Raw genomic sequence first — 60,948 nt, forward strand, 5'->3', positions numbered from 1 at the left:
ACAATCCACTTTCTGATCAAGTGAGATTTACTGCTGGATAATAATTATGTGGACCATATCCTCCAACCCAGGAGCCCTCCAAGATATATTAGGCTGGAATGATGGATGTTGCAGTTAGACCCTTCTGAAGTGTCCTCAGGTTGAGAAAGAGGGACATAGCAAACATGCATTTGCCTCCAGCCACATTTATCAGTCCTGTTTACTCTTCTACAACAATGTTAGTATGCTTTTCATGGGGCTTCAGAAATGGCAATGAGCTTTGAATAACATGCTATAAGCTGGGGGAGCCACACTTTCCATAATCTTGTGTCCATTAGTACAAAAAAATTAAATTTATCTTTTATTGAAAGAACTATAACAAAATAAAATTAAATGTATATGTTATTGAAAGAACCATAACAAAATAAAATTTACAGACTGGCAGCATTCCTTAACAAAACATGAAATAAACACATATGAATACATTTCTTTTTCTAGCCTTCAAGTTAAGATGTCATTCCAGTCTTACAATTTTAAACACATGTAGACATCACAAGAAGAGCCTTCTGAAGAAAACTAAAAGTTCATAGATGACTGAAATCCCACTGAGCTCATATATCAAACTCTTCTCCCCAGTAAAGTTCTTCACCGCCTTGTTAGAAGGCAATGAATACACAGAGCCAGTTGGACAGAATTATGCTGATCACTATAAAACTCACATCAGTCTTTTTATGGAAATATGTACAAAACCCTTTCCACTTTTCTCTTTATCGGGCTGTTTATTGCCCACCTGGGGACACATTTTCATTATCTGTCAACCATGGTCAGAAACTCACTAACTGGCCATAAATCACTAGTCAGTATTTGTAAGAACTATAGATCTAATTCATATCTCAGCTGGTGGTTTCCAGTTATTTTTAACCCTAGAACAACAAATGGAATTAGCTCAATCCCGAGTCCATAAACCATGTCATCTGAAGAAAAAATGCATTTTAATCATGTGCATCCAACAGAGAAGCATGAATGAGAAATATATGCTCATAACAGGGCTTCTCAGCATGCCGATGAGAAATGGGCTGCATCAGAGAAGATAAATGAAGGTTAAATTGAGGCTTTTACAAAAATCATTTGCAATATGTATAATATAATTGGCAAAGACCAGGAAGCTGTTACAACCAGAATAGGTCAAATTGGTTTGAGTCCCACAAATCCCAATTGGGTCCTAGAGCCAGTGTGGTACACTGATATTTGCTTCCAGGTCTCCAATGAGCCACAAAACTGTCTGGACGACTGATTCCAATGCCTTACCACTATGGTGCCATTTCCTTGCTCTCTCTTCCCTACAACCCCCCAGGACTCCCAAAATCCAGTTTTAGAAAGATTTGTCAGGCTACTGTTTGTTTTGAAAGCATTGAAAGGATTGTAGGAGAAAGGAGATTATCCACACCATAGGAGTTAACACTGGTGGAAATAGCACTGTTTTGAGAGCATTGCAAGAATTGCAAAGAAAAAGTGATCATCAACACCATAAGAATTAACACCAATGAAAATAACACCACTAGCAGAATAGCTTCATTGTATGCCAACTATTGATATGTGAAGAGCTGCAACTTCTACTTATCTCAATCTGTACATTTGAACTGATTACATGCTTTGGTAACAATGAGAGAATAATGAGCTAAATCTAACATCATGTAAGCATAGACAGTCCTTTGCATTCTCTAGGGTTTGGTCACAAGATCCCCATGAAAATGAAAAACTGTGAATAATCAAATTGCATTTTTTAACCTGAGAGAACATGCAGGAATTTCTAAGTCTTCCACCATGACTCTATGCTCACCTTAAGCTGGAAGTTGGCCATAGAATTACAAGGGTTATCCAGAAAGTAGATTACGTTTTGGAATTAAAAATGAACAAGGTATAGAGAAAACATTTACCATATGCAAATGAAAGCCACACCCAAATACCACTTCTCAACATAGTTGCTTTTCAAATCTAGGCACTTATCATAACGATGAATAGGCTTGGCAACTTTTTCCCCACAAAACTCTGCCGCTTGCGTCCTCAACCAGCCAGTCACCCCTTCCCACAGCTGTGCATCGTCGCCAAAACGCTGTGTTGAGGACACAAGCGGCAAAGTTTTGTGGGGAAGGAGTTGCCAAGCTCATTCATCGCTATGATAAGTGCCTAGATTTGAATGGCAACTATTCTGAGAAGTGGTATTTGGGTGTGGCTTTCAACTGCATATGGTAAATGTTTTCTCCTATACTTTGTTCATTTTTTATTCCAAAACATAATCTACTTTCTGGATAACCCTCGTATTATTTCTAGGAGGACCTAGAAATTTCTAGATAGATGTTCTTGTTAGAAATATTTAGATCCCCCAGCATAATGGGTGGAAGTTGACCATAGAGTTGCACTGGAGGACCTAGAATTACCAAGAGAGAATATTAAATCAAACCCATGAAGAATTGAATCCCCCCACAAATGAGGAGGGATGACTATAGGATCACATTTGTACTTTGACTTCTTATGCTTAATTCCTTTCTTTGTCCCACATTTTCATCAAGACTCCTCTGGTGAAAGTTTTCCCTCACTAGGGACGTCTTCACACTGGCTAAAAATCAGCAGTGACAACTGGTTTTTTGCACTTTCACCATGGAGCCCACTGGATCCCATCACACACCGGAAAAGTACTTCCAGGGTAGCTTCATGGCAGAAGTGCCAAAAAACCCTGTTGCCAAAAAAAGCTGGCAGTGTTTGATGAGAGTCTTCCCATCTTTTCATAGGGAAAGATGGGTTGAGCACCACTTACTGAGGCTTCCCCCTATGTGATGAGGTTGAGGAGAAGCCGGAACAGTATGGGGCATGAAGCAACAGGTCCCCACACCCCCTGGGCAGACGACACCAATATCACTACAATCCATGGTGATACTCAGCAATTCCGGCAATGGGTGTGAAGAGGTCCTAGGACAAAGTTTGAGTGCTCACAGGAAGGCTGCAGGAATTTGATCCAGAGGACATTGGTGGATAGAACCAGTACTTCCTTTCTATTGCTACTACGTCTGACTCCAAATTATCATGAAAGTGTTCAGTGTGCAATAGAGCATTCCAAAAGTAAAGTGATTTAATCCTACTCTTGAATTCTTCGCCTTGGCCACTTTCCAAAAGCAGTATGTCAAACCAGCACTATGTAAAAGTGGAAAGTAATCTGAATAAAGATGAATGAATGGATGTCAGCAACAAGCTAGGCAAATTCATTTATAGCTTCATAAGTGAGAATAATTTAATTTTTTTCAGGAGAATTACATGTGATGGTGGGGAAATCAAATTCAATTTCTTCCCCTCAGCTGCAGAGTAACAACTCATATTTAAAACCACATGCATTTGGGGTAAATTATTATATAATCCAATAAAAGTATCTATGTGCTTTATTGTTCTGACTAGGCATTTAATTTCATCTTAGATATGAATGTCTTTGATAGTTGGAAAGTCTTTGCTCCAGTTAAAAAGGCCATTACCTGCACTGTAAAGTAAGAACAAAAGCCCATTTATTCCACCAGAATAAACAGATTCCTTTACTAACCTTGAGAAATTCCTCAGCAGAAATCATCTTGCTAACTTGAAAATAAATGTCTGTACGCAGTTGTGATCCCTCTTCACTTGTTTAAGTTCTTAATTGTGTTTTTATCATAATTTAATTGATACATTATCCAGGCTTCGTCCAATACTGACTGTGAAAGCCAGAGTATACATAGGGTATTCTTTACTGTATAGGTACAATGCAGGGTGTTTCAAAAAGATGGGGCTGATTTAAAATCTCTTTATCTCTGCAACTATGAACTGCCCATGAATTAAACTCTTACCAGTTGAAAAGGTGGGGCATAGAGTTTCAAAAGATTACTGTCAGATGCCTCTCCCAATTCACAAATAGCCCCGAGTCTCATTCACAAGATAGCAACCCTACAAGATAAGGCATTTTGTGTTTTGCAGTTCTATAATACCAAATCCATAATTGCGGTGCATTTCAATTGTGTTGTTTGGCATTTATTCATCAATGACAAAGAGCATTCATTGTTGATACTGACAATTTGAGGAAACAAACTGTTTACGTATGGGTGCAGTGTGTTAAAGTACTGAGCTGCTGAACTTGTGGACCAAAAGGTCGCAGGTTCGAATTCAGGGAGTGGAGTAAGTGCCTGCTGTTAGCCCCAGCTTCTGCCAACCTAGCAGTTTGAAAACATGCAAATGTGAGTAGATCAATAGGTACCGTTCCAGCGGGAAGATAACGGCGCTCCATGCAGTCATGCCGGCCACATGACCTTGGAGTTGTCTACGGACAACACCGGCTCTTCGGCTTAGAAATGGAGATGAGCACCAACCCCCAGAGTCAGACTCGACTGGACTTAATGTCAGGGGAAAACCTTTACCTATCCTTACTATTGTTATTTTATAATATTACTTTAAAATACTAGCACTCTCAAACTTGACTTGTTTTGAGTTTCTGATTTGAAGTAGAGTTTGCAATTATTTTGGAAAATGACAATTGCATTCATATTGGTCTTTAACTCTGGGGTGATTTGTCACCAATGCATTATTTACAAAGGAAAAGCTATACAAAGAGCAAAATGGTTTTAAAGAGCCAATCAATATCGCCATGGGAAAAAAGAACATCTCAGATATGAGAAGTAAGCCCATTGATTACCCCAACATATGATGCATTCATGTTAAGGCTGTAAACATGATAGAAGCCTGTTGTTATTCCTAAAAGTAATACATTGCAGATAACATCATAACTTATAGGTTTCATTGTACACTTGAGACCTGAATCCCATTATTAATAGGTTTACCTAGAGTGAAAGCTGGAAATGTCTCCAGTACCTTTAGTGTTGTGCAAAGAAGAGAATTCCAACAGGAACTGCTTGTTACCTGGCCTTTCTGACTTTCTCCAGACCTCTGTTCTAATGACTGAGCAGATTTCTCTCTGTTCTGGGCAGAAGGTGTACCCATTTAGATCATTATGCTGGCCTCCTATCTTCTTCCGGATCCGATACAAACTGATTTCTCTTTCCTTATAAAGCCCACCATTAGCTTGTAGACTCTGCCCACACACACACATACACACTCTTTTTCTTTCCATTCCAATATATCTCTGTCCACAACAAATGGAAAAAAGATGCCTGTTTATTTATAAATGATGCAGAAGTTAAGTGGAGTTAGTCATTCAATGATGAGAAAAGGCTCACCAGTCACAATTGTTTTCATGCACAATTGTTAATATAGTGATAATCCAATTCTCTTTAGCCCCAGCAATTGGAAAGAAAGACATGAAAGTGATGATTTAGCACATGGGCTTTCTGACGTGCTCTACATTACACTCAAAGCTCACCATTAGGTTGCTTCTTTAATCCATTCCCCATCCTATCATCTGGCAAAGCAAAAGCCAGGTTGGAAATGTGTAACTTTCCTACTCCTAATTTAACTGAGTAATACTTTTTTTGATTATAGGATTAGTATTCTGATCACAAAACCATGAGAAGTCACAGATCCAGAAGCATCTCTGTGTCATAGTTAAAATAGCTAATGGTATTCCTAAAATGCAGGATATTCCAGGAACTTAAATGGAATTGCTTGGTTGCTTATACACGTATTTGTTTGATAGGTATATTAGTCAGCATTGCTTTAAGGTCTGCGGTCACAAAAGGAAGCTGGAAAAATGTCTTCTATTAAAATAAGCTAAAGGTACATTTCCTCTAAGAGCAATCATATCAAATTTCACTCAATTAATACGCCCCCAAAACTGAGTTTAACATATTGCCAGCCCCTCGGTTAACTACCTCTGTAATGAAAGTATCCATAAAAAAATTGGCCTAAGTGCTCAGGAATAATGAGAGATGAGAATGGCCAGCATAGATGTGCAATATTTCCTATCCTGGCAAATCTCTGTTGAATAATTCAGCATGATTCATGCGTGCACACTCTCCCTTCCTTTCCCATAATTTATTGCATGGAGCCTGCATATATTTTGACCTTTCACTGCTTATAAATATGCATGCCTTTTTAAATTCTTTCAGGAATCATATTAGAACGAGCCAGTAAAATGACTTTTTTGCACCTGTACAATTATCTGTGGTGTATATTTAATTGATCAGTACACATGTGTTTTCGAAGGCTTTCATGGCTGGAATCACAACCTCTGAGGATGCCTGCCATAGATGTGGGTGAAACGTCAGGAGAGAATGCTTCTGAAACATAGCCATACAGCCCGGAAAACGCACAACATCCCCAATCAGTAAACATGTTTTACAGGCTTCCTTTCACCACTATCACTTTAGCCACCTCGCTGCTACAGCAGAATTTACAAGTTTCCCAGAGAGGGAAGAAATCATTTTGTTGCCGTTCTTGCTCACCACCCTGAAAACCTGTTTTCATGCTTGTTCTCATTTTTCAATATGTTGTATGGAATAGAATAATAAAGATTATATCAAGGCATTTCTAGACCTCTCACTTGTGATTTTATTTCATCCAACTCTTATACAATGTTCAGATTTTACACAAAATTGGGTATGTTCTGATGTGCTGGTATTCTCTCAATATAAACCCAAACATTGCCATTATCATTATTCAGAGCATGACTGAAGGCCTTGCCATTTTTCAAGCACATTTCCTATGGCAAGGTATCATTAGAACAGCTGAGTTTGCCACTGATGGCAGGACGTGCGAGCTGTTTAATCACACGCACCGTACTTGCTTCTCAGCTCCTGCTGCGGTGATCACAGAGGGCTTGCTGAGAATCTAAAAAGGAGGTCAAGAGATAGGTGATATTTCTTCCTCCTGCCACCTCGGAGCTCTCACCTCTTCTCTGCAAGAAAAAGCCTCTCTGTTGACTCTTCATCAGCCTGTTCTGAAGTCTTGCCGGAGCAATTGTAAACGTAGAATAACCCAACTGTGCCTGGGCCAGTTTTGCTCACAGCATTTAATTCTCTGGACAAATGATGACTTTGCCATGACACTGCAGCAGCTCAGTTGCAACTAAAGGCTTTAAAACACTGCGCGAGTATTACGTGTGGTGGGATATTGCACTTGCTCTGATGGCAGCTGGACAGAACAAATTGTACCAATAGCCAGCAGTGCTGCAGGATTGGAAAACTGAGGGCAGAGTTTGGTCCTGGACAAGAAAATACACGTTTTGTTTGTAATGGAGTCTCTTTCTTTGGAGGTTTAGACCTCTCTTGGATCCTGTGGCTTGTGTAAATTAGTTCTATATTACAGATGGTTCGGAACATTTCTTTTTTTTTTTCTGGAGTACACAACTAACACCATTTATGCCTATGTTCTGCTGATAAGATTGTTTGCTAATTTAAAGTGCTAATGTTAACCTTTAATGCTTTAGTCCCTTTGAAGGGTAGTCTGAATGTTTATAAGTCTTCCCACTCCTTTAAGACTAGCCTGTGACATTTCACTTACAAGCTGATAATCTAAAACAGGCATGGGGAAACTCAGATCCGGGGGCAGGATGCGGCCCCCTGGGCGCTTACCTCAGGCCCTCCTCATTTTCACTGTCCTCTTGGCATAAGGACATGGTGGCCCACCATGTCCCAATGCCAAAAATATGGGGGAGGAAGGCAAGGAGCAGCTGAGAGCCCTCTGGAGTGCTCTCAGCCATCATGTGTCTCACTCTCCTCCCAGCATAAGGATGGTGTTAGTGACTCCATCCTTATGCCAGAAGAATGGCTCAAGGAAGGCACGCAGCGGCTGAGAGCCTTCCAGAGCACACTCAGTCGCCTCCTGTCTCGCCCTCCTCCGGCATAATGCTGAGAGAACAACCCAAGGATTGGGGGAGGAGGACGGAAAGGAGGATCTGGGGAGTTGCCACTGTCCCGCCTTCCTCCTCGCATAAGGATAGGACAAGCAGCCCTGTCCTTATGCTGGGAGGACAACCGGGGGACGACCTGGGCCCTGCCCTGCCGCCTCCTGGCCCCGTCCTTTCCCAGGCCTTTCCCACCTGGTCCCCCTCCCTCCTGGACTGGCCCTTCTGGTTGGGCACACAATTTATTTATTGATTGATTTAAAATATGTATATTCTGTCCTTCTCACCCCGAAGGGGACTCAGGGTGGAGCACAACATATATACGGCAAACATTCAATGCCAGAATATAAAATAAGCTATAAATACATAAACATAAAAACAGTTATCGCCACTTAAAATTAATTGTTTAAAATAATCTCAGGTCAGCCATACTGGATATGGTCAGCAGGGTGAAATTCCTATTTCTGCCATTATTTCACTGTCTCAAAAGCTTGTTCCCACAGCAAAGTTTTGACCATCTTCCTGAAGGACAGGAGGGAGGAGGCTGATCACAATGCAGCCCCAAGGCAAAAATGTTTGCCCATGCTTGATCTAAAACAATAAAACTGCTGACCACAAAAAGCAGAACCTTTTCTGTACTGGTCTCATTTCCCTCCCATGAGATATATGCAGCTCTTTCCCACCCAGACCAACTCAACCCACAATTAAAAAAAAAATACTTCTGAAAAGCACCTTTTCAATCAGATTGCTTTTATGAGCAGTTTTATCCCAAATTGAAGTCTCCTTCCCTCCAAAACAACCATTTCACAAAGTGTGGCTTCTTGCTATCAAAGATGGCATTGCTGTAGCTCATACAGGGTCTTGAAAAATGATCCCCAAACATCAGAATGTGCCCGGCTCGCTCCATAGCCAGCTTTTTCCTAACTAGATTTTTGCCAACCTCTGGAAATTTTGTCTTGACAGAATCCTTAATTTGTTTATTTCCAGTGACTGTTTCGATGGCTCTATTGTAACCAGTTGGAAAAGATTTTGGATTCCTGTTTTTGCCTTGTAGTTTTAATATTCATAGGCTTTGAATGACATGTTTCAATTTTCTGTGCATGTCTTCCCTAGAAGGCTTTTTGTCTGGAAAGGCAGCCTAGAAACACTGGCAATAAATAACAGCAGACATTTCTACAAAGGCAGAAACCTCTGACAGAATGGGCCACAAAATTCATTCAGAAACGTGTCCTCCAAGTTCGAAATGGATAATACAGGGGTGGCTTTAAGGAGGGAAAAGGTACACACAAATATAATGAGGCACTCTGCAAAGTCAGAGTCAATCCTTTGAACTTCAGGGAATCATAATCCATCAATCTGGCTTACAAAAGATGGATCATCGTTTGTTTGGCAAGCATTCAACAGTCAGTTACACGAGTGCTTTGGGAATTGTAGTTCAAATGTCCTTTCAAGTTACTCATAACAATATCTCAAAGTGACTTTCCCTACTTCCAAACACACTGTACTTTTCCTCCAAAACTACTGTATTAAAACAAGCTAGGCAAGGGCCATAGAAAATATTTAGTAGCTTAACAACTAAGCCATTATATTTTACAGATTTATTTGTAATGTGGAAAACCAGCAACTTAAATGTGTGGATACTATTCCAACTAATGCAAGAGTCGAGTAATTATACCAAAATATACATATTCCATGCAGATTTGTTGATCCAGTAAGGAAAAAACAATCTACTTTTTAAAAAATAACTACATTTCCAGTTATATCTATCTAAGTTTGGGTCAGGACACATAAAATAAAAACATGTGTTTTTTAAATCTTTTATTCTTACTTTGAACATAAGACTTACTGTTTTAGGAACATGATTGTGAGGATGCTGCTGTTCACACTATGATCAAGAATTTATGGTTCAGTGAGAGCTATGGAACAGCGTACAAAAGTGCCATCATAATCCATTCTTACTGGCTTTCTAGACATCAGAGGAGTGTTTACGATGCCATGTATAAAGTCGGAGGATAGCAAGAGATTCTGACATACAGGGGTGCAGCTGTGGAAAAGGGATAAATGATGATGTTGTCCATCCCATAAAAATTCTTCTCCCCCAATAAAATTTTCCTTCATTCTCCACCTTTCTAGCATTTAGCAACTTCAAACGGTAGGTGAGTGTTCAGAAAAATAGCTTAAGTATTCTAGGAAAAGGTGCAGGGAAAGGCCCCAAGGTGATATGAGCACAGCAAGTGTAATTTTTTTAGGTGCGAATGATTTTCAATGTCCTACTCTAGCCATTGAAGGAAAATTTAATTTGGGAAGCAGAATTCTTATCTTGAGCTATAACCTTCTCATACCACACTTCTGCCATTTCCGCATCCCTGTTCGCAAACTCCATATTTTAATTTCTTCCCTTTGAAGAGAAAGCACAGCCAAAGTTCTATATTTCTATATAACAAGGAACCGCACAATACCATGGGGCCTGCATCTGGCTTCTCAAAATCACTATGTGCCCTAAGGGGAAGACAAAAGAGACAGAAAAGAATAGAAATTTATGCCATCAACTAAGGTCCCAAATGTCTTGGAACAAGCTGTTTAATGGCTTTGTCTTGTGACATTTTTGTAGCATTTCTATCTGGATATCACACTGCAAGCCTTCACAGAAAGAAGAGAAGTATTCTATGTAAACAATAACTTGTCATTCAGATGCTCTCATGGAAAATAATGGCTGTTTGCACAATGGTGCTCTTCCAACAGGCACCAACTAATCCCTCTGCAATGCCAGGAATACAGCATAATGGTGTCACATTAAAAAAACGTTGACCATTTCCGCTACCTTGGCAGCCACCTCTCCACAAAAGTCAACATCGACACTGAAATACAACACCACCTGAACTCTGAGAGTGCAGCATTTTTCCAAATGAAGCAGAGAGTGTTTGAGGATCGGGACATCCGTAGAGATACCAAGGTGCTTGTTTATAAAGCCATTGTCCTACCAACCCTGCTCTACGCCTGCGAAACGTGGACAGTCTACAGACGTCACACTCAACTCCTGGAGCGTTTCCATCAGCGTTGCCTCAGAAAAATCCTGCAAATCTCTTGGGAAGATAGGCGGGCAAATGTCAGCGTGCTGGAAGAAGCAAAGACCACCAGCATTGAAGTGATGCTCCTACGCCATCAACTCCGCTGGACTGGCCACGTTGTCCGTCTCCCAAAGCAGCTCCTCTACTCCGAACTCAAGAATGGGAAACGGAATGTTGGTGGGCAGGAAAAGACATTTAAAGATGGGCTTAAAGCCAACCTTAAAAACTGTGGCATAGACACTGACAACTGGGAAGCCCTGGCCCTTGAGCGCTCAAATTGGAGGTAAGCTGTGACCAGTAGTGCTGCAGAGTTCGAAGAGGCACGAATGGAGGTCTTAAGGGAGAAACGTGCCAAGAGGAAGGCGCGTCAAGCCAACCCTGACCGGGACCGCCTTCCACCTGGAAACCGATGTCCTCACTGCGGGAGAACATGCAGATCACGAATAGGTCTCTTCAACCACCTAAGAACCCACCCCCAAGACACCAGAGATGGAAGACAATCGTCCTCGAACTACGAGGGATCGCCTAAGTAAGCACAATGGAAATAACAAAATATCAAATCAGTTTATGTTGCTGTCCTTCTAGTTATCTCTGGGGCATTTTTCACTTTTGCCAAATGGCAAGCTCTTTCATTGCTACCGAATATACTCATGTATAAGTCAACCACATATATAAGTTGAGGACAGGTTTTGGAGTCAAAATTGTTGACTTGACCTGTGGATAAGTTATAAAAATAGAGAAATTAACATAGAAAAATACGTTCCAGTGCTGCCTGAGGTAGCCAGCTGCCCCTGGTTGCCACCACCATTATTTTTCCACCCAGATATGTTAGAAGGAGTACAATGGCAGAGGGAATAGAGGTGCTTCCTTTAGGTTCTCCAAGGACAAATTAATCTCTTGCCTTTACAAGGGCATACCTCTTTAATCAGAGAGAGTTAAGTTACTTATATTGACGTATGGATAGATTAACTCAGGTTTTGGGGGTTGATTTTGAATTTAAATTTCTAAAAATTATACATGTGTATAGAGTACATTTCTACACAAATATGCATTTATGCATGGTTTTCTTTTTTAAAAGGAAGTTAGTTGTAGCTACTCAAAAGTAAAGAAAGGTTATCTGCTCATGTGCATTTCCTTTGTTATTACTCCAGACCTGTAGGAATTCAACACCATCAGGCAACTCAAATTACATTCATGTGACACCCCCATGTCTGCTCTGCTGTTCTGCGCACTTAAAACTGGGGTTTTTCCCAGTATGGAACTATGCTTGTTTGCAAAGGATCCATCCAGTATTGTTTAAAATTCTTTGTTATCTTATGAAATATTCAGTTCCAGGCCTGGGGAAAAGATCAAACATGATCTGAGACATTGTGTGGGCTATGTCCATTTCTCTCCTGCTGATAAAATGAAGGAGAAAAATGCAACAAGACACAAGAAAAGAAATCTGGCCGATCTGTCAAGTGCAGTGCAGATGAAAAAGATGCTGATACCTCATTTCAATGGCTCCTTGAATTCAAAGGCCCTTATCTTCTACTGAAACTAAGTTTCAAGTGCAAACAACAGCACACATTTCCCCATTCGCTCCATCTTTCTTTTAGCACCCTTTTGTCTCTACCACTGTCAAAATATAGCAATCATAATTTCCTGGCAGCAGGAACTTGTCTTTTGTGTATAAAGCTCTGTAATATATACTCTCACAAAAGGGTAGGCTTGGGAGAGGGAGCTGGGCGTCATTTATAAATAAGCAAAGCAGGGGAAAAAACTAAAATAAACACCAGTGGCATTTTTAGTGTAAAAGGTAGTCCGTATTAAAAGAAACATAAGGTAAACATTTAATCTAGTCGTGTCCTACTCTGGGGGTTCGTGCTCATCTCCATTTATAAGTGGAAGAGCTGGCATTGTCCGTAGACTAGACACCTCCAAGGTCATGTGGCCGCCATGACTGCATGGAGCACCATTACCTTCCCACTGGAGTGGTACCTATTGATCTATTCACATTTGCATGTTTTCTATCTGCTAGGTTGGCAGAAGCTGGGGCTAACAGTGGGAGCTCCCCCCGCTCCCCGGATTTGAACTGTCAACCTTTAAGTCAGCAAGTTCAGTGGTTTAATCCGCTGTGCCACCAGGTATAGGTGAACATAGGTTCACCTATAAGATGCTCCCATCTGCATTTGTACAACTGTGGCCCTCAAAACATGTTAGGTATCCAGTAGCTATAGACATCATAGCCATTAAAGTAGAGTCATAGCAGCTGAAGTCCAGATGTTGATGGATGGCCATGTTTTTCCACCATTGTTGAGGCATAACATACTTTAAGACAGAACTGAACATCTTCCCTAAAATCATAGAGTTGGAAGAGGCCACACATGCCATCCAGTCAAACTCTTTGCCATGCAGGAACACACAATCAAAGCACTCCTGACAGATGGCCATCCAGCCTGAGGTATAACCTCCAGGGAAAGAAATCCCATCATGCTCCAAGGCAGAATATTCCACTGCCGAACAGCTCTTACCGTCAGGAAGTTCATCCTAATGTTTAGGTGGAATCCCTTTTACTGCAAGTTGGATCTATATCCCCCTGGAGTGAAATGAAATATATTCCACATTCCTCCTCTCCAATGAGATAATTTATATAACTGACAGTTCAGGAACAACATCCCACAGCTTCTTTTGGTTTTAGAATTTGTCAGGTCAAAATTTGATGATGGAACAGGAGAAGCCACATTTTTGCTAACTAAAAAGTAGATGTATGCTTTTGTAACCACAGTATGAATCTAAAACAAGTGTGCATGTTTCTTCCATGCCTTGTTCTGAGGGGAAGAACAAGAAAAAATGGAGCAGCAATTTGACTTTGAGCATCACAAGTAAGACCAGTACACATGATCCACATATTGCTAATGCTTATTCATCTGGGACCACCTTAACTCAGTTACCAAACTCTAGTCCTCCAGACTAGACTTCTTTGGACTTCTACTCCCAGAAGCCCAAGCCACATTGGTCAGCAGGCAGCAATTTTGGAAGGAAACAACTATTTTAAATACTTAGCATTCTCTTTCTTAAAAATGCATAGCCTTTGGGAAGTGGGTTGTCTACTCAGCCATCACATTAAACTACTGTATATACTCGAGTATAAGCCGGGTTTTTCAGCCCTTTTTTTAAGACTGAAAAAGCCCCCCTCGGCTTATACTCGGGTGAGGGTCCTGATTGGCTTATATTTGGGTCAGCTTATACTCGAGAATATATGGTACATTTATTATTTTTCTCTATTATTATTGGTATTATTACATTTATTATTTTTCTTTATTATTGTTGCTATATTACATTTATTATTATTTTTATTATTATTATTATTAATACATTTATTATTTCACTCTGATCTTATTAGTATTCTATTTATTATTTTATTCTATTTATTATTACATGTATTAATTTCCTGTATTGATTATTATTATTATTTTACTCTATTATTATTAAAAGGATACATAAGCACATTTACATTGAAGAAGATGAGAATAATGATTTGATCAGAGTTGGACAGTCTTATCTTAAATTTGAGGTTTATGTAAATATTCAAAAACATTTAACCTACTGATGCCTCAATTAATGTAATTTTATTGGTATCTATTTTTATTTCTGAAATTTACCACCCTCGGCTTATACTGGAGTCAATGTTTTCCCAGGGTTTTTTTTGGTAAAATTAGGTGCCTCGGCTTATCTTCGGATCGGCTTATACTCGAGTATATACAGTAAGTTTTATAATCAGGCCTTCCAGTTTTGGTTTGCCAGCAGATCACCATCCATGGCTTGATAGTCAATATTTTACATCTATTTCTAGTTAAACTTACTGAAGTAGATGTTGGGTTTGTGGTTAAATTAAGCTACTGCCTCTGCTGACCTAAACAGAAAGCATCCTCTTCCCTTCTTTGTGTTGTTGATGTTTAGACTGCACTCTCCTTTCCGATTATTTACTGAGCCAAGGTATGGAAAATACTGTAGTATCTCGATATATTCATAGTCTACTTTAGAGTTATGTAAATCATATGGTTTTTTTTTTGGGGGGGGGGTGCTTTCTTAATGTTCAGCCATAAACCTGCCTTCATACTGGCTTGACATTTTTCAGTAAATGTCCCAAGCCTTTGCTATAGTATGGCATCATCTGCATATCTTAAATTGTTGGTGCTCCTTCCTCCAATTTCAGACCTTGTTGTGCCATATCCTTTCCTTTAGAGCAATCCATAATTACAAAATCAAAAGTTTTTCTATAATTTATAAATTTCAGGCTGATTTGAAATTCTTTGGTATGTTCCATTATCTGACATGTTTCAAAAACTATCCCTAGTGCCTCTTCCTTTCCTTGGGCATCTGACATTTCTCACTCCATGTACAGTAATTATTGGTTGTAGATTTTTTTAGTATTACCTTGCTTGCATGGGAAATTACTGCAATGGTCCTGTGGCTAATGAAATTCCTGGTTTCTCCTTTTTGGCGTACTTTAGTCTTATTTTACTAGGAGGAAAAAAAATGTTCTCTTATGCTGGAACTGGAACACGGTGGTTTAAATTCAGCCACAGTATTTTAAATCAGTAATTTAAAGCAGAGTTTAACTCAGGGAGGGGGTTTAATCAGTCAGTTTCAATTACCGATTCAATACACATTGGTATTGGTGCTTCTTTGTAGATTCCTTCAACAATGATGGAAGTTTGCTTAATGGACCATGTTCATTAACTACTAATGCAGTATTACTTGCATTGTTTACTCTTGCAATCATATATCACACTGCAGACTGGTTTTTTGAAAACCTTTAGAATCAATGTCTGTATTTCTTATGGGCAACGTCCTTGACAATTTTCAAGGTTAAGTATAGGCACAAAAAAATATGCAAACTTAAGAAGCTGGTGTTGCTCTTTTTACCCAGCTGAATAGCATAAAAAGGGGGCACACAGAAATTATCATTTTTGGGCAGACTAGGACAATTACTTGGCCAGTAAATATTCATATTTGATCATTTTTCCTCCCATATCATCTATGGTTAGAGAGTAGCAGCCAACAGATCTGCAACTTCAAGGCCCATGCTGCAGCTCTGTCTTACCCACATCCCTTATCCCGTTTCTCAGAATCTAATCCAAGGCCAAATTAATGCTGCAAATTAGATGTTCACCACTGTCATAAGATTGTTCTAAGATAATACCAATGAGTGTATTAATTGAGGTAACCATCTTGGTTTTTAAGTGCTCATTTCTGTGGAATCATAGAAAGTTGGTTTATGTACCATTGACTAACATTATTGCTTTATAACAGAAGTTATACAGATTCTGGTCTATTGCTCAGAAGGGGGAGGAAACCTCTATAGACCTTCAATTTTTCAAAACATACAAACCCTCAGATATTTAATAACCTGTGGGATAAATGGCAAGGCTAATATAAACCTGCTGTCCAACATTCATCATAATTGGTTAAGCAGTATGGCTCCAAATTCATTGAAACCATTCACATCAAGACAATGAAACTATGGTAAATCCCACTGTTAATCCCAACTAGAAAAAACCTTTCAAATTAATGGGAATTTGGCAAGTCAGGTGTGTGCGTTCTTCAGATTCAGATAAAGTTTTGTAAGCTCAAACAGTTTCCCACCATCAACTGCCATATATACAGCCTTGAAACCTGGGAAAGAATCTTTGAAACCGTATATGCTCATGTTTTATAGCGGTGTGCAATTCGGCAAAGCCCCATGCCATTTTTGATGTCAAGATTTCAGTGGCCCCCCGATGCGTTTTTTGAGTGCCTCCCGAATTCAGGCAGGCAAAATTCCGGTTTTCAATCTGGCAGCCAAAAGATCTGTTTTGCTCCAGGAAGATCCAGCCCATTGGTGGCACTGGGGAAACTTCTCAGGCTCCCCTTTGTCATTTTTAGTCTTAAGAAACCACTTTTTCTGGCGTTGTTTCTTCTCAGATCCTTCAATAAGACCTGTGTTTAAGGCATCAGACTCAAGAAACCACCTTTTCTAGGGTCCTTTCTTCTCAACACCCTTTCAATGAAGCTGAGTTAAGGCACCTTTTTTAAACACTTATTTCATTGGGAGCCACACCACCTGAAGGAGCATTAGTCATACTTTAAAAATTTATAAATTACAGGGTTGTTGTGTGTTTTCTGGGCTATATGGCCATGTTTCTGGTGATTCCTGCCATGAAAGCCTTCAACAACACATATATAAATTACCTCCCCATTTTATGGCAGCTTTAGAAATGGCAAGATACCTCTACCCCACATTTGAAACTTGTGTCTAATGAAGGGCACCATCGGTGGCAGTTTCTTAAGTGTGTAGAAAGTAAACATTTATTGCTATTTAAGTCAAAAAGCAAGGCAAGCGATGCAGAGCTGCAAGCGGTACAGAGAATTTAAATCACCAGCGGACTGGAGCACAATCTGTTTGTCCTAGAAGCCTGCTCGCAACAGAAAAATGAAGGCCCAGATTGGCCAAAGACACTTCATGGCTTTCTTCTGTTCTGGTTGGCTCAACAGGCAGGGCTCACAGGTAAACCCTATGCAAGCATGCTGCTGCCTCTCCATGCTTCATGTGTAACTGAATGAAACCAAAAGTAGCTGTGGTCAGCAGCCACGTGGTATGCAGCTGAAAAAAATGGTGGTGGTGGTGTCTATGTCATTATAGCTGGTCAAAACAGCCGAATCAGCCGGAGCCCATTTTGAAAAACAGATCTGTACACAGCCCTAATGTTTTATTAAAGTATTGAATTTATGCACTAAGACATGTAGTCCAGGAATTCAAAACTATTTACTTTTTTATTACGCCAAGAAATAAAAGGTGCTCCCAACATAAAGTCTTTTCTTTTTAATTCACAGAACTTTTGTAAATTGCAAAATACAGAACATATGTTTTCAAAACAAGTATACATACAAAAAAATTGTTTTAAGAAAACTACAAACAATCAAGAAAAACATCAGTAATTTGTGCCAAACCAGCTATTAACTTTCTGTGTGCTAAAATAAAGGATAAGATTGACTACATAGTATTCATTTGTTTCTTCCATCCACACCAGCTCCATGTATACTTTCCCAGTGCAATCCACATGACTAACGTAATACTTGGGTCCCAAATATTGATACAAAGTGGATGGTTTGGGAGATAGAATCATGTTGACTGGAGCACTAATACACCAAAATGGTTTTTGTGAATCATCCAGAATGGTTGCATCCATGATAAAACAATTCTACATATCAAAGAAAAAGGAACAAAGGGGAGGGTGTAATAAAAAGAGAAGTTCAGTCTTCATACTTAATATTTCTCCACATGCCATATTCATAATGAGTACTACTATAACTGGATGTCTAAAATTATCTCCATAAAACTACAGATACCTTTAGAAATACTACACAGTCACAGAATGGAAGATAACATTAACTGTAAGGAAAGTCCCACTAACACAAGCACTACATTCAACACACACACAGCACCTTGTTCCAAGTTTACTTGACAATTTAATTTTTATTATTTATTTCACTTGTATAACGCTTTTCTCACCCCAGCAGGGAACTCAAAGCAGCTTCCAAACTATTTATGGCAAAATTTAATGCCTCACATACATATGAAACCTAACATAAAACATCCATAATATGTAACTATCAATTAGATCATAAACATGTTTATTATTACACTTCTTGATGAAGGCTTTCTTAGGTGAATTCAGGTTCAAGAATTCTATGTTGATGGCTACTGTTGCCCTTTCACAAGTGGGCAAAATAATTTTATTCATGCACTTTATGCCTGCACTATGAGGTGTATTACATTTGACAGCAAATCCTTTTTTGTAATAAGCACCTGTGTGCATTACATTCAATGGCATTAGAACTGAATAAATATGGCATAAAACACATTCAAGACACTGCTGAATATGTCTATTTCATGTTGTTAATTGGAATTCTAATTCATTTACATGATTAGTACAATGCAGTCCACAAGTTATGAACAAGATAGGTTCTGTAGGTTTGTTTTCAAGCTGCTTTTGTATGCAAGTCAGAATAGGTACATTCTTTAAGTGTAACCCCAGCCAAAAATACATCTTTTTTAGCTTTGGATAGCATAGGGAAGTGGGAACACCCCTGTGGCGTTTGTTTTGCTCTCTGGGCCCCTGTTTAGAAAATTTCACCTCACTTTCTGTCCCTGTAAGAACTGGATTTTGAAAAAATTGGCTTGTTGTGGAAACAAGGATTGGCGAGAAAGCTTCAGTTGAGACCCCCATGATCATTCTTTCAGGAGAAAATTTCCCTTCCGAGGGTTAGAGTTCTCTCACTTTCTGTTGCCTCACCCCTGTTCTTAACTATGAGTCGATTCTAAGTTGGATGTTTATAACTTTGGGACGGCCTGTATTTTAAATGTAACAGATTCACCATACTTTACCTCAATGTTGCCTTCAAATGCATCCACCCTCCAAGTCAATCCAACATTTCCAACAAGAGGTAGGTGTTGATTGTGATTTTTGTAGCTTATTACAGCAAGCCTCATGTATCCATTTTTAATGAAATCTGTAATAATAATAATAATTTTATTTCTATGAAATACATGTATTAAATAGACAGAACAAAGATTAAAATATAGTGAACACAAGATGCGAGTTTAAATTCATCGTTAAAACTGACTGGGTAGGTCTGACGGCAGACATAGGTCTTCAGATATATTTTAAATTGCAAAAGCTCATTTAATAACCAACAAAAAACAATTACAGTACTCCAGACACAATGGTGTCAAAACAATGTTTTTAACATTATTATTGCTATAAAAACAAAAGCCTCAATGGATCATATTGGTCCAACAGCCAGCATTTTCAACATGAAATGAACAATTCATTTGGAAATCTCTATCAGGCCTCTTTTGTGTGTACAGAGAAATTATTTGCAACTAGCATGCAATGATGGTGTAGATATAAATATCTAGGTGAATTAATACTAACTATAATTAATACAATTTCTCTGATTCATTCAGACTAGTTCCAATTTACTGGTCATGAGTTTATGGAGTCTGAACAAGTTGAACAGAGCTATATTTTGCCTGTGGAACCATGCTAAGTGAACTTCTAAAATAGTGTGATGTCTGAGACCTGCATTCTGCTTCTCTCGACTAAAGACGGCACAAGTCAAAGGTTCTAAAAAAATAAACTCCTGAACCTTGACTTATCATTTAATCCTACGTCTTCTATATAACACTCCAATTATTTTAAATGTTTACAGTGTCACCCTGTGAACCCACAGTTCTTCTTTTTTTCATCTACTCCTATTACCAGGGTGTTTTGTATAAAGTAGGTCTGAAAATAAAGAATTTTGTTGTTAAAGAAGAGATACACTGAATTTTGATAAAATCATTAAAATCGTCATACTCTGGCACAGGCTTTTTAAAAAGGGGGTATTTTTTTTTAGATTTTAAATATTTTTTTCATGAAACACCTACAATGCTTTCATGGAACCCTAGGGTTCTGCAGAATACTTTTTGGGAACTGCTGCTCTATATAACAGGGTTTTAAAAATTATTATTGTGAAGAATGCGTCCCATAAAACAAATCAAATTCACAACAAAAGGAAGAAATAATGTTGCAGAACCAGGCCATGTCACTCTTACTGTTCAATCGGGGTATCAGGCCAAAGTTACAGATCACAAAATTTTCAAAATGGCCACCTGCCAAAGCACAACCTGGAACATCTCCAGCCTTCTCCATGCAAGTACTTTTAAGCATCTAGGCTGTGCAGTCCAAAGAAAAAAAAGGTAAGAGAAGCACCTACACACTTTGTGGATATTTAATCTTTAACTGTTTTAAAATGCATGCTGGACATTGACATTTTAAAATTTACGACGATTTCAATATTAAGATGCAGTGTAATTTTGATTCATACTTACATACACAGAAATAAAATATTAGAAGCAGAGCTAGAACTCTTTCAACAGAAAACCTTTAATTTGAGACTTCTTCTGTTGCTGGAGCACAATATTTTGCAACTCATGTATTGCTCTACTGTATACTGAATGCATTTTAAAATTCAAAATAGATTGTAATTAATGGAACAATATTTAATGCACTGGAATAAATTAATCTTTTAATATAATGACTAATTCCTAGTTGGCTGAGAGATTTTATTTCCAAATGCTATTTTTGTCTTATAAAAATGTTTGTATATGTTTACATTAAACATGAGATATCAATTTTTATTCACTTATATGTTTTAATGTTACTGATTAAAAAATCTACCTATTTCCCTTTAGATCAGTTAGCCAGAGTGCAGCCCTCGGTGGCGCAATGGGTTAAACCCTTTTGCCAGCAGGACTGCTGACTTGAAGGTTGGGTTGCTGACCTGAAGGTTGCCAGTTCAAGTCTAACCCAGGGAGAGCATGGATGAGTTCCCTCTGTCAGCTCCAACTCCATGTGGGAACATGAGAGAAGCCTCCCACAAGGATGGTAAAACATCAAAAACATCCGGGCATCCCCTGGGCAACGTCTTTGCAAACGGCCAATTCTCTCACACCAGAAGCAACTTACAGTTTCTCAGGTCACTCCTGACACACACATAAAAACGCTAGCCAGAAAAAGGTCCCCCAGCCCCACAAAAATTGCCCAGCTCTGACTTAGAATTGTTGTAATCAGGCATACAGTTAAAAGTAGTACCTCTTTTACAAAACAAACCACGGAAAGTGTAACACATGTACGGATTTCCTCTGTTGTGCAATTCAATATGTAGCTGATAGCCATGCATGCCATATTCTGGATCAACGTCATCCAAGATAGCTTTATCTGGGACTTCAGCATGCCTCCTGAAATATCACATACATACATACATACATACATACATAAATTAAATAAAAAGGAGGGTGCAAAACCCATGTGTGAAATAAAAACAAGCTTAGCAAACATCATGCTATATGGGGCAAAGAAAGGGGCTACCAAACCATTTTTTTCCAAACTGTTTTTTTTACCCCAAACCTTTTAACTTACATTGTGTTATCATAATTGTGTGTGGAGGACTTTGGCTATTTTCAGTTATTTTGAAACTTACCAATATAGATAAAACTTTCTTCCCTGAAAGAGCCATCCTCAAAAATAGTCCAAATAAGAAATGACTCCCCTATAGTCGGTTGGCTTGATTTTTGTTGGGTATGAGTTGCAAGTGTTTATTTTTCCTACTAATCTTTGGTTACTGGGTTGTTGTGAGTTTTCCGGGATGTATGGCCATGTTCTAGAAGCATTCTCTCCTGACATTACACCCACATCTATGGCAGGCTTCCTCAGAGGTTGTGAGGTACTGTATATTGGAAACTAAGCAACGGAGGTTTATACATCTGTGAAAGGTCCAGGGTGGGAGAAAGAACTCTTGTCTGTTGGAGGCCAGTGTGAATGTTGTAATTAATCACCTTGATTAGCATTAATGGCCTTGCCAGCTTCATGTCCTGGCTTCTTCCTACCTGAGGGAATTCTTTGTTTAGAAGTGTTAGCTGGCCCTGATTGATTCGTGTCTGGAATGCCTCTGTTTTCAGAGTGTTGTTCCTTATTTACTGTTCTGATTTTAGAGGGTTTTTAAAATACTGGTAGCCAGATTTTGTTCATTTTCATTGTTTCCTCCTTTCTGTTGAAATTGTCCATATGCCTGTAGATTTCAATGGCTTCTCTGTGTAGTCTGACATGGTGATTGTTAGAGTGGTCCAGCATTTCTGTGTTCTCAAATAAAATACTGTGTCCGGGTTGGTTCATCAAGTGGTCTGCTACGGCTGACTTCTCTGGTTGAGTTAGTCTGCAGTGCCTTTCATGTTCCTTGATTCATATTTGGGCACTGCTTTGGTGGTCCCTATGTAGACTTGTCCACAACTGAATGTAGAATTGTTCAGCGAAGGACAAGAGAGATCCTCTCACCTCTGCAGGAGTCTACCGTACACCATGCAGCTGTGAATAAGTCTACATAGGAACCACCAAACACACTTATATTTGAATCTCAGACAAACATTTGCTTTCTTAAAATTATTAAAAGAGAAATTCTGAGTATAACTAGTGGGAAGCTCTTCATGTCGACCTCAGTCAAAATTAACCAATAAGAGCTGAATGTAAAGAAGGGGGGTGGCACTGAGCAATTCAGTAGAACAGATACAATCAGTTTTATCCTGGTATCAATTCACTACTGTGAAGTTTTGACCTCTTCATCCTTGTGCAAGAATCAAATCCATTGATCAGATCTAACTCCATTATCTGGAGTGATACATAGAAAAGAGCCAAAATTAGACCCAGGCACTGAACTTCTCCTTAAGAACCAACACATCTGACTACACTCTGCCATCAACTAGAGTCAATCAATACTATTTACTTGTATCTAGAAACTACATGACTGCACTCTGGCAGTAGGCCTACACATTAAATACTATTAAATCATTAAAAACCACAATCACCACTGCTGTGATTTGCAACCCAGATCCTATAAATACTACCTAATGAAATTCACATTCATGTTTCAAAGGTCCAAAATCCTATGTTTTCCTTCTTTTAAATTTTGATGAATAAACCCCACTGAAACTTCATAAACCATGTACTTACATTGTAGCACTGCCAAGGATGCTTCTTTCAATGAGCTGGTGGCAATGAAGGCTCGTCATAACAAAAGCAATACCACCTTTCTTTAAAAGAAAATAAATAAATAAAACTGATTTATAGAGGCCAGACTTTTAACCCAAGTTACTTTTCCCCCAAAGCTCTTTAAAGAGAACATAAAAAGCACCCTTCTTTCTGCTCCAGAATTGCAGCAGTGTATTATTACACCTTGATATATGGCAAGTGTTGTAAACACCACTCTTACATCCCAGAAAACTAAACCCTAATACCCAAAAACACCTCCAATGATACCCAGAAAACTACTGGGAATTGTGTCAGAGGCATATAACCTGAAAACTTGGGCTGATATGAACATACTAGGGCTGGTGCTTCTCACTAAAGTATGCTTTTACAATTAGACAAGGCCAGCCATCCATGCTCAGATGCTCAAGTTATCATTTTTACTTAAAAATATTGATATTCCTTTTTTATGAACGTTTTGAGGTTATATAACCCCACTGTGTATGTGTGCCTTCAAACCACCTGACAATGTATTATTATTATTATTATTATTATTATTATTATTATTATTTACACAAAGACATAGTATGACACAACTAATGAGATCGATATGCTGGATTTCGTATCACAAAATCACAAGTCGAACACTTCCCAAGTGCTTAGGACTGTGTGATGTATTTTCGGATGATGCGTGCAGATCCCAGTAAAGTGACCTTTTGCAGTTGACAGATCGTAATTTTGTCAATGTTTATTGTTTCCAAATGCCAGATGAGATCTTTTGGCATGGCTCCCAGTGTGCCAATCACCACTGGGACCACCTGTACTGGTTTATGCCAGAGCCTTTGCAGTTCTCTTTTGAAGTCCTGATAACGGCTGAGTTGTTCCTGTTGTTTTTGTCAATCCGACTGTCACCTGGTACAGCGACATCAATAATCCAAACTTTTTTCTTTTCCACAACCATGAGGTCTGGTGTGTTGTGTTCCAAAACTTTATCAGTCTGGATTTGAAAGTCCCAGTATTTTTGCGTGCTCATTTCCCACTACCTTTTAAGGTTATTATTATTATTATTATTATTATTATTATTATTATTATTATTTCTTCACTTCTATCCCACCTTTCTCCCATGGGTGGGATTCAAAGTGGCATACAACATATAAAATTCATACAAATACATTCAACCACAATACATAATCAGTTAAAACATCATGTATGGTAACTCTATGAATTTTACAGGGTTTTCCCAGGTAAAGAGTATCCAGAAGTGGTTTTTGCAAGGTCCTTCAGAAAGCAAAAAATGAATCTTAACTAAACATATACCATATTTCTTCAAATGTAAAATGCATTGTAAAAAATGCATTGTTGATTGTAAAATGCATCCTAATTTCAGGATCACCACCACCAACAACAAAAATACATACACATTAGATTCTAAAACACACCCCATTTTTGGAAATGTTTAGGGAGAAAGGTGCATCTTAGAATTGAAGGAACTATCTTAAGTATATTAAAGGAAATATCTTAAACATATTCATAAAAACCAAGATAAAAAAATCACACCTGGTCAAATTAACAGATAGCATTAGAAACGTCAATGTAATTCTACTACGATCAACTTTATTTTACTTTTTTGTAAAATAAAAGATGGATGATACAGTAGAATATATGTTCTACATTTACATATGAAGAATTACAACAAAAACACAATTAAAATCCCATAAACAACCTACAGAGAAAGTGAACTTACTTTCCACAGTCCCAACAGAAGTCCTTGGTCAAAACGGTAAAGAACAACAAGTGCATCAGAACCAATCACCTCTGCCTCTTCAGTCAGATTACCCAGCGCATATTCACAAATTAAGGAACGTCGCCAAGGTCTTTCAAAGGACATCAAATTAGTAGAACAAAAAATGGAAGTTCAATAATTTGTCAGCTTCTCCATAATGACTTTATAATACAGTAAAGGGAAAATTGTTGCATTCTACTTAGAGCAAATTATAGAAATAACACAGCAATGATTACAGATGGGGTGATCAATTTTACTTAACACAAAACATTATTCTCTTCTACCTCCAATACACAACAGCAGCAAATAATCATTGCCTGTGTTCTAATTTTTCAAAAGCACATGCAGTGACTGTAGTGAGATGAAAACCACACAGGGGTAAATCAATACTATTTCCTTGTAACTAGGAACTTCCTGAGGCCATAGTTGCAAGCAACATGCTGTTATAACCATAGGCAGCTGCAGATACACATTTCTTTGTGTTCCTTCTACCTTAACAGTATGGCAGCCACAGGGAGAAAAACACTACACATAATGGCATTGCGCTGTTTTGTTCTCCATTAATTAACCCTATTAAAACTAACAATTAATTTTATTTTAAACTTACCCATTCTTAAGATGAACTTTATTTTTCCCCAGAAGCACTGGGGTCACTCCACATAACTGTAAGCTTGATAATGTTTCTAAAGAAGGCCAATGTGCACAACACCAAGATAAAGTAACAGAAGTCTCATTAAATGAAATGTTTGCCTGATCCATTACATACTCCTTCCCATGTCTGTCCTTTAGTATGATCACCCATCTCAAACCAGAGGCCCTGTTATAGAAAAAAGGGGAAGTAATAAAGTTTTAGACTATCAATAAAGTATAAGTGAACTGAAGTTCCTGATGTATTTATAATGTAAGTGTGTTCCTTGTATGCATGCATGTTTATGTGCATGCCTCACACGAAGAAAGCTCATTTCTACCAAAACATCATCTCTAGGAGCAAGATCAAAGCCAGCAAACAAATGAGAAATATACATTTATAAAATTGAAATTATTTCATAATTAACCATTAACCAAATGTCAGTAAGTGTACATACACCTGAAATATTTCCTCATTTTTTCCATAAAGAAAATATGTAGGCTCTTTAAAACAGAAAATCTTTTATGGATGATATATTTTGTAACATGGTTTACCTGACAGCTTGTTTTGTTTTAAGTGGAAGCCCAGTATAGGTATTTATTGGTTTCAGAAGCCGAATTATAGCTGCTCTGCCAGCAGCTATTTTTTTCGCAATATATTCTTTCTTCCAATATCCTGACTCTCTATTCTGGAACTCTGGAAGGTTTAGACAGATTGTTGGTTTCTCAGCAACTGATTCCTCAACAGATTTGATCGACCACTTTTTTCTTGTTGGTAATAATGACGTAGAGTATATTTTATACCAAATGGCACTAAGAGAAAGACAAGCACAACCACCGCTGAGGTTTTTCGTATTTTTCCATTGTCAAATTCTAATGTATATAACACTAAAATCTTTCAAAAAAGTTATTAAATTTAATTGCAAATCAATTTATAGTCTAAAAGAATAGGAGAGCACTCCTCCCCCCGCCCCCAGGATTATCTTTGTCATAACTGAAGATTAGGAAAGACTTAAAGACTGCCAAATTTTTATTTAAAGGAAAGACTGAATCCATCTTTGTACAGTGCCAATGGCAATCTTTTCCTTGATATTAATGAATCTGGACGGCTACAAGTTCAGTTAATTAGCACTCACCACCCAATTTTATGTAACACTCTGTTATGCTGATGCATTAAATTTGATTGCTGGAGGAAAAAGCTTCCTATTATTCGTTCAGTCTTTCAATTTTGTGCCCATCTTTTTTTAAAAAAAGCATAAAAGTGGCTAACATCAGTGTAATATAATAAAACCAATTTTAAGAAAGCACAAAGAACTACCAGTCTACAGCAAACAGGACCTATATGATGTCACTTACAGAATATGGTATTTGCCTTTCGTTGTCTCAAAAATCAAATGAAACTAAAAACCTGAGCAATATCTGCAGAGTTTCTATGGAAAGTAATTTACATGTCAGACTATGGAATGCTATGTCCAGCCTATCAACAAACCGAAGTACAATATCAAATGAAGCTAGTATTCAGTGCAGACAACATATACTAATTATAGGCCCCTTCCACACATCTGAATAAAATCCCACATTATCTGCTTTGAACTGAAATATATGGCAGTGTGGACTCAGATAACTCGATTCAAAACAGATATTGTGGGATTTTCTGCCATGATATTCTGGGCTGTGTGGAAGGGCCCCAATATTCATATTTTAAGCACACAGGAAGTTTGGAACCTGTGCCTGAACTACTCTCAAGTCAAAGAAATACAAATTACTAATTTCTGTTAAATCTATATCTCCCTCTCCTCTTCTCCAAGCAGCCATGAATTAAAACATTTTGTTTATTAAGCTGCTAGAAATAAATGCCTGAAAAGCAACTAACTGATATCTATAGTAAACAAAGGATATGTAAGAATAAACATGATGCTTGTGTACTGCTATCCCTCATGATCAGTCATTCATTTTTCAGTCCTCATCGTATAGAAATGGTGGGAATGCATACATTGCAATGGGAAACAGTATTAATATATTTATTTACAATTGCAGGTCGTACATCTCTCATCCAAAATGCTAAGAATAAGATGTTTTCAGGGTTTTATTTATTTTGGAATACCTCTGTTTGCATATATGTATATATAATGAGAAATGGGACTCAATCCTAAACGCCAAATTCATTTACCATTTATAAATACCTCAAACATATAGCCTGAAGGTAATTTTAAACACTATATTTGTAATATATTTGGGAATGAAACAAGTTTATATACAAGAAAAAATGTAACAATTGAAACGCTCCTGTGGGCAATTTTGGAATTCCAGATGAGGGATTCTCAACTTGTTCCAGTTCTCCAATCACAATTCCCATACATGCTTAGGAGGGAATTGTGGGGCCCTCCAAATACACAGCAATAAAACAGCAAACAAAGGAAATTCCCACCCTGACCTATGTTATCATACCTGATCTGGCCCTCATACTGCAACTGCCTACACTCAAATGAATGCAAGCAGTAACAGTGCTTCAGAACACTACCCGAACCTGTTCTCGCTTACAAATTGCTATATGTACTGCCCTCCTTCTCCACAATAATCTGAAATGTAAAAGCTCAATGAATTTGGATTATACTGCTGTCAAATTAAAATCACTGCACCCCCATCTCTTACTTGTCATTGGACAGATGGTAAAACTGTTTCTTCACACAGCCAACACACAGCAAAGACTCAGCATCCAGATAGGAAAATATCTTCATCACTATCTCTGGAGGCATTCTGGAGAATGAAGATGAGAAAGTGTTTCAGTTATCTGAACAGAAAAAACAAACAGCAGGACGAGGGAGAAAGAAGTTAATGCTACCCACAGAAAAAGTTAAAAGATGTGTCTTATAACTAAAAACTGCCTTTGTAAAAAAGTTAAGAAAGAACCCTCCCCCCCCCTCCAACACACACACAATGAAACTTTCCACCATGGCTCACAAACATAAAATGAAAAAGGAAATATGTAATTTAACACATTTTATGCACTAGTAAGTCTCCTAAGATCCCAAAGACTGGATTGCTTCTTGGAACATATTTAGCAGATCAAAGAATGTTAAGGATTGGCCCACTCATTCTCTTATGTCAGCAGATCATGTACTCTTATGTCTATGTCTACTTCCACCTTTTCAAGGTAAGAGGAGCTGCATGGAGGTTTATGCCTCTCTCTCTCCCTTGGCAAAGAGGAGAAGAGTCTCAGAGAAGCTCCCAATTGGAAAGTTGTTTGGAACATGAATGAAACTCTTAAGGAGTCTTTATCTTTTGATATTCCGATATCAAACACACATTTAAATGAACTGATAAAATATTAAGCATATTCAGCTGTTTTGGTAACAAAATGAAGAAACTGCCTATGCAATTTCTCAAGGACTCTCTACAGATTTGATGAGAGCTGGGAAGCGAAAGGTTTCTACTTTGTAATACTGCAAAACTTTGTAATAATACAAAACTAGTAAAAGTAAAATAACTTTCTGTTCTAATGGACTGTAATCTTGTATTTTCTTTCCAAATTCACTTCTTGCAACATCTACAGGAAGCTTACAAAGCGATAAGTATGTGATTCATAAATCATAATTTCAAAATTACTATCATCGATTCTACGTATTATGTGGCCCTGTTTTGGTTCAACATGGAAGTTAGTTGGACCTCTTAGGGAGCCTGGGAGACATGATGAGGAGCTGGTCTCAACCAGAGCCGCAAAAAGGGGCTGGCAGAGCTGTTGGAGTTGAATGCCTTCTGTCTCCTCTTTCTTGGAGGCAACCCAACTTTAAAAACAAAACAAAACTGGAGCCATTTGGGGCTGTGGTCCTCCTCCTCCCTGCAAGGTAAGTTCATCTTTTTTTCCTTCTTACGGTCCCAAACCATCAACACTGCTCATTTTTGAACCTCCAAAATGAGAAAAACGTGTGTCTTAGATCTGGTGAAATAAATTAATTTAGCATTTGAGTTGGTTTTGATGAACAAACCTCAAAAGAATTCATTCTGATCTTCAGATTTATGTAAAGTAAGGGTGAACCAAATGCAGGCCATGGGCGACTACAAGGCTGCTATTGGTCCTCTCTAGATTTCTCATTTTCCCTGCCCCCAACTTTTTTGTGGAAAATGTTTTGTAACATTCCTAAACCACTGGTCCACATGTCCTGGGGTTATGATCCCCACATACTTTTTTTTAGCCCTGTAGAGGCCTCCTTTGACCTATAAGGCCTTATTTCACAATAGGAAGTGAACAGAAGCTATTTTCTCACTTGAATCTAGTTGTGACATAATGGTCAATACCAAATCTCCACTGGTACTACTGGCCATTTAAGTAACATAAAATGTTAGGCATCACCACAATATTTTTGAGAGGTAATAGGAGTTTGTGACTCTCCAGAGTCTCAAAGGAGATAAATACATCACCAAACCTATGACAGCCTACCCCAAGTATGCCTGCATTTTACATATGCACAGCTACAAAATACTTGAAACAATAAAAGCCCATCCAAGTCATTTTAAACAGGAGTTCTTATCAATCTACTTCTTTTGCATAACTTTAAGACTAGAATGCTAAATTTATCCATAGGAGATCAAAACGTATTGAGCTTAATGGGAGTTAGACACATGAACAATCACACATCAGATTTTAATGTAAAGCAACCTGTACTACACCTGTCAAAGTTGACTACAGAACTTGAGTTGCTACTCTGTCCTCGAATGTGCATCCTTTTGATTCTAGAGAGTTGTCCAGTCAAAGCAGTAGACTGTTCTGATGAAGCACTATGGGGCAAAAAAAAATCAGTAACAGAAAACTGTTGAGAGTATTGAGTACAGCTTATTCAAATCTTTTCTGGCCAACCATAATTGATATCCCAATATTACTATTTAGATACCAATTTTCCTTCTGTGCCTCTATAACAACAGTTAAGAAATATTTTTCCTTGCAAATATGTGGCAGACAAATCGTCAGTGGCTACTTCTACATGTAATGTACTGAAAAAAGTGTGGGCAGAAAAGAAGATGGCACTCCCAACTCACTGGAGACTGATGCTTATTATACAGAACAAGCTACAAAACCCATGGGATGCTTGTTTTTACTCATAATTAGAATCAATAGATCTTCTGACATCTAAACCACACATTCATAACTCATAATGATATTGCTTTGCCCATAAAATACAGATTTTTTTCCACTAGAAAGACCAATGTTTTGCTTAAATAAATGAAATAAAATTATAATGATGACAGCTTATCAAAAGTTTGGATGTACAACATTTTTCCTATATCAACTGAATTCAGAAAAACGGCAATAGCGTACATCTTATTCCCTTAATTCTCAACTATGGAATGTTAAATACACATAGATTTTTTCAGTTTGACTTTTTTCTGGAAATAATTTACAAAAGCATAGCAATAGTATTTACAAACACGATAATTTAATTCAGGCATCTTCCCCATATTAGAAATTGGGAACAATTATAGACTATATTAAAGAATGGGAGAGATGTACCAGAGTGTTTCAAAACACAGGATCTTTTCTTCTGACAAGACACTCAGGCTCCTTCTACACCACCATATAAAATTTAGATTATCTGCTTTGAATTGGATTATATGACAGTATAGGCTCAGGTCCCTTCTACACTGCCATATATTCAGTTGAAATCAGATAACCTGGATTATCTAATTTGATAATCCAGATTATGTCAGTGTAAAAGGGGTCTCAGTTATGCTCTATAATTGGACTTTGTCACATACAAGAATATGATAGAGACCTGCTGATGAAAAATGCTCACCTGAAATATAGGCTTTTAAAAAAGACTGTGTTTTTTCCATTTTGCTCTATTTTTTCCAGTAGCAAGAAAGAGGGAGTTTACATCTCTACCTAGGAATCACTTGACATGCCAAATCTAGATTGTATGGTTATTACATTTGGGAGGATTAATGTCTACTAACTACACAAAGGAGAAAGGGATTGGGAACCTTGTGGGGGAAAGAGCATACCTTTGGTTTGCCAGATGTTTTGGACTCAGTCTCCCAGAATGCTTCTGGGAGCTGCAGTCCAAAGCATCTGGAGGAGCAAAAATTGAGAAAAACAGGCCCTTTCTACACTGCCATATAAAATATAGATTATCTGCTTTGAACTGGATTAGATGGCAATGTAGATTCTTACAATCCAGTACAAAGCAAATAATGTGGGTTGTCTGTTTTGATAATCTGGATTATATGACAGTGAAGAATGGGACAAATTCTTAAAAGCTTTTTATAATAACATTGCATTTTATTATGTTGCATTACATTTGTCTTTGACTTAATTTGCTTTTAATCTTTCCATATCAAGTCAATACAGAGTTTATGATATAGTAGAATGTGAGGATATAGTATTAGGCCTATTTTTAACAGGAACTCTCAAGCAACCATAATCAAGCAACCAGAAACTAGTTATCCAGCATCTACCAATCCCCCTGTGTGCTGGTTAACTCATACACAACCATATAATGTAGTTTAAAGCTGCATTATATGGTCAGTGTAGACTCATATAATGCAGGTTCTCTCTCCTACCACCTGCTCAAGTGTGTTTTGTGGAATATGGGAGAGGGCCTTTTTTGGTGGCTGCTTCCAGACTTTGGAACTCCCTCCTAAGAGAGACCAGGATGGCCCCATCACTGCTTTCCTTTTACAGTCAGGTCAAGTCAATACTTTGCCATCAGGCGTCTGGGGGAGGATGAGGAGAACACTGCTGGGGAGATTTGGGGTGGGGATTTGTGGGAGACAGTTTATTGTATTTTAACTTAAGATCCACCCACAGATATTTAATTGTTTATTTAAAATGCATTTGTTTTATTTTAGATTTTATTAGATTGTGTTATACAGGCAGTCCCCAAGTTACAAACATCCGACTTACAAATGACTCATAGTTAAGAACCGGGGTGAAGCAACAAAAAGTCAGAGAAATTTACCCAGAAGGGGAATTCACTCCTGAAAGAGGGACTATGGGGGAAAGGTGCCTCCATTGAAGTTTTATCACCAATCCTTGTTTCCACAAGCCAAATTTGTTGGCCAGAGATTAGAACAGCCCCCTCACTGCTGTCATTTTGGAAGCAAGTAAAAACCTTACTTTGGAAGCAAGCCTTCCCTGAAGACCAGTAGAAGGACAATAATTGTGATGAGCAATATGTGAATGATATAGCGAACCTTCGGCAACTGGTTTGTTTCACGACATAAAGGAATAGGACATTACATGGGTTTTAACTGGTATGTTTTTAATTTACAGTATGTTGCTATGCTAGTTTTATGCAAGTTGTCATGGGTAATGGGAGTTCATAATGTTTTATTGTCTGAAATTGTTAATCTCTCATTCATCAGGGTTCATGTTTGTACTTTTTGTTGGTAATTGTCTTGATTTTACATGCTGTATGCCGCTCTGAGTCCCATCTTGGGAGAAAAACAGGATGGAAATAAATAAATAAATAAAATCCAATTCTCACAGGGACAGAAAGTGAGGTGAAATGGGTTGCTGTGAGCTTTCCAGGCTGTATGACCATGTTCTAGAAGCATTCTCTCCTGACGGTTCACCCACATCTGGAGGAATCCTCCACCTTGTGTGACTGTGGAGCTGAACAAACAACTCCGCATATGTATGCTTGCCCACAATGTCCTGCCTCATGTACAGTGGAGGAGTTGTTTAAAGCTACGGACAATGCAGTTGCTGTTGCCTGCTTTGGGTCTAAAACTATTTAGTTGCTTGTGCTTTCCTTTTTTTCCCATCATTTTAAAATGTATTTACCATGCAATGCTTTTGACACAAAATAAATAAACCCACATCTATGGCAGGCATCCTCAGAGTTGTGAGGTGTGTTGGAAACTAGGAAAGTGGGGTTTATATATCTGGAAAGTCCAGGTTGGGAGAAAGAACTCTTGTCTGTCTGAGGCAAGTGTGAATGTTACAATTAATCACATTGATTAGCATTTAATAGCCTTGCAGATTCAAAGCCTGGATGCTTCCTGCCTGAGGGAATCTTTTGTTGGGAGGTGTTAGCTGGCCCTGATTGTTTCCTGTATGGAATTCCCGTTTTCAGATTGCTGTTCTTTATTGACTGTCCTGATTTTAGAGTTTTTAAATACTGGTAGCCAGATATTGGTTATATGGCTGTGTGGAAGGGTCCTCTGACAAGATCTATACTTCAGGCATCCTCAATTTGTGGCCATCTTGCTGTTTGGGCCTCCAACTCCCAGAAGCCCTAGCTACATTGTTAAGTGGTCAGGAATTATGGGAGTTAGAGGCCCAAATAGTTGGAAATTGACAGTGTGAAGATGCCTGCTCAATAGAGTCAAGAAGGCAGTACATAAACCACAATCCCTCCTGAGAGAACCCAAAGGAGAGAAGCAGCAAGAGATACCTGTCTGGAGCCCAGGCGTCCCCCATAACCGAGTTCCCTTTAAAGAGAGGCACAGTGAGGGGGGTTTCTGGAGGCCCGCGGAGGTGCTGCCTCAAAATCCAGCCGCGTCCCGTCGCCATGACGACGCCTCAGGGAATGGCTTTCCGGCCTCCTGAAAAGGCCTCGCCGCCTCTCTTCCTTCTTCCCTCTCCCCGTGCTGAGGGGCGGGGCGACTAACTCTGGAAAGCAAAGGAAAACAAACAAAAAGGAAGAGGGTTAATAAACTTGTGGGCTCTCTTTTGTGGAAGGATCCAAAAGGAAGGAAGGAAGGAATGGAGGAAAGAGCGCTCAGGGCCCTTCCAGATAGGCCCTATATCCCAAGATCTCTGTTTATTCCTTATTTTCTGGCAGTGGGGACTCCTATAATCCAGTTGAAAGCAGAAAGCCTGGGATCAGATCCTTAGATATAGGGCCTGGTCTGGAAGGGCCTTCAGGGCTCTTCCACACAGCCCTATATCCCAGAATATCAAGGCAGAAATTCCCACATTATTTGAGTGTGGACTCAGATATCCCACTTCAAAGCAGATATTGTGGGGTTTTCTGCCTTGATATTCTGGGATATAGGACTGTGGAAGGGCCCTCAGCTTCACTTCTCCCCACACTCTGTTTCCCTCAGAAGCTGTCTCTTCTCACTGGGTTTTCCAAAAGGCTGGAAAATGAGAGACAAGCAGCCATTCAACATCACACAGGGATAAAGGTCCAAAAGGAAAAGAGAGGGGCGGGTGAGGGTTGAGGAATGTAATACTGAAAGCCATTTTCCTTCTCTTGGTAAATATGGAGTGGAAGGGCAAAGTCTCCCTTGTATTCAAACCAGGCAGCTGAGCTCCTTTGCTGAGGCGCCTTCCACACAGCTGAATAAAATTCCACATTTTCTGCTTTGAACTGGAATATATAGCAGTGTGGACTCAGACAACTCAGTTCAAAACAGATACTGTGGGATTTTCTTCCTTGATATTCTGGGTTATATGGCTGTGTGGAAGGGCCCAGAGGAGGGTCGCTGTTTGCAATACAAACCCAATATAGATTTGGGGAAGAGTAACGTTCAACATAATTCCAATAATGTTTTGGGTGGCTTTATTTCAGGATTTTCTTTTTACTTCTGAGGACCCTTCTACGTTGCCTTATAATCAAGATTATCAAAGTAGATAATCCACATCTTCTTGGGACTGGATTATATGAGTCTACACTGCCATATAATCCAGCAGTGTCGAAAGGGCCTAGGGGTCCTTCAGCACGGCCATATAACTCAGAATAGCAAGGCAGAAAATCCACAATACAGTAGAGTCTCACTTATCCAAGACTCACTTATCCAAGCTTCTGGATTATCCAAGCCATTTTTGTAGTCAATGTTTTCAATATATCATGATATTTTGGTGCTAAATTCGTAAATACAGTAATTACAACATAACATTACTGCATATTGAACTACCTTTTCTGTCAAATTAGTTGTATAACATGTTTTGGCGCTTAATTTGTAAAATCATAACCCAATTTGATGTGTAATGGGCTTTTCCTTAATACCTCCTTATTATCCAAGATATTCACTTATCCAAGCTTCTGCCGGCCCGTTTAGCTTGGATAAGTGAGACTCTACTGTATCTGTTTTGAACTGGGTTATCTGAGTCCACATCGAGTTCACATATTCAGCCTCTGGCCCAAAATGCAATAGTTTGGGTCCGGGTTACTTAAATGGTTGCCTACTCCTATACAATTTGCCCTGAATACTTAAGTCCTCTGAAGGATGTCTGCTCCAGCCTGCCAGAACCCGAATGGGTGACAACAACCCAGAGGACCTTTTCATCAGCTGCTCCACAACTGTGGAATGACCTGCTGGAAGAGCTCCAACAGCTAAATGAGCTGTCAGAATTTTAAAACGATCTAAAGACCTATCTCTTCCGGCAAACCTATCCAGCCAGTTTTTAAGCATGAATTTTAAACTTGTGTCCTTTGTTTAATCTCTGTTTTGTGTATTATAATACGTATATTTTATAAAATACATTTTAATATGTGTATTTGTGGTATTTTTACAATGTGAATGTGTTTGAATTATTCTGTAACTGACCTCGAGCCACAGGGAGGTGGGTAAAAAATAAAATAATCCTCTCACCTCTGCAGGAGTCTACCGTATACCATGCAGCTGTGGACAAGTCTACATAGGGGCCACCAAACACAGCGGCCAAACACGAGTCAGAGAACATGAAAGGCTAACTCAACCAGAGAAATCAGCCATAGCAGAGCACTTGATGAACCAACCTGGACACAGTATATTATTTGAGAACACAGAAATGCTTGACCACTCCAACAACTATCATGTCAGACTACACAGAGAAGCCATTGAAATCCACAAGCATGTGGACAATTTCAACAGAAAGGAGGAAACTATGAAAATGAACAAAATCTGACTACCAGTATTTAAAAAACTCAAAAATCAGAACAGTAAATGGGAAGCAACACTCTGAAAACATTCCAGACATGAATCAACCAGGGGCAGCTAATGACTCTGAACAAAGGATGCCCCCAGGCAGGAAGAAGCCAGGAGATGAAGTTATTCAATGCTAATTAAGGTGATTAACTACAACATTCACACTGGCCTCCAACTGACAAGAGCTTTTCTCTCACCCTGGACTTTCCACAGATATGTATTAACCTTCCTTGCTTAGTTTCTCCATACCTCACAACCTCTGAGGATGCCTGCCATAGATGTTGGCAAAACGTCAGGAGAGAATACTTCTGGAACATGGCCATACAGCCAGGAAAACATACAACAACCCTGTGATCCCTTGACTTAAGAATTTAATTTGTTCTGTGACTGTGTTCTTAACTCAAAACATTCTTATCACAAAGCGAATGTTCCCATTTAAATGCTGTTAATCCGTTCTGCCCCCCCTCCCGAAAACCACCCCAATTTTTGATAGCTGTTTTTAAATAAGAAAATGTATGTTATAAATAACAAATAATATATAAAATGTTCAGAAATAGGCAGTGCTTGGTTCCATCCAGCCACTGTAGCAAGGAAGCACATTTGAGGCAACAAAATGTATGTTGGCCAGTGTTATTGCAAGACAACACAGCATCATTTTCTTCATACATAATTACAACCTCCTTCTCTTGCTCCCTCTCTCTCTCTTCTTGAAGCAAAACATACAATGCCAGGAATAAAAAGCACACAAAGGGAACTGACCCAGACTTCCTCAGTAGACAGCAATCTCCCTAAGGGGAGAAGAACACGTAGCAAGCAGGCAAAGGCAGGCAGGCTGAGGCACTGAGCCACGAGGTACAATGGCTGCTCCAGTCTGCTGGAAGCCCTATAATCACTGTTTAGACTGAGGCTCTGCTGCAATTTCTGGAGGGGAATCTCCAGATGGGACTCCTCCCAGAACGTTCAGGGGAAGCAACCAAATAGAGCTGGAGTTTCTGCCTTGCAGGAAGAACCAGAGCTGCTCCAGCTAGGAATCCAGTCCAGGTTTTGTTTCTCTATGCCTTGCTATTGGAACTGGTTTAGGGGACAAAGAGACCTTTTTCTGCACTGTTCATAGGTCAAAACAAAGTTCAGATGTCAAAACGTCACTCTAGGCCAAGTGAGAATTTGCAAGTTACGATGTACAGTAGAGTCTCACTTGTTGGATAAGCGAATATGTTGGATAATAAGGAGAGGTTAAGGAAAAGCCTATTAAACATCAAATTAGGTTATGATTTTACAAATTAAGCACCAAAACATCATGTTATACAACAAATTTGACAGAAATAGTAGTTCAATACGCAGTAATGCTATGCAGTAATTACAGTATTTATGAATTTAGCACCAAAATATCACGAAATATTGAAAACATTGACTACAAAAATGCGTTGGATAATCAAATCCAAACTGTGGGTCCCCAGGTGTTTTGGCCCACAACTCCCAAAATTCCCAGCCAGTTTACCAGCTGTTAGGATTTATGGGAGTTGAAAGCCAAAACATTTGGGGACTCACAGGTTAAAAACCACTGAACTAAGGGGACCCCATTTAGGATTCGAGGCCTACAGTTTAAGATGCCCTGCCCAATGACACTGGAGACCAGGATTCAGATCCCTTTTCAGCCACTGAACCCCACTGAATGAACATGGGTAAGTCTGACATGACATACTCTCAGCCTCAAAAGAAGGCAAAGGCAAACCCCCTGTGAACAAATCTGATTAATAAGACCCCATGATAAATTCACCTAGGGGTTACAGTAAGTCAGAAATGACATGAAGGCACACCACAAGATGTTGAATGCCCATCTCAATCAGCAATTTGGTGGCACAAAAAGGTAGTGAATTATTAAGATTTTTAGTTTGTTTTATATTTTTACGGCGCTCCATGCAGTCATGCCGGCCACATGACCTTGGAGGTGTCTACGGACAATGCCGGCTCTTCGGCTTAGAAATGTAGATGAGCACCAACCCCCAGAGTCAGACATGACTGGACTTAACGTAAGGGGAAACCTTTACCTATATTTTTACTGCCAGGGATGGTAAAAAAAGACTTGGGATATTTTTTTAATTGCAACAGCCAGAATAACCTGGCATCATTTATCACTCTGCCTGTAACGGCAACATGTGTTTGACCAGCCCTGATTGGCAAAAAAAGTACATCAGATAGATGTTAAACATTCTGGATCACACTTCATATATCGCTGTACTTAACATTTATTAAGCAAATTGACTTCTAGTGTTAGGACCTTATAAATTTAATGATAGCTGCTAGGGTTGTCAGTGCTAAATGTTTCAAAGACTACATGTTTATACATAATTAAATTTGCTTAAGGGTAACTTCAGCTGCATCCTCAGATGTACGATGCGATATTCAAACTTCAAATATATATGTAGTTACATAGTTGTGGGAGTGGGATATAAGTGCAATGGGATGCAAAAACAACCACTGTATCAGGAACACTAGTCATAAACCTTCCAAGGGCTTTAAACTGGTTTAGCACAAACATTTCAGCATCTGTAAACAGTGCACAATATGGTAGGCAATTAACAGGTTGTGTACTAGTGTCAAAGCATTTTCTTTCCAGAAGTTTGTTTTGTTTAACGCATAATATTCTTTTAAAGAACAGTCTATACATACAGCCATTGTAAAAATCAACTGTAAATGTAATGTGATAAGAAACCATCTTCAGACCTTTTGTATATAAAATGGGATTTATCAAAGTATCCCATTTTTCTTCAAATCTTCCCTCCAAATTCATTTGCTATACAATAATATTGAAATCACTGATAAAATTGCAAAGTTTTCTAAAGTTGGTTTTTGTAGGAATTTGAGTATATATAGGTTGGAGAAGAGAAGCCCAAAGGTGCATCAACACTATAAAATTAATGCAGTTTGATACTACTTTAACTACCATGGCTTAATGATATGAAATGCTGGGACCTGTAGTTTGTTTTTTGGGTTTTTTTCGTGTCAGGAGCAACCGGAGTTGCTTCTGGAGTGAGAGAATTGGCCGTCTGCAAGGACGTTGCCCAGGGGACGCCCGGATGTTTTGATGTTTTACTATCCTTGTGGGAGGCTTCTCTCATGTCCTCGAATGGAGCTGGAGCTGATAGAGGGAGCTCATCCGCGCTCTCCCCGGGTAGGATTCGAACCTGGCAGCCTTCAGGTCAGCAACCCAACCTTCAAGTCACAAGGCTTTTATCCCCTAGGCCACCAGAGGCTCCAGTGAACCACCAATACTCTTTGGCAGAAAAGACTAGAGACTCTATAAAACTAAAGTTCCTGAGACTATGCACTGAACCATGGCAATTAAAGTTGTTTTAGATTGAATTATTCTACAGCATGGAGGTGAACCATTTTTAATATCTCACGGTTGGGATTCTATTATGTTAGATGCACTATGATTCTGTGATATTGGGTGTGTCAGACCATTTTCTTCAATAGGATTTGTCCAACTTTTCCTACATGTGATGAAGTATTTTGATTTCCTGTTCCTACTTTGGCAGTGGCCAGAGGAAATTTTGCACAATTAAAACTGTTGCACCAGTTGCACCCATATCTTGGGAAGTCAGACTTGGCCACGGTGGTCCATTATCTTGTTACATCCCGAATAGACTACTGCAACACATTCTACATGGGGTTGCCTTTGAAGACTGTTCAAAAGCTTCAAGTGGTCCAACGGACGGCGTCCAGATTGCTCATCGGAGTGGCGTACAGGGAGTATACAACCCTTCTGTTGCCTCAGTTCCACTGGTTGCCAGTCGGCTAACGAGCAAAATTCAAAGTGCTGGCTCCTTCTATGATCCACCTAGGAGGTAAGATTGTCAAGGGAGGCTCTGCTCTCGGTCCCACCCACCCCTCACAAGCGCGATTGGTGGGGATGAGATACAGGGCCTGCTCAGTGGTGGCCCCTCGTCTATGGAACTCCCTCCCCAGTGAAATTCAAACAGCCCCTTCCCTCCTGACCTTCAGGAAAAACTAAAAACATGACTTTGGGACCAAACTTTTGGCCAGTAAATGGGAGCAGTGCAATAAGAGACTATAAATAACATGATGACTCATATTGGACCTGGACTACAACCTGGATTGTATGATTTTAATTTATTTTTTAATGTTTGTATTTTAATTGGTTTGGATTTTAATGCATTTGTTTATTTATCAATAGGTATATGCATATGCGTCATCTACTTGTTGCCTTTGTAAAGCCGCCCTGAGTCCCCTTCAATAAATAAATAAATAAATAAATAAATATGTCATCACGTTACGGTACATCTGATATTGTACCATCTCTGAAGAAACAGACAACTCACAAAAGTACACCCCTAAAATAAACCTATTAATCTTATGAGTGTCACAAGTCCCCCCCCCTCTCTCTATATATACTAATATATACATATACATACATATATATGTTACTACCCTGTTTCCCCTAAAATAAGACATGCCCAGAAAGTAAGACCTAGTAGAGGTTTTGCTGAATTGCTAAATATAAGGCCTCCCCCGAAAGTAAGACCTAGAAAAGTTTTTATTTGGAAGCATGCCCGCCTAACAGAACACCAGAGCATCCAGGATCGGTAAATGTATGTACCATAGAGTGTTGTACATGGAAATAATGGTAGTAACAAGAAATTCTTGATAGGATTCAGTTTGTCTGGTTATGCTGGTTTGTGATGACAACTACTGTACAGTATATAATAAACATTCATTTTTTTGTTCAACAATAAATGTGAATTCTTCTTCATGGAAAAATAAGACATCCCCTGAAAATGAGACCTAGCACATCTTTGGGAGCAAAAATTAATATAAGACACTGTCTTATTTTTGGGGAAACACGGTATGTGGATATATTTGGGCGCTTGGGAAAAGATGCTAAGTATATGTGTGTGTGTATTATACACACACACACACACACGTAGGGGTTGAGTATCTTTTATTTACTATTCCAAAATATTAAATACTCCCAAATCTGAAAATATCCACTTAGTGACAACTTTGCTTTCTGTTAGTTCAATATATGTACACAAACTTTGTTTCATGCAGTTATTAAAAATATTGTGTATAATGTTAGTTCCTGGTGATATGGATACGGTGTATATGAAACTACACATTTTGTATTTAGACTTGGATCCTATCTCCAAGATATCTCATTATGTACATACAGTAGAGTCTCGCTTATCCAACGTTCTGGATTATCCAACGCATTTTTGTAGTCAATGTTTTCAATACATCGTGATATTTTGGTGCTAAATTCATAAATACAGTAATTACTGCATAGCATTACTGCGTATTGAACTACTATTTCTGTCAAATTTGTTGTATAACATGATGTTTTGGTGCTTAATTTGTAAAATCATAACCTAATTTGATGGTTAATAGGATTTTCCTTAATGCCTCCTTATTATCCAACATATTCGCTTATCCAACATTCTGCTGGCCCATTTATGTTGGATAAATAAGACTCTACTGTACATCTAAATACAAATACAGTAGAGTCTCACTTATCCAACATAAACGGGCTGGCAAAATGTTGGATAAGCCAATATGTTGGATAATAAGGAGGCATTAAGGAAAAGCCTATTAAACATCAAATTAGGTTATGATTTTACAAATGAAGCACCAAAACATCATGTTAGACAACAAACTTGGCAGAAAAAGTAATTCAATACACAGTAATGCTATGTAGTAATTACTGTATTTATGAATTTAGCACCAAAATATCACGATATATTAAAAACATTGACTACAAAAATGCGTTGGATAATCCAGAACGTTGGATAAGCGAGTGTTGGATAAGTGAGACTCTACTGTATTCCAAAATCAGGGAAAAATTTTTTTGAAAGCTCCAAACATTACAGATAAAAGATATTCAACCTGTATTGTGACAAACTAGCAACTCTTTGAAAATGGAACAATGTCTGTTGGCCTTTATTCCCTTTCCTTGTTAATGCTGGACTGTTTGTGTTAAGTACACAAATACTGTAAACATCCAAGTACACAAATACTGTAAACATCCAATGTACAATTTCCACAAGGAAACGAAATGTTCAATAAGAAATAAAGATATAACATGGCCAAAAAGAAGGCAGAGATGTCGGTCTACTCACAGTGTCTACTCACCAGGCAGGCTATAATAAAAGCCTAAAGAGATTCTTAAATTTTACAAAGCCTAAAGTAACGGCGCTCCATGCAGTCATGCCGGCCACATGACCTTGGTAGTGTCTACGGACCTTCGGCTTAGAAATGGAGATGAGCACCAACCCCCAGAGTCAGACATGACTGGACTTAACGTCAGGGGAAACCTTTACCTTTTTAAAGTGCAAGTAATAAAAAGTAATAAGTAATTACTTACAAGTAATATTAACTAATTACAAGTAATAAGAAGCACGGCATGAAAATCTTCCTTTTTCCTTAGCATTAAACCAGAATTATGTTGTGTATATTCTTAAGCTTAAAAATAAGTGTTTTTCCTGCAGAAGGCGCACTTGCTGCTTAGACTTACTTCTTGGAGGAAAGGATTGAGCAGGGAGAGATTGAAAGAAAAATCCTTGCAATGCTTTGGAAGGTATGATGACACTTTGCATCATGGTAGTTGTAGTTTCCTCTGACAGACTACCAATCAACAAATCGGTGTGTCCAACAAACTACATGTCCCAGAAACGCTTGCAAAGGAACACAATGGCGGGGTAGATTGCAAAAGCTGCTAGCAGTCGCGTCGCTTTTATTTTTGAACAAAGTGCATCAGGAAATACAATCGGATTTCCCCCTCTTTTTCTCTAGTTAAGTCTCTAGCAAGATTGAATATAATCATCTGGAAGCCTCCTTTGAGGAAGGAGTGAGCTTTCCTCATCAGATTAAAAGCGAATCCCCTGGTTCCAAAGGCTCCAAAGGAAATAATGTTACAATAATGTTGCAAGGCCTTGCAAGGCGTACTAGGGTTGTTTTTTTTTTTTGGACTGCGTCGAAAGGGGGAACTAAGTACTTATAAAAAAAAAAAAAAAAAAAAAAAAAAAAAATTGATAAATACGGAAGGAGCAACTGAAGGGAGGTGAATGAGAAGGAATAAACAAAGTCAGGATATCCCAAAAAATCCTCTTTGGTCACGCACAAGGCCTTCGGACAGATCTTTTTCTAGATTGGAAAGGGTTTCTCAGATCCCCAAGGAAATGAGCATTGTTAAAAGAAGTCCCCCCACCTCAATTAAGGAGGGGAAACAATTAAAACGGACCCCCCCTCAAGCGGAGGGGGCAATAGGAGGAGGAGGCATTTCTACCTCTCTGCCATGTTTATCAGCAGAACTAAAAGGAAGCAGTGAGAGCAGAGAGAGGAAAGAAATGGGGAATGAAATGGGCAGTGGCCAATTGTTAAATAAAATAGCGGAATTGATCAAAGAGGAGAGTGAAAGACAAACAAAGGAAATGAATTTGAATTTGAATTTGATGTTTGATAAAGAAAGAGAAATGAGGAAGAGCGAGATCCAGGTTTTGAAGCAAGAAATTCTGACCAGCAACAAAGAAATAAAAGCACAATTGGAGGCAGAAAGGAAAAGCTCAGATGAAAAATTTCAGACAATAAGAGAAAGTTTGAAAACAGCACATGGAGAGATACAAACAAATAAATCTGAAATCGGGAAAAATAAACAGGAACAACTTGTACTCAAACAACAAACGCAAAAAAATGAAAATAGGCTTTCAGATGTGGAAAGAAAGTTCGTGTATATGCAAGATAATCAAAGAAGAAACAACGCAATAATTAGAAACTACCCAGAAGGGAATAAGAAAGAAGATCTGAAAACCGAGATTTTGAAGTGGTTGCAAAAGATCACGCCGATATTAAACTGGTCAGAATTAGATATCGAGAGAGTTCATCGCCTTCCGAGTGGAAGAAATAAAATAATTCCTAGGAATATAATAATCCGATTTCAAAACTTCGTAAAGAAAGAAAATTTGATGAAAATATTAAAGAAGAACCCAGAATATTTAAAGATGGGCGACTCAAAATTGGAGATATTCAATGACTATTGTACTGAAACTAAGAATTGGAGATATTCAATGAAGCCTATTACGATCCAATTAATGAAGGCCGGAATTTTGTACACTTGGGGATATCCTATCTTTCTCAAATTCCAATGGAAAGGCAAGAGATATAGAATAGACTCATTGGAGCAAGGACATCAACTATTGGAGGAGCTCGGTATAATAAGAAAACAAGAGAGAGATCGAAAGGAGGAGGAGGAGAAGGGTTCGGAAGCAGGAGTAACGGAGGAATTATTTGGCGCCACTGGAGGAATCGGGATGTAAGAAGAAAGCGTAACACTGCAATTAAATTTATTATTGAATTTAAAATGAGCACTCGGGGGGAGGGAGACTCTGGGCCATGGGATGACTTCGCCTTCCCCCTCCCCAATTGGGAAGGCCGGGGGCCATGATTGGGACGAGGAGTCCCGAAGAATGGAAGGGGAGGAAGGGGGGAATGAGGGAAGGGGGGGATCAAGGGGGAGGAGGGGGGAAGGGTGGGCAAGGGTAGGGGAGGGTAAGGGTCAAGGGTTCACATTGGTTCAAGCCACAAAAAAGCTTTTAAAGGGAAATGGAAATGATGTCTCATAAATTAAGAATTTCAACACTTAATGTGAGAGGGTTGGGGACGGTAATTAAGAGAAGGCGGATTGAAGCCCTACTGAAGAAGGACGCGGCGGATGTCATCTTCCTACAGGAAACGCATCAGAATAAACTGGGCTCAAATGAACTAAAGTCGAGCTGGATAAGGAATTATGAGAAATCTTTTGGGTCATCAAAGTCAAGAGGTGTAGCTATAATAATAGCAAAGAAATGCAATTTGGGTATAAATAAGGTATTGAAAGATGAAGAGGGAAGATACATAATAATATATGGTGAAATAGGGGAAGAAAAATATGTATTAGTAAATGTATATGCACCAAATGTTAAACAGCAAGAATTTTACGAAAAAGTATTAGAGCAAATAGAGAATTATCACCAACAAAATGTAATATTTGGAGGAGATTGTAATTGTTATATGGACCCAAAGAAGGATAAAACAATGTTAACATCAAAAACAAGAAATATCGAAATAACGGACTTAAGTAGAGTAATGAATAAATGGCAACTGAAGGATGTGTGGAGATTGGTAAAAGGGAATGAAAGCAGATATACATATTATTCATCGGTGCATAAGGTGTATACAAGAATAGATTATATTTTTGTCTCCAAAAATATGTTAAGTAAAGTGTTAAATGCTGATATTGGGATAATTAAGATTTCGGATCATGCTCTGGTATCGATTGAGTTGGTGCTGAAATGTGATTATGACAAAATGAAGAGGTGGAGGTTAAATACGAAAATATTGAATTATAAAGAGATAGTAGACAGAATGCAAGTAGAATGGCAAGAAATATGGGGCTTTAATGAAAAGGGGGTGACAAAAGGAGTTCTATGGGACACCATGAAAGCAGTGACTAGAGGGTTATGCATAAAAGAGACAATTAATCTAAAAAAAAGGCAAGAAGAAAGGAAAAGGAATTTAGAAAGAGAAATAGAAGAGATCGAAAAAACATATGTAATAAAGAGAGATATACGAACTTATGCAAGGCTGAGAGCAAAAAAAGAGGAACTGGATAAAATGGAAATAGATGAAGTACAAGAGAATTTAATTTATTTAAGGAGGGAATACTTTGAGTTTAGTGATAGGAATTCCAAGATGCTAGCCAAATCAACACAAAAAAAGAAAATGGAAGGAATGATAAATATGATAAAAGATAAAACAGGTAAATTATGTAGAACTATGAAAGAAAAACTGAAGGTATTTGAAGAATTTTATAAAGAATTATATCAAACTAAAGCTAGCTCTATAGAAGTAATTAGGAAATATGTGGAGGAAAATTGGGAGTGCAAGCTGGAGGAGAGGGATAAAGAGCTATTGGAACAACCCATTAAGAGGATAGAAATAGAGGAAGTTATTAAGAAATTAAAAGTGGGGAAAGCTCCAGGCCTGGATGGTCTAGGGACAGAATATTATAAAAGCTTCAGAGAAGTTTTAACTCCAAAATTATTAAAAATGTATAATGGGATAATGGAGGGAGATAAAATACCAGAATCATGGAGGAAATCACTAATAATATTAATACCCAAACCTGATAAAGATTTAACAGACCCGGGGTCATATAGGCCCATATCGTTAGTTAATCAGGACGCAAAAATTCTGTCTGCGATAATAGCTAATAGAATGAATAAATGCATGTATAAGTATATAAAAAAAGATCAGTGTGGGTTTGTGAAGGGAAGACTAATGTCAAATTTGATAGGGAGAGTACTAAAAAAAATTTATTTGGCTAAAGAGGGGAAGGAAAAAGCAGGGATATTATCACTAGATATTTTTAAAGCGTTTGATTGTGTGGAATGGGAGGCATTAAGGGAAATCCTGAATAAATTCGGAATGGGAAATAGAATAAAAGGAATCTTAGAACAATTTTATTCAAGGAATTCAGCAGAGATAACTATAAATGATGGAGTGACTAAGGAAATAAAAGTGTCCAGAGGAACGAGGCAAGGGTGCCCTTTGTCGCCGATATTATTTGCTATGGTGATAGAAATGTTTGCAAACGGTATAAGGAATGATAAGAATCTAGAGGGGCTAGGAAAAGAGGAGAAACATAAGGTGAGCTTATTTGCTGACGATACATTGCTATTTATAGAAAATATAATAGAGAAAATGGACAAAATAAAAGAACATTTGGAGATATTTGGGAAAACGACAGGATTACAAGTTAATTGGAATAAGTCAGAAATGATGTTAATAAATTATACAAAGGAAGAAGAGAAAGATTTTATAGAGCAGAGTAAAATGGGAATAAGAATTAAGAATGAATTAAAATACTTAGGAATATTAATAACAAAGGATTTAAAAAAAATGGAAGAACTAAATGTAGTAACATTAAGGAAAGAGGTTCAGAAAAAATTAATAGAATATGAAGACATACGCCTATCCTGGTTTGGAAGAATAGCATTAGTAAAAATGAAAATACTTCCAAAGATAAATTTTATATTTAGAATGCTACCACTTCAAATCACAGAAGAAGAACTAAACAGATGGCAACAAATGATTAACAAGTATTGTAATGGAAGTAAAAGAAATAGATTAACTAAACAGTTATGGTATAGATCGCAAAAAGAGGGAGGACTAGCACTACCTAATATTAAAAAATATTATGAAGCAAGCAGATTAAGCTGGGTGATAGAAGGAATGGTTAAAAGAGAGGGAATAGATTGGCTTAGTAATGATTCAGGAAAAGTGGAGGATGAAATTTGGAATATATTTTTTAAACAGTTTACTAAAAAAGAAATGAGGGAAATTAGAAACCCAATGTTGAGCAATATATTAGAAGTGTGGAATAAATATAGGAGGAAGTTAATAGGGGAGGGGTCAATCATAACCCCAATAGTGATGGAAAAAAAATTCCCTAAAAATTTAAAAAAAGTAATGGATAAAAAATTAAGGGAGAATAAATTAGATAGGATAGAGGATTGGCTGAAGGTGAGAATGAAGAAGGAAATGATGTTGGAAGAGTTTAAAGAAATAAAATTGACATGGTTCCACTGTATACAATTAGAACAATGGTTTAAAAATTGGGAAAAAAACAATAGAAATGGAAGCCAACTTAGTCAATTTGAGCTAACAATACAGAAGGGAAGGGCTGTAGAGGAACAGGAAAACTTGAGAGGTATAATTAGTAGAATTTATAAGATATTAATCGAAACGAAGGAGGGGAAAATAAATAAGAATACCCTTAAGGAGTCTTGGGAAGAAGACTTAGGGATAAAAATAAGCGAAATAGAATGGCAACAGTTATGGGGACAAAGACACTTAAAAAATTTATCAATACGGGTCAAAGAAAATTACTACAAGTTAATATGGAAGTGGTATCTGACACCAGTAAGAATAGCATATATGAATAAAAATAATTCAAAAAATTGCTGGAGAGGGTGCCAAGAACCAGGAACTTATATACACATGTGGTGGCAATGCAAATATGTAAACAAATTTTGGGGGAAAGTTTTTAGAGAAATAGAAGATATAATGAATATGAAAATTGATAAAAGTCCTAGCATAGCATTATTATCATTATATAATAATAAACAATGGAAAAAGGAGGAGAAAGATGCGATAACAAATCTAGTAACAATAGCAAGATTACTTATAGCAAGGAATTGGAAAAAAGAAATGAACATACAAATAGAGGAGTGGTATAAAGAAGCATGGAAATTAGCAATAAATGATAAACTAACATGTATATTAAAGGTTAAAAAAGGTATATGGAAACAAAGCGATTATGATGCTGTGTGGGGAAAATTTGTTGTAAAAGGTTTAAAAAACAAGGAAGGAAAGTTACCGTCACAAGAGGAAATGAGGTTTTGGACAGATGATATGTAAGAATTGTGGCTTGAGACGGGGGGAGGGGAGCACCGTGGTGGGGTGAAAATGTTTAAGCAAACTATAAAAGAGTGTGCTGTATAAAATGTAATAGAACCAATAATTGTATAATAATAAAAAAACATTTAAAAAAAAAAAAAAAAAAAAAAAAAAAAAAAAAAAAAAAAAAAAAAAAAAGTCCGGGACAATGTTTTCAATATTAGGCACCGGACGGGAGAGGAGTCTTAGTGTTATCTAAAGGTCAGGTTATTAAAAGAAACCATGCCCCCCTTTGCTGTCTTTTCCTCCTTTCTGCGGGGAATGCACTGCAATGACAAGGTGCTGGGGAAGTGGTTGCATTTGCAGCATAGGAAAGCGCTTGAAAGGACTTTGGGGTGCTTCAAGCTCGGGGCAAGCCCCGGAGAGTACATTTTGCACCCTGGAGTAGCCTCTGGAAGGCTGCAACGCAAGGTGTGGACGCCAGCGGGGCCCTTGAGGGCTGGGAAAGGCCAAAACAGCTCCCAGGTCCCTGTGCAAAGAAGCCAGAAAGGAGGCACCTCTCTCTCAGCTGCTCAGAAAGGTAAGAAGTGTCTATGGATGTCAAGCAAGGTTAGGCAATGAAGGTTGCAATGCTCCTGTCCGCTTACCTGGAAATAAGCCTGATCATTGCTTTCAGTCTGTATTAATGAGTTGCATCGTGCCATCCATGCAGTCATGCCGGCCACATGACGTTGGAGGTGTCTACGGACAACGCCGGCTCTTGGTCTTAGAAATGGAGATGAGCACCAACACCCAAAGTCAGACATGACTAATCTTAATGTCAGGGGGAAACTTTTACCTTTACCTTATGGTGCCATCTCTTTGGTGGACTTATTTAGAAGGGGATCTCCTTTGAAGGAGTGCATCTATACTGTAGAATTAATGCCACTTTTTGGCGCCACTTTAACTGCAAGGACTTAATGCTACGGAATCTAGGGAGTTGTAGTGGGCTCCTGAGACACGAACACGCGTTGGCCGAAAAGGTTAGGGCCTAATAAAATTATGACTCCCCAAACCCCATAGATTGAGCCATGGCACTTAATGTGGTGCCAAACCACATTAATTCTATAGTATAGGTGCACCCTTGCTGTCAGTTAAACTGTGGTATCCTGCAAGCCCCAACTTCTTCCAACCAAGCAGTTCAAAAACATGCAAATGTGAGTAGATCAATAGGTACCACTCTGGCAGGAAGGTAACAGTGCTCCATTTATTTATTTATTTATTTATCATGGCAGAAGCGAACTGAGGGTACATGTTGTAAAAACACACACAAAGTTTAAAAAACAATAACAACAACTACATGGCATGACACTAAATGTCCTTTGACCTGTAGCTGGCCACTTGGAGTGCCTCTGGTATTGCTGTAGGAAGGTCCTCCATAATGCATGCGGCCGGGCTCAGACTGCATTGCAATAGGTGGTCTGTGGTTTGCTCTTCCCCTCACTTGCATGCCGTGGACTCCACATTGTAGCCCCATTTCTTAATGTTGGCTCTGCATCTCATGGTGCCAGATCTCAGTCTGTTCAGCACCTTCCAAGTCGCCCAGTCTTCTGTGTGCCCAGGAGGGAGCCTCTCATCTGGCGTCAGCCACTGATTGAGGTTGTGGGTCTTAGCCTGCCACTTTTGGACTCTCACTTGCTGAGGTGTTCCTGCAAATATCTCTGTAGATCTTAGAAAACGGCGTTCCATACAGTTATGCCAGCCACATGACCTTGGAGGTGTAGATAGACAATACCGACTCTTCTGCTTAGAAATGGAGATGAGCACTCATCCCCAGAATCGAACACGACTAGACTTAATGTCAGGGGAAAACCTTTACCTATCCGGCAAGGTGCAGTTTTGCAAGATGTTTTGCCTTGTCTCCCCCAAGAGTGCTGGTGCCTCATCAAACTACAATTCCCATTATACTATTGTATTGAGCCACAGCAATTAAAGTGGTACCAAAACTGCATTAATTCCACAGTGGAAGGAGGTCAATTTACAAATAAGCTGTCCAAAGTTATGGTCCAAATGCCTGTCAGCCAAAATAGGTTTTAATATGGTATATAGAAAAAGCATGAAAATAATAATATCCATACATCTGACAGCAAAAAGCCACACAACTGCACTTTATACAATTCAAAACTACTTGATGGGGTGCAAAGATATTCTGTTACCTTCCCGCAGAAGCGGTACCTCTTGATCTACTCACATTTGCATGTTTTCAAACTGCAAGGTTGGCAGAAACTGGGGCTAACAGCGGGAGCTCACCCCGCTCCCCAAATTCAAACTGCCGACCTTTCGGTCAACAAGTTCAGCAGCTCGGCGATTTAACCCTCTGCTCCATTGGGGGCTCCTCTAGATAGCATAGTGAGTAACTAATAAGTCATCTGGGGCCCTTCCACACAGCCCTACAACCCAGAATATCAAGGCTTTGAACTGGGATATATGGCAGTGTGGACTCAGATAACTCAGTTCAATGTAAATATTGTGGGATTTCCTGCCTTGATATTCTGGGTTGTAGGGCTGTGTGGAAGGGCCCCAGGTTAATGGAGTTTCATCCAAGTGAGTGCCACCATGAAGATGCCTTATCTCCTTGGAGTATCAACTACTGATTGAATAACCCTTGTCAGATTTTGGAATACCAGTATTTGCATAATGGGATGTCTTGGAAATGGTCTAAACACAATATTGATGTTTCATATATGTTTTATACAAATAACATGAATTTAATTTTATACATAATACACATTTTTAATAATTTTGTGCATGAAACATTTGTATCCATTGAACTATCAGAAACCAAAGGTGTCACTGTCTCAGCCACCTGTGTGGATGATTTTGGAGTAAGTTTTGCTTCCTGACTACTGGGAAGGCCAAGGCACATTCTCAAAACAGCCTTGCCATCATCCTCTGGTAGGCAAAGATTAGTTGCAAGTCTTTTAACTGGATATTTGCAGTATTTTTCCTTTACGAATTATATATTTTCGAATTATATTTTAACACAGTTTGCTTTTGTTTTATGTTTTAATTAATTGAATTCATACTGTTTTATTGTAAGCTGCAATACATCCCAGATGAAATAGAAATCAAATGAAAGAACGGATAGACTCACAGATAATGCAAATGTGGTGAAAAAAGGAAAAAGAAGTGACTGCCTTAGGTCCCTATATTCCAGGGTCTGACACCAGGCTTTCTGCTTTAAACTGGATTATATGAGTCCACACTGCCAGATAATCTGGAATAAACAGAAAACTTGGGATCAGATCCTCGGATATAGGGCCTGTTTGGAAGGCCCCTAATCTCCACCTTGACAGCAAAATCAGTATTCTTCTAGGGCAGTGGTTCTCGACCTGTGGTCCCTAGATGTTTTGGCCTTCAACTCCCAGAACTCCTAACAGCTGGTAAATTGGCTGGGATTTCTGGGAATTGTAGGCCAAAACACCTGGGGACCCACAGGTTGAGAACCATTGCTCTAAGGCCCCTTTCACACAGCTGTATAAAATCCACATTGAATTGGATTATATGGCAGTGTGAACTCAGATAATCCAGTTCAAAGCAGATATTGTATATTATTTGCCTTAATATTCTGGGCTATATGGCTGTGTGGAAGGGCCCTCAGATGAAAAAGAATAGGCAACATCACACTTCTTGAGGTTGAGACATACAAAGTGATTTTCATTATTTTAGAGACAAAAGCTGCTACGTTCCTATCTTTATTAAATTAGACGAAACTGCTAAGAGTAATTGATAGTCATGAAGCACCACTATGTGTTGTGATACTTGTTATTTTATAACTTTTCTTTTTTTCTTTTAGTGAAAGAAGCTGGAAGAGATTTCACCTACTTGATAGTGGTGGTAGTCGGGATTGGTGTCACAGGTTGTTGAAACTGGATGGAAACATTTTTCCTAACTTACAAATGTTTTTTAAGTTTTGGCTATTTAAATTCCCAAATTCTTGTGTCATTTACATTTTATTTCCCCTCTGTTTCAGGTGGTTTATTCTATGTGATTTTTAAAGAGTTGTTCTCTTCTTCCAGTCCTAGTAAAATCTATGGAGATGCCTTGGAGAAATGCAGAGCTCACCCGGAGGTTTGTTTGCCTGTTTTTATGAAGGAAGTTTTTACTATGAAAGAGTGCCCTTTTATGTGGAAGGAAGCCTTCTAGAATTCTTTACCTAAGTACAGTAAAGTCTCACTTATCCAAGCCTCGCTTATCCAAGCCTCTGGATAATCCAAGCCATTTTTGTAGACAATGTTTTCAATATATCGTGATATTTTGGTGCTAAATTCGTAAATACAGTAATTACAACATAACATTACTGCGTATTGAACTACTTTTTCTGTCAATTTTGTTGTATAACATGAAGTTTTGGTGCTTAATTTGTAAAATCATAACCTAATTTGATGTTTAATAGACTTTTCCTTAATCCCTCCTTATTATCCAAGATATTCACTTATCCAAGCTTCTGCCAGCCCGTTTAGCTTGGATAAGTGAGACTCTACTGTAGCTTTAAATGTGGGAATGTCTGTCTTTTGTGCTATATAACACTGCTATATAATCCAGTTCAAAGTAGATAATCTGGATTTTATATGGCAGCGTAGAAGATGCCTCATATAATCCAGCTCAAAGCAAATAATGTGAGTTAGCTGCTTTGATAGTCTGGATTATAGGACAGTGTAGAAGGGACCCCAGAATCCCTGGGATTATTCCAGATCAAATTTAAGACCATCACAGCACTCATTAAAGTCTCATATCAATACCTGCAGACTCCCCTTCCACTTTCCATCACAAGAAATCATGTAAATGCATTTCTTCAACATCAAATCTCTTCTTTTATCTCTCTCTCTTTTTTCAAATCTATCTTCATGTCTGATGAAGTGATCGGCAAATCTCAGAAGCTTTTGCATGTTTGTGGTTGGCATTACACTAATAGGGATTATAGAATTACACTAATAGGATATTATGTTAATAGGGATTTTAGAATTTTCTTTATGCGTTCTGTTGTCATGGATATTCCCAGAGACATTTGGCAATATCCTTGAGGAAAGAACAAGAGGAAAGACAAAAGTAGCATCAAAATACTGGGTAAGGAAGATCAGTTTACCCTGATTATCTAGCTTCAGTAATTTTTCAAGTGTCCTGTATTCATGGGGAAATCTTCCCATATCACCCCAGATGCCAAATAATCTCCTGCCTCAGACTCCCTGTGCAAATACATGTTAGAACGTACATGTTCAGCTAGGTACTCATTTCTCACAGAACACCTGTTAGCACAGATGGATTGCAGTTGCTCTGCCCAAACTGAGAGTGGACCCTAGAACATAGCTAGCACTCTGTATTTTGCAAAAGATGACTGTGGACAAGCTGTCAGGGAAGTTTCTGTAGCTTTACCTATGGTTATGGAGAAAACTGTTCACTTAGGACTCAGTAGAAAATGAACTACTAAACATCCTGTTATGTGTCTACTGATTAGGTAATCGGTGTTTTTGGTGAACCTATAAAAGGTTACGGTGAAGCAACTCGCCGTGGGAGAAGACAATTGGTCAGGTATTTATTAATGCATCTCTAATAGAAACACCAGTTCCCTTTTGTGAACATGTTGATTATTTCATTCATCTTACTTGACTTTTGTCATACTGGTTTGATTTACCATCCCTTAAAGCAGAAAGAGATGAAAAAGGAAATCATCTTGAAGCCTCAGCTGGTCGCTTGATTCAAAGCTTGAGACCCAACTCTGTTCTTTGCAAATGGGCATGTTTGCCAATCTTATCACATGTATTTACGGCTGTGGGCAGGAGTCTACCGTATACCATGCAGCTGTGGACAAGTCTACATAGGGACCACCAAACTCAGCGCCCAAACACAAATCAAGGAACATGAAAAGCACTGCAGACTTGATTTAACTAGAGAAGTCAGCCATAGCAGAGTGCTTGATGAACTAACCTGGACACAGTATATAATTTGAGAACACAGAAATGCTGGACCACTCTAACAACCACCATGTCAGACTACACAGAGAAGCAAACCTTCCTTGCTTAGTTTTTTCCAATAGACTTCTCAACCTCTTGAGGATGCCTGCCATAGATGTGGGCAAAACGTCAGGAGAGAATGCTTCTAGAACATGGCCATACGGGCCGGAAAACACACACCAACCCTGTATTTACATTAGACCTTAGGAAGGCTAAAGGGTGTCTTGTCCCACCTCACCTTTGGATAGTGTTTCATGTGCCTCTTCTACACAAACTGGAAGAGGTGCATTCAACAGCTGAGGACCTTGTTACAGCTGTTACATTGCTAGAAAAGGTGGGGAGGTACTGCTCCATATTTGCTACAATACAGCTGCACATAAAAGCAACCCAGAAGAGTATGCAGTCATCTAACTTGGCATATAAGGGCCCTTCCACACAGCCCTATATCCCAGAATATCAAGGCAGAAAATCCCACAATATCATTTTTGAACTGGGTTATCTGAATCCACACTACCATATATTCCAGTTCAAAGCAGATATTGTGGGATTTTTTGCCTTGATATTCTGGGATATAAGGCTGTGTGGAAAGGCCCTGAGTGCATCTTCATTGACTTAAGTGTAATAAGCTATTATATGGGTAAACTCAGCCAGGGAAGCCAAGCCTGAGTCTGCAAGACCTGAGCAGAGCTTTTAAGAATGTGATAACCTTGAGTTTTTTATTCATATGGTTCCTATAAATTAAAGTCAGTTTGAAGGCAGTTAATAGCAATAACAGTTTTCTTAGCAACTTGCTATTGCAAGTTTTAACACATAGACCCACAAGAAGGCATTTTCCTGGGGAAAAAGACAGGAATCGTTTCTTTACTTCCAGCTTAGAAATATGTGTGTCCACTTTTCTTAGAATCTCCTTTTTTACATTGAGACAATAATTTCAATGTAAACTTTGTTCCTGTGGTTCAAAAGAACAAGGAAAGTGCAGAATGTTTTTTGTGTCTCTTTTATTCTGAAAGTAGTTTTACTCATGGAGTGACTGCTTGTTCGTAACTGCAGTGGTGGTGGGGATATAAAAACAAATTACCTCTGGTTTCGAGAGCACTGTGGGTGTCATTGTCAAGATGAATATCTGGAAAACTGCCATTGTGGGACCTTTTTCTAGCAGAAGAGTAATCTGGAGTCAGTTAGCCTTTCCAACTGCTATGGAAACCGGCCCCAGTAATGTTGATCATTTGAAAGCCTTTTCTTCAAATGGTAGTTCCATTCCATTTCCCAAACCTGTCTGCTTGTGTACACAGCTATTTTTGTAGATCTTTGTAGACTGGTTTTATATTTCACCTGTCGGGATTTTTGTTGTGCCTTTGCCTCTGCCTGTCTGGTGATATTAATTTTAAGGTGTACTCTGATGTTAGAAGGAAAGCTCAACATTATCACAGAACATGTCTAAGGAGTGTGTAGATTGATGGGACATGTGTCCATACTCAGAAACTCCAGAAAACATGTTTATCCACATAAATGGGGACATTTCTCCATAAAATTCTGCTTTGGCCGAGACTTGTCTGATGTCAGGAGCTGCTCAGTACAGTTAAACTGAGTTATTGTCAAAGGCTTTCATGACCAGAATCGCTGGGTTGCTGTGAGTTTTTTCAGGCTGTATGGCCATGTGGAGCCTCCGGAGGCGCAGTGGGTTAAACCGCTGAGCTGCTGAACTTGCTGACTGAAGGGTGGTGGTTCGAATCTGGGGAGCAGAGTGAGCCATTGTTAGCCCCAGCTTCTGCCAATCTAGCAGTTGGAAAACATGCAAATGTGAGTAGTTTAATAGATATCACTTCTGCGGGAAGGTAATGGCGCTCCATGCCAGCCACATAACCTTGGAGGTGTCTACAGAAAACGCTGGCTCTTCAGCTTAGAAGTGGAGATGAGCACCAACCCCCAGAGTCGGACACAACTAGACCTAATGTCAGGGGAAAACCTTTACCTTTACCTATGGCCACATTCCAGTAGCATTTTCTCCTGCCACAGATGCAGGCAAAACATCAGGAGAAAATGCTACTGGAATATGACCATACAGCCCAAAAAAACTCACAGTAACTCAATAGTATTTTTCCCAGATAAGCTTCCGAGGTACAGATGGCTATTACAATTCAGCCTCATCCTCTATTCTTCTACTTCAATGATTGAGGGGTAAAATCATAGAACTGGAAGAGACTACAGGAACCATCTACTCCAGCCCCTACCATGCAGGAACATACAGTCAATGCACGATTTCACTTCAAGAATTTCACAGACAGCTTCAGCAAATTGTCCTCTAAGAGGTAGGGATACTGGAGAGATAACAGTATCAGAGTCCCTATCTTGTGAGATGAGAGTAGGGAGCTGAAAGTCATGTGCTGTCCTCCAGCTACTTCTCAGCAGGAGAAACATGCATCATTTTGTCATTCACTTAGGTTGCAACCATTCCTTTGTATTGGTGTATGCCATTAGTCACCATTTCATTTATTCAAAAAGATACGAAAAGATACATCATCAGTTTCATCTCTGTCATTAGCTGAAAGAGCAACCATGCCTATGAGAGCTAAATTCAGGGACACTTGTGTAAGCTGAAAAGTGCTGGTATGCTTTGGAAGAGTCTTCTCCCAACCTAAGTTACCACAAAATCCTAATATTAATGCCTAATGCCATCATACGATTTTGTATAGCTGGGAGACCACTGTTTCAGGAGAAGCAAATTGTTTTTAAGCATATTTTAATTGCAAGGGAAATGTTTCAATGTCTCATTTACCATCTAATAAGGAGGATTTCTCATATTGATGAGAGATCTCCAGTCAGACTACAGAAAATCCATTTATTTTCCGAAGTTAGCTTCCCTGCTGTATAAAGCAAAAATGGTGTTGCAGATTCAAAGTATTTCTCCTGAGTTTTATAACTTGTGAAAATGAACATATGAGGACTACCATTGCTTGATATTTTTCTGGATCCTCTCTGGAGAATTGGTTAACTTTTAACAGAGCCAGATCTAGCATAGTCCAGATGAACATTTTGTTATTTATTTTTGGCTGATACCATGAAGGAATTGCACGCACCTGCCCACACACAAACACACCAATAGCTGCTTCTGTGATTTCATTGTCCCAAACTGAAGATGATATATCTGTTACCTGAGGACAAAAAGAGTGATTTTCATTGCATAATTCTCATGAGGCTTCTGCTTTTGCCATCATAGCTTTTGCTGTTACTTCTTTATTTTCATGAACATCTGTTCATTGAACTAAAGCAGTTGTAGGCAACAGCGGCAGTTCACTGGACCAATTTTCTTCCCCTGTGACCCTCTGTTGTTAAAGCATTCATTTACACCCTTAGGAAATGTTATTTAAAGCATTTGTTTCTTAGAAAACTAATTTTAGTTGCTACACTGTTAAACAGAAGCATCTCAGAACGAATGCATTTTTATTGAGAGGTAATCTATGTGTGTTCATTGACCCTTCAGCTTCAGCCAACATTTGTGATGAAGGTTGATATCTTGTTTTTTTCACAGTCAAGTATCAATTTTCCACTTTTGTCTGAGCGAGAGTGAAAATGGCACATGCTGGATATTCGATGAGAAGTTGTAATTTATTGAAGACAGATCGTTTCAGCCTAGTGGATTATCTTGTTTGGTTTCTCTCTAGTGGTCATCAGAAGACAGATTTCTACTTTTACACTATCTCTGGTTGAAAGCATGCATTGCCCTTCACTCTGAGCTATAACTTGGTCTTTGGCCTCACCTTTTCCAAGGCATTAAAATGGATCTGTATGGACCAGCCAAAAGTTCCCTTGGTTTGATGGCCTTACAGGAGGTTTCAGGTCCTTTTATTAGGGCTGCAGCAAGTATTTCCAGCAAAGAAATGTTTTTCACTGCTTTATTACAACCTGCCTCCCTGCTTCTGGAAAAGGGAAGATGGACTTTTTCAATTCCTTTTTGAATAGAGGTCTGGAGGGTAGTATGCTTCACCCAAGTGATTTTGCTTACTTTGGTGGAGAGAGTGATAGTCACCCTATTTTTTATTAGTACTTTCTACCTTTGATTTATATTTATTCCTTTTATTCATCAGTCTTGTTAATTTTTTTATGTATTGTGTTAAACTGAAGTAGGGGCTACTGTCCTCCAAAGCAAAAGGCTTTCAAGTGATTGTCATTCTTTGACCCTGTTTCAGGAATCAACCCATTCTAGACCAGGCTTCTTTTTTTTTTTTCCATTCATGATCCCTCTCTGCCCAAGAAAACTTTTATGTTATAGGATTATAAAGGCAGTCCCCAAGTTACAAACATCTAGCATACACACAACTCATAGTTAAGACCGGGAGTGAGACAACAGGAAGTGAGAGAAATCTACCCCTCGGAATGGAAATTCTCTCCTCAAATAGTTATCATAGGGAAAAGGTGTCTCAGCTGAAGCTTTACAACAAATCCTCGTTTCCACAACAAGCCATGTTTTTTTTTCAAAATCCAGTTATCACAGGTACAGAAAGTAAGGTAGAATCTTCTGAACAGACAGCAAAACAAACACCGTAGGGATATTAACCTTCCCTATGCCACCCAAAGTGCTCTGTGTGTGTGTGTGTGTGTGTGTGTGTGTGAGAGAGAGAGAGAGAGAGAGAGAGAGAGAGAGAGAGAGAGAGAGAGAGAGAGATTGGTTTTTTTCATTGTAACATTCAAAACTTGCAAAACTTTCTTCTGGTTTTATCTTTTTTTAGCCATATTGAGTATGTAAAAGACGGACTGAAATACATGCGCTTAAAGTTCTACATTGAGGGCTCGGAAAAAGGAAAACAAGGAACTGTTCATCTAGAGGTGAAAGAGGTACAGCAGCTTCTGTGGCCTATGTATACAGTAATTAATATTTAATATTTAAATTGTTGTTTGCCAGAAAATTGATTATGTCATCCTTTTTTAACAGAATCCTGAAAATGGAAAATATGAATATCGCTATATATTTGTGGATATTGATGTCTATCCGAGAAGAACCATAATAATTGAGGACAACAGATATTTAAATGTTTAAAAGAATCTTTCATTGTTGTAATTCTTGTTCATGGTACTGCATTTCATAGAAATAGGGTATCTGGGGCAAATGTTGGCTGCAAGGTTGTACTATAACCTGATGAAATATTCATGTAATGCCAGTGGAATCAGTGATCTCATGTATAATTCTGTGGGATAAATACAGGGACTAGAGAATCGTGGATTTAATAGAAAATGCAAACAGTGTTGACGCACGTAATATGAATTGGCAGCAGCCTATGACAGCAGCAAAGATATGATTCATCCAAGATTGTTAACAGTGAATCACAATTTTATACTCACACACACATTATTCAACTTTCTAGAATTTCAAGATCAATTTCTCTGTTTGAATTTAGACTTCATACTGGTGCTTCAATAAAGAAAACATAAGAAACATACAAAATATCCTTGCTGTTCTTTTGTGCACAGAATTTATGTTCATATTAAGCTACGCTACTTCTGTTTATATTACTTTATAAGAACAATATAAAAGCACAGTATCATTGAGGTGGCAAACTGCTTTATGGATTCTAGTGTTACAGTAAGTGCTTTCTCATTCTAATATTTTGAGCTGAATGGACAGTTTTGGGAAGTTTAAATGCTTCCCCAAAGTGCATTCTCTTGTTTGTGAAAATAGTTGCCTTTTTCTATTCTCTCATTGCTTTTTTGTCTAAAGGTGCTTTGCTGCCATTTTCTCCTCCCCACCTTCTTCTTAATGACTGATCCTATAGAATTGAGTATTACCTAATTCGGATTG

At 38.6% G+C, this 60,948-nt stretch overlaps 2 protein-coding genes across 3 annotated transcripts; one reads left to right on the plus strand and one right to left on the minus strand.

Moving 5' to 3' along the window:
• Positions 1-17,636: 17,636 nt before the first annotated feature.
• Positions 17,637-43,379, minus strand: fbxo15 (F-box protein 15). Of its 2 annotated transcripts, none has more exons than XM_062980586.1 (11): positions 43,244-43,379; positions 34,251-34,468; positions 30,526-30,633; positions 28,510-28,614; positions 26,413-26,670; positions 25,838-26,047; positions 25,192-25,321; positions 23,433-23,512; positions 21,522-21,667; positions 19,271-19,395; positions 17,637-18,083 (listed from the first exon to the last, which is right to left on the minus strand). In XM_062980586.1, the coding sequence occupies exons 2-11, from the start codon at positions 34,367-34,369 to the stop codon at positions 17,814-17,816; spliced, it is 1,551 nt and encodes a 516-aa protein (XP_062836656.1). In that variant the 5' UTR covers positions 34,370-34,468; positions 43,244-43,379; the 3' UTR covers positions 17,637-17,813. The 2 variants fall into 2 exon arrangements, with proteins under 2 accessions (XP_062836656.1, XP_062836657.1); XM_062980587.1 differs by lacking the exon at positions 43,244-43,379 and adding an exon at positions 37,471-37,488.
• A 7-nt stretch (positions 43,380-43,386) lies between these two features.
• Positions 43,387-60,594, plus strand: timm21 (translocase of inner mitochondrial membrane 21). Its single transcript, XM_003219727.4, has 7 exons — positions 43,387-43,523; positions 49,361-49,744; positions 53,000-53,062; positions 53,177-53,274; positions 54,659-54,732; positions 59,882-59,987; positions 60,085-60,594. The coding sequence occupies exons 2-7, from the start codon at positions 49,447-49,449 to the stop codon at positions 60,187-60,189; spliced, it is 744 nt and encodes a 247-aa protein (XP_003219775.2). The 5' UTR covers positions 43,387-43,523; positions 49,361-49,446; the 3' UTR covers positions 60,190-60,594.
• Positions 60,595-60,948: the final 354 nt, after the last annotated feature.

This window comes from Anolis carolinensis, chromosome 4, assembly GCF_035594765.1.
Source record: "Anolis carolinensis isolate JA03-04 chromosome 4, rAnoCar3.1.pri, whole genome shotgun sequence".
NCBI lineage: Eukaryota > Metazoa > Chordata > Lepidosauria > Squamata > Dactyloidae > Anolis > Anolis carolinensis.

What these genes read in the sequence shown, in the direction of transcription:
- fbxo15 (XM_062980586.1), bottom strand. Translation starts at nt 34,369, where the DNA reads ATGGCGACGGGACGCGGCTGGATTTTGAGGCAGCACCTCCGCGGGCCT. An exon ending in ATCCTTGGCAGTGCTACAAT is followed by an intron (nt 21,668 to 23,432) that starts GTAAGTACATGG and finishes GTGATATTTCAG; the next exon opens with GAGGCATGCTGAAGTCCCAG. An exon ending in CATTTGAAGGCAACATTGAG is followed by an intron (nt 18,084 to 19,270) that starts GTAAAGTATGGT and finishes TTTGATATGTAG; the next exon opens with AATTGTTTTATCATGGATGC.
- timm21 (XM_003219727.4), top strand. Translation starts at nt 49,447, where the DNA reads ATGCCCCCCTTTGCTGTCTTTTCCTCCTTTCTGCGGGGAATGCACTGC. An exon ending in TCTCTCAGCTGCTCAGAAAG is followed by an intron (nt 49,745 to 52,999) that starts GTAAGAAGTGTC and finishes TTTTTCTTTTAG; the next exon opens with TGAAAGAAGCTGGAAGAGAT. An exon ending in AATGCAGAGCTCACCCGGAG is followed by an intron (nt 53,275 to 54,658) that starts GTTTGTTTGCCT and finishes TCTACTGATTAG; the next exon opens with GTAATCGGTGTTTTTGGTGA.